At 37.4% G+C, this 72,089-nt stretch overlaps 1 protein-coding gene across 2 annotated transcripts; it reads left to right on the top strand.

Annotated features, from left to right (window-relative positions):
• Positions 1 to 43,830: 43,830 nt before the first annotated feature.
• RAB3IP (RAB3A interacting protein) lies at positions 43,831 to 71,474 on the top strand (the record flags this gene model as incomplete). Of its 2 annotated transcripts, XM_084255017.1 has the most annotated exons (10): positions 43,831 to 44,096; positions 45,032 to 45,290; positions 55,371 to 55,466; positions 59,876 to 59,953; positions 60,707 to 60,910; positions 63,796 to 63,924; positions 65,790 to 65,902; positions 67,896 to 67,995; positions 68,083 to 68,152; positions 71,392 to 71,474. In XM_084255017.1, the coding sequence occupies 10 exons, from the start codon at positions 43,846 to 43,848 to the stop codon at positions 71,472 to 71,474; spliced, it is 1,383 nt and encodes a 460-aa protein (XP_084111143.1). The 2 variants fall into 2 exon arrangements, with proteins under 2 accessions (XP_084111143.1, XP_084111142.1); XM_084255016.1 differs by lacking the exon at positions 55,371 to 55,466 and having other exon boundaries at positions 43,846 to 44,096.
• Positions 71,475 to 72,089: the final 615 nt, after the last annotated feature.

Below are 72,089 nucleotides of genomic sequence, written 5' to 3'. Positions count from 1 at the left end.
AGTGAAATGGTACTTTGTAGGGAGCCATGCAATTTTGATATATTTTATTTAATCTGGCAAATGGGAACATTTTATTAGCATAAGTGGATGTAAAGTAAAGATCACAATTAGGAGCTCACGTGCCCATGTAAAATCAAATTGTAGAACTGCGTATGATTAGCTGAGCCTCAGTTTTCCTGTTGATAAATGTTTCTGGCACTTACTCATCTTGCTATGTGCTAAGGATCTCTAGAAAAAAGACAGTAGCCAGTGCCAAAGGTTGAAGGAAAATTCAGAGAAACTTTTAAATGAACTTTTACTCATTAGTTTTTTTTCTGCAGAAAACCTGGGTACAGTTTGTGAACCATTGTAATGACTTTTTTTTTCCCTGTAGATTACAACCTTTTCTTGGCCCTGTGTACCGAAAGCTTCTTGAGAACTTATACTTTACTCTTTCTTGGTTTTTCCTATTTTTTCCTGGCTGCCATGACAGATGCAACAGCAGATACCAAGCAGCTGGTTGAGATAAGTCTTGTATCAATCCAGATGTGTGGTTTCTGATACAGGATGTTGGAGAGGGACCTGCCAAAAATCAAACCAAAGAGGGGGGGCAACCAGTTCAATTAATTTTTTATCTTTGTTTTCAGAGAGAGAAATGACTAACTCCAGGACTGGAGAGATTATTGAATTTTATTACAGCTAAAGCTTTAAACTCACAAGAGACTGGATATTTGAGGAGTCATCACTATTTTCCTTGCACAGAGTAATTGCCGACACAACAAAACAGAAATGCATTAGTTCAAATTCTGAAGGTTATCTTTTTCAAATGGAAGCTGTGGAAACTTTGTTCTATTTTAGGGATGAAAGCTTAGAGTCTAGAGAATTATTACTATGGCACTTAAAGTATATCCTGTACTTTATAATCAATGATATTTCTCAAATGGATGGTACCGCTTAGCTGAGGCACATTTCAGATCCCTAAAAAATTGCAATGCAGAATCAATTGAAAATTAGCTGAATTTCACAAGAAAAGGCATGCAAATTATTTATTCATAATGGCTATAAAATTCTGATACTTCACTAGCATAATGGTAGAAAGTAGATATTTTGGAATTATATTACCTTGTGAGTACAAGGAAGATATAGCTAAATAGGGAAGATTCTATGTGTAAATACTTGAAAATTCTAAAACCCCTTTTCTTATGGTCAAATATATGTGGGAATGAAAAAAAGTTGGTTTTGGTTATTTAACATGGTACACTGTGCTTTCTGAAAACTTAATTTTTTAGTTTCTTTTTTTAAAGATTTATTTATTTATGCATACAAGAGCTGGGGTGCAGGTCAGAGATGCAGGGGGGGTGAGAGGATTCAGCAGAGACCACGTGGGGAACAGCGTGGGAAATCCACTGCTGAGGGGAGCAGAGGGCAAGACAGGAGAGGTCTGCTGCACCATGTGGGTCACCTCCCTGGCCAGGGATCAAACTCATGCTGCAGTGGCTGCAGATAGCTTCATAGTGCTTCATCTTAACCCCTTTTTTAGTTTCTTAATACAGAAAATCTCCTTAATAGTGGTTACTGCTGGGGAGATAAGTGGGTTTGGAGTAAGAAGTTAAGGAGAAACTTTAGTTTTTACTCCATTTTTTTATTTAAAAAATAGCATTTACATATACATATTTAATCACATGCAATAAAAACTCTTATTTGATGCCAGTTCTAAATTTCTACCTCCAGTACACACCTTCACCTAACAGCAGACTTAGTTGATATTCTCATAAACCTCTCAATTCCAACATGACCCAAACCAAACTGTCGACCTATCCACCAAATCCAAACCGTGATCTACCTCTAAACTTTCATCTCAGTTGATGAAAATTCCTTCCTTCTAAAAGGTTAAAAACTTTGTAATCACCTTCAGCATTTTCTTTTCCACCACATTTCAATCTTTCAGCAAATCCTGTTGGTTCCATGTTCAAACTGTACTTAAAATCTATCAACTCACCAATGCACCCGTGCACCATCACCACAGTCCGCTGTGCTCCTCCCTCCCTCCCTCTGATCCCTCTCCCGCCTCCTCCCCAGCAGGATATCTCTGATTTATAATTGTCTGTTTTTGTTTTGTTGTATTTTACATTGTTATTATTTCTTTTACACTGATATCTTCATTGGTTCCCATATATTCCCACTATAAGTGAAACCACCAATATTTTTCTTTTTCCTTCTGACTTATTTCACTGAGCATAATTCCTTCTAGCTCAAAATTCTATGGGGACTACACCTGGGGAGGGTGGAGCAAATATTGTTTAAAAATGAACAATAATATAAAAAATAGTAATTAAAAAAGAAAACATCATTTAAAAAAAAAGCTGTCAACTCACATCCCTATTTCCACTACTCCCATTTCAAGAGCCACTGTCCTTGTCCTTTAGTAGCTTCCTAGCAGGTCTCTCTGCTTCTTGACTTTCTGCCTTTGGTCTGTTCTGTGTTGGAAAGGCAGAGTAATCTTTTAAAAGAAAAGCCGAATGAGTCAAGTAACTTCACTCAAAACCTCCTCGATGGCTTCTTGTTTCTTTAACAGTAAAATCCCAAATACTTCAAGGTCTTTCATGACTTGCTCCCATCTCTCTTTGGCTTCCTGTTCTAATATCCTCACCTCTTAAACACTCCCTTATCTAGCCAGACTCATCTCCCTTTTTTTCCATCAACACAATAGGCATGGCCTTATCTTAAAGACTGGAAGGCTTTTTCTTCTGGACCTGTCTCCCTTACTCCTTTTTATGTCCACACCACTCATATCCTTTGAATATACCGTAGAATCCACATTTGTTGTGTTTATTTATTGTGTCTATCATTCCAACTAGACTGGAAGTTTCATGAGGGCAGGATGCTGTCTGCTTTATTCACAGATGAAAAAGTGCCTCCAATAGTGCCTACTTCAATAACTATTAAATGAATAAATTTAAAAAGTGGTAAAAGAGGCTTCCACTTTTTCCTCATGATTGCCAATTTTATGAGGATGGGTTCCATGACTATTTTCTTAATTGATTTATATCAAATGCCTAGGAAAGAAAGTGTTTTGCATCGAGTAGTTACCCCCAAATATGCTTTTACTTTTATTCAGATGTTTAGCTCATCTTTTTCATATTAGTGGACTTCTATAGACTTTTTAAAAAAGAATGTTTTTTTTTGCTGCATAACAGGTTATATAGCATTCCAGAAAATTAAAGCCATTCTTTCTGTACTATGGAATGGTATATCTGTATTCTGTGCTGCCACCTCTCTTCTGAGTTTCTGTATTCTTAGCTAACTCACTCAGGGACTCAGAGTAGAGGTGTGAATGACCTCTTCTAGTCAATCCACCTGTAACCCTGCCTCTCACTATTTAAAATTGACCTTGAGGAGATTTATAGTAGGACACTATTGCACATTAAATAGCAATAAAATATTTGAAAATAGACAGAGGCAGAAATAATTTGATTCCTTCTACTTCCTGTGGACTCTCTCATAGCATCATTTTGTTCCAGGCAAGGGACAAGGCAACTGACTTGACTAGTGACAAATCCTTAGGACATGCCTTAACCTTAAGATAACACTGTCATCAAAGGATGACCCAGTGAATGTTCTGTGAGGATGGCCTAGGTGGTGGTGATAACAAGTTTGTGGCTCATAAGGTGTCTCTCTGTTCTTGGCCTTGAATGCCCTTCTGGAGTAGGGGACATAATTCTTGGTGAAGAATAAAAATTGAAATTTCCTTCGAGGAATTTTAATGGCTAGATTCCAATAGCAGAATCATAATATATGAAAGATGTGTATTTCAGATTCACTGTTATCTCAGAGCACATTCTGATAGATTTTAATACTTTCTGTGATAAACTTACTAAACAGGAGAAAATGTTTGTACACCATATATCTGACAAGGGACTAATATCCAAGGTCCATAAAGAGCACATAAAACTCAACAATAAGAAAACAAATAACCCAATCAAAAACTGGGAGGGAAAGCTAAATAGGCACTTCTTCAAAGAAGGCATACAGATGGGCCACAAGGCAGGAGAAAAGGTCATTGTCACTTATCAAATGAATGTAAATCAAAATCACAATGAGATACCACATTGCTCCCATGAAAACGGCCATATCAAAAAGACAAGAAACAACAAGAGTGGCTGAGGTTATGCTGGGAATGTGGACTGGTCTAGCCACTAAGGAAATATTAAAATAAACAAGTATTCAACATAGTGAGGTCATTCCCATCTGCAATGGTGGGAAGGAGTGAAAAGAATGAGGAAGTAGGAATGGGTAGCATGGGCAGGGAGTGACATTTTCCTGATATAGGTTTTTGTATTTTTTGCGTGGTTCTCACTCGTAAAACCATGGTAATGTTTTACATACACAAAATGAATAATTTAAATCAACCAGGATGTGGGGAGAGTCTAAATTGGAAAACAGAGAGTAACAAATAGAAATAACTGTATTGCAGGGCCTCCCCGGTGGCGCAGCGGTTGAGCGCTGGGTTGCGAAGCTGCCCGCGGCCTCTGCAGCGCCGGTTCGATCCCCGGCTGCTCCCCGGCCACCAGAGGAGGGTCCCACATGGCGCGCAGACCTCTCCTGCCGCCCGCTGCTCCCCTCAGCAGTGTACTTTGGTCCTTCTGCCTGCTCTGCTCCCCGCTCTGGCTCTGGTGAGCTCTCTCACCCTCCCGCGCTTCTGACTGTACCCAGTGCATGTATAAACAAAAACGAACGAACAAATAAATAAATAAATAAATAAAGCATGCCTCTATTAAAAAAAAAAAAAAAGAAATAACTGTATTGCAAACAAATATCACAATTATACTAAAGGAGTTGGAGAAGAATCAACTCACTTTGGAAAACTGTTTTGACACGATAGTGGAAGGCTAAAGACCAAAAGAACTGCACACAAAAATTATACTTTAGCTAGTAATTTTTTCCCCCTCAGAGTTTCGGGTTAGTAATTCTGAAACTACTAGATATGCATACCAGGATTGAGCAAACAAGTAAAGACTTCTTGGAGAAATGGTTGATCCCAGGAAAAATACAAGATAAGCCTGGAATCATTTGTGGTACTGAAATACTAAATGATGGGGCATGTGCAAATGATATAGGAATCAATCTGAAGGAATGCCTAATGAAATCTGGGACAAGCTGAGCTAAAAAAAAATGATAATAGTGATGGGTTATGGCCATCACAATATAATCTCCCCAAGTCCAAACTGTTGCAAATAAATAATTGAGCAAATAAATGGAGAGAGGCCTCCCTGGTGGCACAAGGGCTTGAGTCTCAGCACTATGAAGTTATCCACAGCCACTGCAGCAGGATCCCTGGCCAGGGAGCTAACCCACATGCACAGTAGAACTCTCCTGTCCCACTTGCTGCTCCCCTGAGCAGGGTATTTCAGTAAATCTGCCTGTTTTGTTCCCCCACTGTCTCTGGTGAATCCTCTCACCCCCTACTCCCACACCTCTGGCCTACACCTCTGCTCTTGTGTGCATAAATAAATAAATGGAGAGAAGGTACAACTCTTCTCTAATTACTAGAAAGATTGAAAGAACTAGAAAATCCCTTAAGGCAAGGACAAGAATCATTATTGGACATTAAAAGTTGTGAAGGTAACAATGTTGAGACACAGACATTTGCCTAGTCTCAAAGTATCCCCTTATAGATACTTTTACTTATGAAGGGAAGAGAGTAACTTTACAGAGATGAAACCTGGTCAACACCATCTAACTACTGACCAAAGTCAGCATGACCAGTAATAAATCAAATTGACACCAGGACCCTTCAGATGACATACTGAGAAGAGAAAAACCTTACTTCTATATTTTTGCCCAAAATACATAACCTCAATCTAGCTGCAAGGAAACATTAGACAAATATAAATTGAGGGAGAAGTTTGGACAGCAGCTCCAAAGGAACAAAGGGAAAGTATTTAGCATGGAGATCAACTAGTCTACCCTTCTCATTTTGCAGATGAATAAAATAAACATCAAAAAGGGAGAAGATCTATTGAAGGTCACAGTAAAAGGCAGTGTGGTGAAGCTGAAACCCGTTCATCTGCACACTGGAAGGCTTAGTCTTAGCTTGGTAACTGCACTGAGACTCTGTTTCCGTTATTTATGAATAAATGAAGTCAGCTAAAGCAATGATCTTCAAACCGGGGTACATATATCTCTGGGTATTTATGCACTTCCAGGAGGTATGTGAATGCTGGTAGTTTTAAGTGAATTATGTTCCAGATGAACAACTTTGTTATATATAGGGCAGGTGCTTAAATGATGTCATTTTGTTCAACATCTTTTTGTTATAATGTTGATGAGAAAAAAAAATCCCAGCCCACATGGTTCAGAATGATAGTATTTGAGGACTTGCTTTCATTATGTCATTTTGTTTAAAGTTCAGTTTCCAATAACCTGTCGATATTAAGTGATGAATTACTGCATATCTACAATATTTTTTGCACATTCAGTGTTGACAAAGAATCTTTATGTTAGTGTCTAATGTTACTTAATTTTGTTTTTGACGCAAAATATAGTTTATTTTTCATAATTTTTTATATTTCATTGATGTAAACACACTTTTTATTTTTTGAACCTGGTTCATGTCCACATTCAGAGATGCTCTTTTAGTTTTGAACAGTGCTTTGTTTTTTATAATTAATATAAATTTACAGTAGGGTTTTCACAGGGTCATAGGGTTGTCATGGTTTAAATGAAATGATACATACAGTGACAGCAACAACTTGAATATTTTCCAAGTGCAGGCAACACTTTTAGTGCTCTACAGCTACTACCACATTTATTCTTCCCTATGACTCGATGTGGTAAGTGCTATTGTTATAATCCCCCCCCCCCTTTTTTTTAGCAAACAAGGAAACTGAAGGCATCCAGTATTTGAACACATTTTTAGATTACAGGTGGCAAATGGTAAAGCTGGGATTGAAACTCAGGAGATGAACCACAGTGCCTACACACTTACCCACAGCTCCATGTTGCTTTTCTGGTAAAAAAAAAAAAAAAAACAACAACAAACAAACAAACAAAAAACCTAAAATAACCAGCCTATGGGTATATGGGAATTTTTATAAAAATTGAAGATTACACTGTAGACCACATGAAATGAACTGATGCTTAGTGTATTCTGGCTGAGGCATCTTTAATACTTAAAGGCGGCTGCTTTAGCAGATTTTTCATGTTCCTTGCTTCCTTGTGAATGCTGCTTAAAATCTGACTTCAGGTAAAAAGCACATTAATGGAAAAACATGCAGCTCTGACTCAGAAAGGGTTTGTTTCCTTATTAGCTCTGTGTTCAGAGCATGTCTTGCTGAATCTCTCTTTTCTTATCCGTAAAGATGGCAATAATATCTGCTTCAGTCTCTAAACAGGAGGCATAAAAGGATTAAACATTCAAGCACAGACAAGGAGACCAAGATGACAATTACAGACTATGAATAGTCTGAGCAGGACTGTGAGCAATGCTTTCACTACCTCCCAGGCTCAGAATTTGGCCAATTCTCTATGAAAGTAGAAATTAATTATCAGATCTCACTGAATATTGTTATTGTGTTGCATATGTGCTGATAGAAAAGCATATATTGCTATCATTCCATAATCCATGTAATAATTCTTAGTGGAACTTTATTGTTACTCTGACTAGGCTAAACAGAACTTCTTAAGGTATATGTAGGGGCAGGATGGCACAGAGCAGGTTATCTATGACTCTAGCAGACCAGGTAAAGTAGAGTCCTGGAGCCCTTGGTGGCTTTCTTGGGCTTTTATTGAGCTTTTACATGTAGTGCAGCAACCAGGTATACAGCAGGCAGGGTTGCCAGGGAACTACGAGGCTGGTAGGCCTCCAAGCCTCAGGCAAGTCTTCACTCTGGGCTTCTCTGGCTTTCTTTCTCCCCTTCTCTCTCTTGTTCTCCCCTGCCTCTGCTTCTCTTGGCGAAATCTCTATACTGAGCCGTGGCCCACAGAAGTAAACAAGACAGCTTACAACAATGTAACAACTGCAGGTGCCCCATCAGGCAGGGCAATCCTAATGGTGGGAGGGCAGAAATGCAAATCAAAACTGTAATGAGATACCATCTTACCCCCGTAAGATTGGCACATATTAAAAAAACTAGCAACAACAAATGTTGGCGAGGATGTGGAGAAAAAGGAACTCTCCTGCACTGCTGGTGGGAGTGCAGACTGGTCCAACCCTATGGAAAGCTGTGTGGAGATTCCTCAGTCTGCTAAAGATGAGCTTCATATGATCCAACAATTCCACTCCTAGGTATTTACCCAGAGGACACAGAAACATCAATTCCAAAGAGCACCTGCACCTCTATGTTTATAGCAGCACTGTTTACAATAGCTAAGCTATGGAAAGAACCCAAATGCCCAAAAGTAGATGACTGGATCAAGAAGATGTGGTATATATATATATATATATATATATACACACACACACACAATGGAATGTTATTCAGCAATCAAAAAAGATAAACTCATGCAATTTGCAGCAACATGGATGGAGCTGGAAGGGATCATTCTCAGCGAAATAAGCCAGAAAGAAAAAGAAAAATACTGGATGGTCTCACTCATAGCAGGAACTTAGAAAACCTAAATAAGGGACCAGGAAAAAGACTAATTATAATAAAGTAAAAATCAAAATCAGCAAGCAACTATAAACCAGAGACACACTATGGGTGAGGGGAGGAGAGGCGGGATTAGAGCCAAAATAAAGGGGGTGGGAATTATATGGGGAATGTAACCAACATGAAAATGCATACATTGTGCAAAAATGAAAAATGATGTAAAAATATATAAAATAAAATAAAATAAATAAAATGCAAGCAAAACCAAAAATAAAATAAAAAGTCACTTTCCTGACTAAAAAAAAAAAAAGAAAAAAGAAAGCCATTTACCCTACAGTATACCAAATATATTTCTAATTTGTGAGAAAAAATCTGGTATATAAATGATATGAACAAATAATTCGTGGAGCAGAAAAATACAGTTAGCCAGAATATGGGAAGTAGTTAGGCCTCTCCAGAAATGTAAGATATGTAAAACAAAAAATACACACCATGTTGCACATGAAAATATTTCATGGTGGTAAGGGTAATATTCTTTGTTTATGGGCATATTAAATGGGGTTAAAAATCTGTTGAAAGATATTTTATAATATAAAAAAATGAATCTTATGTATTAATGTATTTATATATATTATATATAGAGAGAGATAATTTCAGTTTCTGGAATCTAGTTTCAAGAAATAACATGAGCTACAGAAAAATGTCCTTCACATAAAGTGCTCACTATGAGCTTATTTATAAGAAGTTGGAAATAACCTAAACGCCCTACAAGGTGGCAATTGTTAAGTAGCCAGATGTTCACATAATAGCTAACCATGCAGTTATTTAAGAGTGTGCTTATAAATGATTTATAACAACATGAGGAAGTAAATCTAACATAACAAATAAAAGGCAAGTTATGTTTTTATGTATGGTGTAATCATAACTAAGTACAAAAAATTGTATCAATATACATATTAGGAAATCAACATGCCAGAATGCTAACAAGAGTGACTTATTTTAGGGTGATGATTACAGGTGATTTGATGGATGATTTCCTGCTTTCTACTCTTTTACATTTTTTTTCAAATGAGCTCATGTTATTTTTATAATAGAAAGATACAAAGCAAACACTAGATGAGCAGGGATTTTGCTGCTAGGTGGGCAGCAGTGGCCAGCACCACGCGCTAAATAGTCAAAGCCTGTGTGGGGTGTGCGCTGCTTCTTGGCCCCCCAGGGTTTCTGTGAGGATTAAATATTCTACTATCTGTAATTGTGACCAGTGTAGATTATTAACTAGTAAGAAACTGCTACAGAAAATTTAAATTTTACAATCTTACATCAGAGATGGGAAGGTGCACTGTGAAAGGATTTCCCCCCACACATTTTGAAGGGAATTTATAAGTTTCCTCAACTACTTACCTTTCCTGGGTATTTAATTTTCATTTACATAACATATAACTTCTCAGCAAAATTTTCTTTTTATGCAGCGGAAAGATACATCTGTACCAACTGCTGGCTTTATCACAAGTAGCCCAAGCAAGAAAAACAAATTGTATTTCTGTCCCATTGTTCTTTAGAATGTTTTCACCCCTTACTTGGTGGTGAAAAGTGGGGTCCTGGTTTATACCTGCTGTGCTGACATAGTTATTAATAGGGCCCTCTTTTTCTAACAAGATTTTTGTTACAGGTTTTTGTTATTTTTTGTTATTTTCTAACAAAATAAGTTACCTGACCACCCTAGAAATATCAGATATGGGGAGAGGGGTAGCAAGAGTGGGACCTTGTGGCTGCTGACTCCTAAGTGGAGGGGTGTGTGGGAGAGGCAGCTGGCTCCAGAGGGCAGCTCCAAGTGGCACTGAAGGGACAGGAAGTAAATCAGTTGCCAATAAACACTTACCCACGGGCTGTATTACATAGCCCGAATTAGTCGTATACCTATTACTCAATAGTGATTCTGACAACGCTGTTTCTACCTGAAGGTGGAACAGAAAATCTATTTACTTGATTTAAAATACCAAAGTCACACCTGCTTCAGGATACTTTCTGCCAGCCCACTCTGCTGCCTGGCATTTCAGCCATTTGAGTTTTAATTAAATGTTGTTGAGATAATTCGAATTTCCATCTGGAGAGGACAGCACAGGGGAAACAGCATGGGTAAGGAGTTGGAAGACTTCATGCTGACTCTGCTCTTTCGGGCAGAATGACCCTGGCAAAGGATTTAAGGTCTCTCTGAGGTTCTGTCTCTTCAAGAGGAAAGAGGGAAATAAAACCTGCCTGTCTATCTCATTGGGTGGTGTGTGAACAAAATGGTTATTATATGTGAAGATGTCCTGTTATTACAAAAGCACTCAGACAGTGGAATTAATGATGTTAATAAGGTAAAGTAACATTAGCTTGTGCTAATCACACCACCTTGGAATGCAGGGAGCAAATCCTGGGGAAACAGACATAAATTGGGTAAATTTTGATGGGTGGGTACAAGGAGAGAGAGGACTGAAGCAGACTGACTGATCATCTGAACCATCTGGAGAGCTTTTTAGAAAAAAACAAAACAAAACAAGAGCTTGAGATTCAGTTGACTGCACACACAGCCCAAAGTAGTTAGGGGTGTGGGGGTGGAGAAGCTGCAAAGATGCAAAAGGGACAAGAGGAGGCTACAAATAGAGTGAGGAAAGAAGGAAAAGACAGCTCCATTGCTTCCACAAGTTTTATCAGAGCTAGCTTGGCTAAGAAACTAAGGGATAAAGAATTTTCAAAAGTTTTGGTTATTGTCCCTCCCAATCCACCCCAACTCCCATTCTAGAACATAGTTTCATCCTTTTTCTTCAGTGTTGAATACCAAGCACTTAAAATATTTCTGGCACATAGTAGCAGGGTAATAAAAATTGCATAAATGAATATTATTTGACTGTGTCGACTCTGTCCCTCACTCAAGTCTGTAATTTAAAGCTGGCTATGTTTTATTACTGCAGTTCTGAAGCTACAAAAGGGGAAAGTTGTCGGAACAGGTTTACAACAAGGTTTTTGATCTAGGTCACGGAAGAGTAATTGTCATTTGTGGCAACTGGCATTTCTGCCACCCACCGTTTTTATTGGTGACATGTCAAGTTCTGTTGTGGTAATATCTTACCCATGGTCTTTTCTACAAGTACTGGGATTACCCTTCAAGAATAGAATTCTCTTTCAAGTTGTGTTTAATTGGTTATGTCTAGAAATAATTGGGAAACAGGAGTCTCATATTTCAATTCATACCACGATTTGTTGCTACCCATTGGACACAGGGGTGTGGTAATGATTTAAAGAATACAGTTTGGTTGATTTTTGATTGTTAACTTCATTGGTTCTGGTTACTTTTAAGCTTTTCAGAAGAGAAATAATTAAGATTTTATTGTGTTATTACTTAATCTCCCACTGGATGTGTAATATGTAAATTGCAGATTAAGAAGAATGGTTTATGTTGATATTAATAATATGGGTGTATCTCAAAAACAATTTGATGAATGAAAGAAGTCTTACATTAAAGAATACATGTTATATGAGTCCATATACATGAGGTCCAAGAGGAAGTAAAGCTGATTTGGTGGAAGAAAGTGAGAATAGAGGGGCCTTTGTGTGTGGGTTGATTGGAAAAGAGCATGTAGGAGAAGTTTTCTTGAGCAATGTGCTTTAACTTGATAGAGACTTGAGTTGCACAGTTACATCTATTTGTCAAAATTCAGTAAAAGTACGTATATGCTTTATGTATTATAACTTTTACTAAAACCTGTGAACTGTCGTTGAATTGTAGTTAATAATTTGCATATTGAAGTATTTAAGGGAGACTGTACTGATATCTGCATGTAAAAATAAGATGGGTAGATGGTAGCAAAATATTAATGGGAGAAATGAAATGATGAGTATATGTAAAATTCTTTAAAAAATGGTTTAATTCAAGAAATGTTTATTTGTTCCTACTATGTGTAGATACCATGTTAAGAGTTTAGGATATGAGAGTAAATAAGACAAATATTATGTCTTAGTCTCTAATGAGATACATGACACCAGAATATACAGATATTACCCACACACACATACATTTGTATATATATACGCATGCAGTTATATATTATTTATACATGTACACATATATATATATGTGTGGCATATATATAGTCAACCACAGGATATGCTCAAAAATAATGGCATACACAGTTGAAAGTGTCTGGTTTTTGTTTTTAACAGTATTCAAATCCCATCTCTGGAACAACTAACAGTACACTCCATTGCACACCAGTCCTTAGTCAGCTTCCTCCTTCTAACTCTTCTTTTATAGCCACATTCTTTGAAAATGTCTTCTTACTCAATAAACTTAACATCTATCTCTTTGAATTAATATTCTCATTATTCTTTAGGTAAATACCCAGATGTGGAATTGCTCAATCATATGGTGTTTTTTTTTTTTTCCTTTCTTAATTTTTAAGGAAATCTCCATACTTTTTTCCACAGTGGTTACACCAATTTACATTCCCACTGACAGGAGAAAAGTGTTCCTTTTACTTTACACTCTTCCCAACATTTCTTGTTTCCACTCTTAAAAAAAAAATACCCATTTTTGTAGGTGTGAGGTGAAAATTCGTTGTGGTTGTAGTTGTATTTGTATTTGTATTCGTTGTGGTTGTATTTCTCTAATAATAGGTGATAACAAACATTTTTCCATGTGCCTGTTGACCATGTTTACCTTCTTTGGAGACATATCTTTCAAATTCTCTGCCCAGTTTTTTTTTTTAAAAGATTTATTTATTTACGCATACAAGAGCTGGGGTGCAGGCCAGAGATATGGGGGGGGAGAGATTTACCAGAGACAGAGTGGGGAACAGAACAGGCAGACTGACTGAAATACACTGCTGAGGGGAGCAATGGGCGAGTCAGGAGAGGTCTGCTGTGCCATGTGGGTGGCTTCCTGGCTGGGAATCGAACTTGTGCTGCAGCGGCTGTGGATAGCTTCATAGTGCTGCATCCTAACCCCTTGCACCACCAGGGAGGCCCCTCTGCCCAGATTTTAATACGTTTTTTGTTGTTGTTGTTGGGTTGCACGAGTTCTTTATATATTTTGGATATTAATCCCATGTTGGGTGTACAATTTGTGAACACCTTCTCCCATTCATTAGGTTGCCATATTGTTTTGATAATGATTTCTTTTGCTGGGTCAGACTTTTTATTTGATGTATCCCATTTTGCTTTTGTTTCCATTGCTGTTGGAGAGAAGTCCACAAGACATCACTAAGGCTGATGTCAAAGAACTTACTGCCTATGTTATCTTTTGACATATTTTATAATTTCAGGTTTTACAATCAAATCTTTAATCCATTTTGAGTTGATTTTTTTAAAAGATGTATTTATGCATATCAGAACTGGGGTACAGGCCAGAGGTGGGGTGAGGGTGAGAGGATTTACCGGAGACAGAGTGGGGAGTAGAAAAGGCAGACTGAGTAAAATACACTGCTGAGGGGAGCAGTGGGCGAGACAGGAGAGGTCTGCTGTGCCATGTGGGTGGCTTCCTGGCCGGGGGATCGAACTCATGCTGCAGAGGCTGCAGACAGCTTCACAGTGCTGTGCCATCCCAACTCCTTGCATCCCAACCAGGGAGGCCCCATTTGAGTTGATTTTTGTATGTGGTGTGAGATAGCGGCCTAGCTTTATTATTTTGCATGTGGCTGTCCAGTTTTCCCAGCCCCATTTTTTGCAGAGACTGTCCTCCTCCATGGTTGCTGCATCCACTTCCTTGGTGGTATCATGTCCTGCTCTGCTCCTATCGTGCTCCTTTTGGCTTGTTCCTTATGCTCCCAAGATGTTAAGGAGATCAGTTTGAAGCATGAATATATAACTGGGGTCTGCCAGCAAGGAAGAAGTGTGTGAGTCTGTGTGTGGGGATGGGGAGAGGAGTATGTGATGATGTGTGACTGTGTGAGTAGGGGATAGGATCGCTTGTCTTTTTTTTTTTTAAGATTTAAAAAAAATTTATTTATGCATACAAGAACTGGGGTAAAGGCCAGAGATGTGGGGGGTGAGAGGATTCACCAGAGACAGAGTGGGGAACAAAACAGGCAGAATGACTGAGATACACTGCTGAGGGGAGCAGCAGGTGAGACAGGAGAGATCTGCTGCGCCGTGTGGGTAGCTCCCTGGCCAGGGATGGAACTCATGCTGCAGAGGCTGCAGATAGCTTCATAGTGCTGTGCTTAATCCCTTGTGCAACCAGGGGTCCCAGGATCGGTTGTCTTATCCAGATTTAAACATTTAGAAATAATATAAACTGATTTTGCCTGAGACATACAATGTTTTAATGATATTCTAAAATCTGCAAAGGAGTAAGGCAGAGAAGCATATGCTAGGCTTGTTAATATGGCATGACTTTATAGTACTTCAGCTGTTTAGTTAAATATACATAAGTAACACATGTTCACTAAAAAGGTAGCAGCAAAGGCAGACTACTGTTTAAGTCTGACATGTATTCTTTTCCCATTTCTATACATTTCCAAAGGCTTGGGTGTATGCATGTGTCTGTAATTTGAGCAGTGATTGGTATAACATCTCAATAGCTAGCTTGCTTGTGGTCTTAGCTTGGGTTTTCTGGGAAGGTGAATCTGAGAAAAAGATTAATGTGTGCCTACTTTACGTGGGAAATGCAGGATGTGGATGGGGGGTGGGGGTGGGTGTCAAAAATGGAAGCCAGGGATGAAAGATGCAAAGTAATATGATGTGATATGTCACTGCCTTGGTCATCATTTAACTACAGGCCTGGCAAAGACATAACAGCTGCTTTGGCAGGGCCAGCATGCACGTTCGCGGGACTCTTCTAGAAAGGCTGCAAGAAGAATCTGCACTTCAGAGTAGTCCAAAGCAAGAAGGAAGGAAAGGGGATTTTTCTGTTCATGTCCTTCTGGTCTCTCATTTCTCATTGGTGAAGTTTCACCCCACAGAGAGGCAAGTCCCTGTGTTTTCAGTCATTGGCAGTCACTCAGGAAGCCAGTTCCCATTTCTGCTCCATTGTGTGCCATTTCATCCAAATCTAGAGATGATTTGATGCCAATGGGGCTCATGATAATAGGAACAAGGGCTATGCAGGCCTAGGGTTCCAACTTGAACTGCAACCAGTTCATTCTTTTAAACAAATGCCTATGTCCAAAGAACAGTTATGCCATTATTCAAGGAAATTGCATAATGTTCAGGTGGGATCCAATTTCCCACATTAGAGTAATTATCTTTAAGCAATATGTACAGCCTTTCTGGAGGACAGATTTAAAGTGCTAAAAATAATTAGAAGAGAAAGGCCTTATTTAAAATCAGATACCACTCTCATCTGGAACTCTACTACTGATCTATTCCTTGCAAATCTTTCATTATGCCCCATTACATTTTGCCCAGGGTCTGGCAGGTCCTGAGTGTGATCTGCTGGTTTTTCATATTTTGTCAGGGAATAAGAGTCTTGAATAAATAAAATACTGTGGATGGATTCTGACTGCACAGCCTGATTTCCTGAATCTTACCATCTAGGCAGATGTATGCAATCAGCCAGAGTGGCCAAGGGATGGAACTCGGCGGGCTGTGAATTCCCTGACAAGGGGTTTGAAATATTCATTGATAAGAAAAATATCACCACATGGGAAATTGTAGATGTCTTTTACATCAGAAACATTTCAGCTTTTCAGGCAGGCTTCAGAGAAAAAGTCTCGCCTTGTGTTTTTATCTTGTTAATACTTTTGACATCTTGACAGTTTTTTTTAAATAATTTTTTTATTTAAATATTTTATTTTATATAATTCTGACATCTTTTTTCATCTTTGCATAATGTATGCATTTTCATTTTGGTTATATTCCCCATAAAATTGCACCTCCCCCCTTATTTTGACTCTAGTCCTTCCTTTCCCTGCTCCTCCCTCCGCCCCCCTGCCACCCAGTGTGTCTCTGGTTTATAGTTGCTTGTTGATTTTGATTTTTACTTTGTATTGATTAGTCTTTTTCCTGGTCTCTTATTTAGGCTTTCTCTTGACAGTTTTGAAGGTAATGACCCTTTATGGGAAGCAACAGGAACTCCATCTGCTTTTCTTTTTTTCTAAGCAGCTGGTTTCCTTCAGTCTCCATGCACTGCTACATTCCCAGAAATGATTAACTATGGTGTTTCCCTAAAATGATTAACTATAGGGTTTCTAAAATCTGCAGTTTTTTTATTTAATATATCCATTGTTTAATTTTAATAGCCAACCCCTTCAGAAAACAGATTTTATTGTATTACAGGATAGAAAACATTATTTATTCTTGGATCCTTTTGATTTCTTCTCAATGAAGTTTAATAACATAGATCTGCTTAAAAAATCAAATTCTGCATGAAACTTTAAATACTGATGACATCAAATAGAAAAGACAAAATTATTAATGTAACCTATTGTGTAAAGGTATTTAACTAGTAATGTTGAGTGAACTAAAAAATGCTTCTAGAATCTTAAAAATAATTGATCATTGAATTTAGAAGCAGAACAATATATTATATTTTTATTTTACATGATACTATTTAATATTTTTAATGTAACATCTTATGCCCCTTTGTTATATTAAACCTGGAGAAGTAATAATTCCATGTGAACAAATTACAACATCTATATTTTAGCTATGATAATCTAACAATAGAATATATTTTATGATTTTTAGTGATAAAACAACTTCATATATTATAGACTCTACTTTCTAGGTTCAGTGACTCTAAAAAAAGGAAAGGCCTAGAACTTCCCTATTCTTGCAATCTGCATCTGTGGACTTTTAAAATGCTGCTTCTGTCTATTAATTAAAGTTGTATAAAACCACTTATCACACTTCTGGTCATTGTGAATTCATATTATACCAGCTCGAACTAGAAATGCATTTCCTTTGTGTAGTCTTATTCAGGACAAATAATCTCTCTGGTATATGTTTTGTAAATGTGGAAAATACTTCACTGAGCCCCATAAGCATCTTCAGGGATCCAGTTGGAAGCCACTTCCTTTTTTTTTTTTTTTTTAAGATTTTTATTTATTTATTAATACATAGAACAACTGCAGTGTAGGGCAGATGTGGGGGAGAGAAGATTCACCAGAAAGGGAGTGGGGAGCAGAACAGGTTGATCTGTGGAAATACCATGCTAAGGGTGGGACAGGAGAGGTCTGCTGTACCCTACGTAGGTTAATCCCCTCGCCGGGATCAGACTCAGGCTGTAGTGATGATGGTCCTGAGACTTAATCCCTAGACCACCAGGGAGGACTCCTGGAAGCTACTTCCTTAAACAGGGCGTGACACCCATTCTTAGGTAAAACTTGTACCTTGCCTTATAGTAGTGACTGACACCTCTGCCTTCTCAACCTGGCCTCAAAGGGCAATTTCCTAATGATTGCTTGCTTTCTGAGTCACTGGCAGGAGAGAGTGATGATAGGCGCCAGGCGGGCTCTTCCTTCCGCTGCTCCTGCTTTGCTGAGTCACCACAGGCTGGTGGCAGTGCCCTGTCTGAAGGTGACAGCTCCTGTCAGGCTGCCCGATCCATACCGTTTGTTTCCTGGTTCAAGTAACTGCTCCTTTCCTTAAATAAATTGTTTAGCTAGGCCTCTGAAGATGTAATTTGGTTTGTTTCCAATATTCTTCTATTAAGAAGAATGCTGTAATAGACAACTTAGTGTATATCTTATTTCTCCTCTGGATTAGAACCATCAACGAATTGTTGAAATTGGGTGGTGGGAATTGTATGGGGACTATAAAAATAACCAAGAATACAAAATATACCACAACACATACATTGTGCAAAAATGAAAAATGATGTAAAAAATATATAAAGTTAAAAAATTAAAAAAAATTGATTATGGTGAAAAGAGAAATTGGCCTTTTTTGTATTTAGTAGTAATATCAGATAAATTGTTCCTGGCACATAGGTAATGCATTTTTTCAATAAATAGAAGTAACTTTTTTTTTACTTGAACAACTATATCTTCAAATGTTTGTTTGTTCCATGATTTGACTCTTTTCCTTGGGGATGTAAATGATAAGTCAAAAAAATTTTCCTTTGCCTATTTTTTCCTGCTCTTTTGTTTCTCATCATTTTGACTCCATTTTCATTTCTGTTTGTTTCTCTTTTTTCTTCATTGTTATCTTAAAAGTTTCTTTCCCCTTTCACTTGCTTTCTAATTTTTTTAAATGTCTGTAATGGTTTTGGTTTTTCACTGTTGTTTCTTGCTGAATTCTTTTATCTCACATTTTACAACCCCCTGTTATCTCATTATATCTTTTTTCTTTTTCTTTTGAGTTTACTGCTTTTATTATCTATTTTTTAAAATTGAGGTAACATTGGTTTTCAATGTTGTTTGTGTTTTAGAAATATAGGATCTTCCCATTCAGGTGTAACCACATCAAACCCACCACCAAAACCACTCTCGTCCACTACCATAGTCCAGCTTGTTCTCACCCCTTCCCCTCCCTACCCTGTCAGATTTCTAGAGTTTATTAATTTGACTTTATCTAACCCTTTGTTTGGTTTCTCTATATTCCACATAAGTGACAGCATTTGGTATTATCTTTCACTTCTAATTTATTTCATTTAGCATAATCCTCTCTAGCTCCTCCCATGTTGTCACTAATAGCAAGAGTTATCCTTTTTGACAGTTGGGTAGTATTTCATTGTGTGTGTATTTGAATACTTAGATTGATTCCATAGCTTGACTATTGTGAATAGTGCTGTCCTGAACATGGGAGTGCATGTTTCCTTTTGAGTTAGTGTTTTTGTTTTCTTTGGATAGATATCAAGGAGTGGAATTGCTGGGTCATATGGCAGATCCATCTTTTTATCTTTTGCGAAACTTCCACACTATTCTCCATAGGGGCTGAACCAGTATACATTCCTACCAACATTGTAAGAGGGTTCCTTTTTCTCCACAGTCTTGCCAGCACTTGCTTCTGGTCTTTTTGACATGGGCAATTCTCATGGGAGTGAGGTGGTATCTCATTGTGGTCTTGATTCGCATTTCCCTGACAATAAATGATGATGAGCATTTTTTCAAGTTTCTTTTGGACAGCTATATGTCTTCTTTGAAGAAGTGCTAATTTAGCACGTCTGCCTATTTCTTGATTGTTATTTATTTTCTTTTTGTTCAGTTGTATGAATTCTTTGTAGATCTTTGATATCAGTCCCTTATCAAATATATGGTGCGCAAATATTTTCTCCCATTCAGTAGGTGTCTTTTTGTTTTTATGATGGTTTCTTTCACTATACAGAAGATTTTTTGCTTGATGTGGTCCCAAGTATTTATGTTCTTTCTTGTTTTTCTTGCTACTGTAGGTGAATTCACAAAGACATCTCTGAAGCATATGTTATGGAGGGTTTTGCTATGTTTTCTACTATGGAAATTTTATGATTTCATGTTTTCCATCCAGTCTTATTCACTTTTGAGTTGATTTTTGTGTATGGTGTGAGATAGCAGTCTAGTTTCTGTTTTGCATGTAACTGTTCAGTTCTTATGGTACCACTTTTTGAAAAGGCTTTCCTTGCTCCGGTGTATATTCTTGGCTCTCTTGTAATATATTTACTGTCCAGGGAAGTGTGAGTTTTTTTCTGGGCACACATTTTATTCCATTGTGCGTCTGTTTTTTTTTTTTTTTCCAGTACCATATTGTTTTGATTATTAAAGCTGTGTAATATAGTTTAAAGTCTGGAAGAGTCATGCTGCCATTCTTTCTCTTTTTGGTCATAATTGCTTTGGCTATTTGGGGAATTTTGTGGTTCCATAGGAATTGAAGTAATACTTGTTTTATTTCTTTGAAGTATGCCATTGGAACTTTAATAAGGATAGCACTCTATATTGCCATTTTGACAGTGTTAATTTTTCCAATCCAAAAGCAGGGAATAGCTTTGTGTTTTCTTCTAGTCTAACAATGTCATAGTAACAATGCATAGGTCCTTCATCTTTGTAGTGTTTTTTCCATATTATTTTCTAAATATTTAGGGTGCAAAGTTTCCAATTTTCCAGTAGATGGCGCTGTACATCAGGGAGAACTAAATTGTAGCTTGGTCTTCAGAGATTAAGGGGGTGAGGGGTGACGGAAGTGCCACTCACTGGTAAGAGTGGTGTGTGTGGAATTTGCTCTTGCCTGTGTTACCACTGCTAGCCCTCCTCTCTGGGTTTCAGACCCATATCTCTGCAATCTGTGGGCTGGGCTCTCCTTGCAGCCTTCATGCATTCCAACATGGCTGATCCTCAGTTGGCTTGGTATCTTGTCCACCTATAGCTGGGGGAAAGGGTGTATGGAATTGTACCTTTTTGAGTTTTGTCTTCTTCATTGGAGGCTCAGCCCACCTGACTCACCCCAGCACTTTCCACTGTTAGATCCACAGAAATTATTTTTGCCCTCCTGAAGTGTGGGTATGAATTGTGGGTTCTGTTCTACCAGCTGTCCCACTTCATGGGATACTCTGAGTCCAGTGCCTATCTGGAACTTTTCTTAGTTTATCTTCCCAGAACAAATTAGAGAACGTCCTCTGACACCATCTTCCCCAAGTCTACCTCAGTAAACTGCTTTATATTAAGAATGTAACTTTATGTTTTTAATGTGTTAAGTTTCACTCTTTTTCCCAAAATTTTTTGTAATTTTTTTTACATTGCTTACTGTGCTACTTCCTGTATTATCTTTCATGTTCGAGTGATGTGTGTTTTACTAGACCAGGTATTTGCACATTTCCAGGATGGGTGTAAATGAGCCGCCGTCCGCTAAATCTAAGCTGACTTGTATGCTGCCTCTGGAACAGACTGCTTCATGCATACGGTTTACCTGTGTGATTGGTGTGTGCAGCATCACTGGCACTGTCTTCTTGAATCAACATCATGCCTTGCCCCAGTTTCCACACCATCTTTTTCACGCAATGGATGAAGTTTCCTGGAACTCAGGGTGTGTTCTTATCTTTGAGAGTTAACGTTTTATTAGTTATACTCTACTTCCTCCCCCACAATTTCTGCTCAGTCGCAGTGGCTTGGACAACCCTTACATGTGTCTTGGAATCTGGGCAGCATACTTACTTGTGGCCTAGTTTGCAAAATAACAATAGGGCTTGTGGATCTGGGGATGTATAGGTTGTTGTTTTTTTCAATCCTCTCATAATTTCCAAACTGAAAAAACTAAAGTAGTTATGTTCATATCAGAAGACTTAGTTCTTTAGAATAATTATGTCCATCTCATTATATCAGGAACTCATATGTGTGTCTCTTCAATTATCTTCTAATGATTTTCAAAATAATGGATTTTTTTAGGATAACATAAAGAGCCTTTCAAAATTATTTAATCAATAAAAATGTACATATAGTCTACCAACACTAGGGATAATTCATGTCTCTTGGCTAAGCCTTGAGCTTCATAATTACAATATGCTGGAAATTTCAATACCCCAAGAAAGAGACTAATTAACCGTTTGTATTGTTCATTTACTCCTTATAAAATATCACACTAAGCAATATTCAGATATTTCCTACACTGCTTCCAGTTCTTTGTCTCAAGGTCACATTCTACAGCTATTTGAATCATCTGGGCCTTGAGCTGGCATTGCTGGCATAGAATTGGGGACAGAAGCTTATTTTTTGCAGCCAAAAGTGTCTGCTTGTCTAGCAAGATTTAGCTTACACGTAGATGATGTCAGAGTATTTCTGGTCCTGAAAGATATTTACCTAAAACAGAAATATGTCAACAAAAACACAGTTAGGTATGTGAATGAACAATTCTTGAGACATCTGGGTTGTATATAAGCAGTATATAGTTGAATTTTTACTCCAAATTCTTATCAGCCTAGTTTTTAGCAGTTTCATGAAAGACAGCCAAGTAGACAGAAGTTTAGGACAATTTTGCTACTCATATGCCACATCTCAAATTCTAATTACATTGTGTCCTTTTTTTTTTTTTTGGTATAGTTTCCTGTCAACTTTATGAATAAAATTCCCCTTGCAAATAAGTTGCTCAGATAGGAGAGATACTTGGTAATTTTAACACATCTTAAGGCTTGAGCACCCAAAGCAGCTGCAGAAACTTACAGTACAATTCATATTCATTAATATATGTGTTGTCTGAAATTTGGACTCTATTTCTACAAAAACACTACATACAGTAACTCTTCAAAATCTGCAATTCCATTAAGCTCAAAGCAGTTGCCATGAAATCAATTCATATGCCAAGTTTGAGCCTGAGATCTTCACTTACTCAGACAAAGCCTTCCTTTCCCCTGAGGTTTTGAGCTCAGAATATTCAGATGTTTCATCAGATCAGAAAGAAACACAATCTCTTGGGCCCCTATATGTTGAGTAAGTTGGGCCTCTGAGAGCCATTTCATTCTCCAAAGTCGTTCACCTCAAAACATCCTTTTAACAAGTTCCTATAAGCCAGTATTCTAACTATATTCAAGAAACAAACTCAAACTGCACACACCACTCTTTGTCCTAACTCATGAGGATTAAGAGCACATGCATGAAAAATTTTCACAACCATGATAACTTCCATTCTTATGCCAGGAAAAGAATCCTACACAATTCAAATCACAAACTTGGTTGATATATGCTGGGGCTTCTTTTTGTGTGTTGAAATAGTATTGAAACATTCCTCCACCTTTATTGCAGAAACCCCACCTATGGTAAACATCCATATTTTTAGGAAACTTCTTAAATTCCTTACTGGCATAGATAGTTCTTGAAAAGTTTCTGAAGGGATATATGCACTCCTGTGTTCATTGTGGCTCTTTTTACAGTAACCAAATTATGGACACAACCTAAGTGCCCAATGACAAAGGATTGGATAAAGGAAATGTGTTATAGGTACACAGTAGAATACTAGGCAGCTATTACAAAAAAAAAAAAAAAGATGAAATCTTGCCATTTACAACAACATGGATAGAACTGGAGGGGCTTATGCTACGTGAAATAAATCAGAAGGAGAATGACAAATACCAGATGATTTCACTGGTAATGATGAAATGAAGGTACGAAACTAAACCAAAACCAAAACAAACCCTGGAAATCTGACTGCAGAATTGATGCTACTTTGGGGGCAGGTGCGGTCTGGGGTTCCATAGATGTGGCACAAGACTGTGCAGTTTAAAATAAAAGAAATATATTTTCATTGTAAATATGTGTCAGTAGTTTTCAAACTTTTTGTGTTTTCATCTGGGAGTTCAGAATGTAAGGGAAATAGAAGTCTGAGAATAAAGGAGGATTTTCCTGCCTATGAGACTCAAAACCCTCAGGCGGTTGAAGCTCATTTTGAAGCAATCAATTTTTGTGAATAGTCTACGAGAATATAAAAACATTTTCTTATTCCTCTCATGTTTACTTATAGATATTTATAAATATATAAATGTGTTTATATGTATAGACTACCTTAATCATTTTCTTATTTAAGTCTTCTCTATCTTATAATTTTTGACCACTTGATCTGTTTTGCATGAGTTAAAGTAACTTAGTCATGCTTTCTCCTTGAATTTACTGTAGTTTTGCTTTATGAGTTAGAGTGCTGCTATTTGGCATTATTGATATTTGTAACTGTGTGATCTTAATTTTGCATTTCACTCTTTATTAATACAAAACACTTGTCTTTATCTCATTGAATGCTTTTTCCCTATTAAGCTTTGTTCGACACAATGTTTTCACTTGTTTGTTATGCCTTTGTCTATCCTTTCATTTTTCAGTCAATGTTATTTTGTTTTCACTATCTTACGTAAAAGGTATATAGTTGGAATTTGATGTTATTTCCTCTGAGAAAAATTTTCAATTAATTTTTTTTACATTTAATGAAAGTCATGTTTTATTTTATTCCTATTATTTTTTATTGTTTCTAGTTTACATTGCTCATTAATTTTTTTGTCAAGATACAGCCTATACATGCATGCACTTTGATCTTGAAAAGCAAGTATTTATGTTCCAAGGATGTCTTAATAACTTTGTAACTATCTTTTAGTTATAACTCAAAGCAGTGAGCGGTATATTTCCTGTTCAATCCCCCTGTAATGTTCTTATATTTCCTCTCTCAGTGGTTGTTTCATTTTTTATTATCAGAATTTATAACATTTGCCCTCTGTTCTAGGACCATAATTCTAACAGTTGGTTTAGATTTAATCTTATAAGTGTATTCAATGACCATTGCCAGTTTGTTTTTTTTCTAGTATGGTCAGGTCTTAGTGAATACCCTCTTCTGCACTGCAGACTGCAGACTTCTTGTTAGGTCCTCATGTTGTGGAAATGGGCGAGGGAGTGCTCAAGGGTCTCTTATAAGAGCACTGGCCTCCTTAGGGGTGCAAGGGGTTGAGCGCAGAACTGCGAAGCTGTCCACAGCCTCTGTGGTGCAAGTTCAATCCCCAGCCAGGGAGATACCCACATAGCGCAGCAGAACTCTCCTGCCACGCCTGCTGCTCCCCTCTGCAGTGTATTTCAGTCAGTCTGCCTGTTCTGCTCCCCACTCTGTCTCTGGTGAATCCTCTTACCACCACCCCCACACCTCTGGCCTGTATCCCACTTCTTGTATGCATAAATAAATAAATTTTTTTTTAAAAAGGGCACTATTCCCATTCATAAGGGTAGGTCCCTCATGACTTAATCATTCCCTAAGAGCCCCATCCTCTATCTACTATCATCATTTTGAGGGTTAGGTCTTAACATATGGATTGGGGGAGGGGTGGGAGATTTGTTTAGTTGATGGCAATTTTCGTGTTTGTAAAATAAACTGGATCTGATGCCAGTTTCCAAAACATTTCATTATATGAATGTATCTTGTTCAAGTGACTCTTTTAAAGGGAACCATACTTAGAATCCAAGCTTCCCTGGCAACACTTTCTCTCTAATATCAGTCCTCTGATATTATCCAGCTGCTTATTGCAACTTCTGAACAAGGGTCTGATATACAGAGTTGTTTGTAATTGACCTAATGAAAGAAATTTCAAAAGAGCTCTGCTTGTGTGCAAGAGTTGCAAAAGTAAATTTTTATGGGCATATGAGCAGTGAGCACTGGCCTGCAAGTTACTGTTCTGTTAGACATGCAGATGATAGATTATTTTTGGAACATTTCCCCCTGCAACCAGCAATGTTTCCCCCTGCAACCAGTGGGAAAATCAGTCGGTCTCTCTAGTTTGTCATATTGCTGGACATGGGAGTCTAGTCCAGTATGCTTTTACTTTTTTAAACATGATTTTTAAAAAAGGTTTATTTATTTATTTATACAAGAACTGGGGTACAGGTCAGATGAGCAGGAGGGTGAGAGGACTCACCAGAGACAGAGCGGGGAACAGAACAGGCAGACAGTTGAAACACATTGCTGAGGGGAGTAGTGGGCAAGACAGGAGAGGTCTGTCCCACCATGTGGGACCCTCGCCGGCTGGCTGGGATCGAACTGTCATTGCAGAGGCTGCAGACAGCCCCAAAACACTACGTTCAACTGCCTGCACCACCAGGGTAGGCCCCCAGTGTGCTTTTAAAAAGAGTTTTAACTTCATTTGTTTATAAGATATTACCCTGTATTATGAAGACCAGTGCTCTAACTTTGGTGATTCAATCACCCCAAGTGTGAAGGTGAAGAATAACTATCTTTCTACATATGTCATGAAAACATTGATATGAAGTCAGTTTGAAACTGGGGAGTGCCACATAAGTATACATTTTACTAATCTTGAAAATAAAACAGAGGCAATAATCAATGAAAGTTATAACTAAGGTTAACAATGATTTGTCCCATTTTAAATTTCTAGATATTTGTATTCATCTTCTTTGTTTTCTGGACCCAGGTATGAACAGGAAAGTTAAGATTTTAAAAAGTACTACATTATTTTATATATTTGACATTAATTCTGTACTGTATTCTTTAATGAAAAGCAGGCAAATTTGAGCACACTACAAAAGCTGTCTTCATGTTTTTAATGTCTGTCCCTTTCATGTATGGGTGAGTAACCTAACTTAGGATGCTTCCCACACCTTGTATATTTGACAGCTTGAAGTTCTGTGTATTTAATACTCTGTAATGTGTCTTGTTTTCTCTGCTGCACTGTGCTTAGCAGGTTTGGCATATGAGAGGGAATACTGCTAAGTATTTTCCAAAGAGCCTCATGGATGGTAGGTGATTTACAGAGAGACTAACATGGGACTCAAGCATCTGCTACTGTTTGGTTTTTCCTGGAGGGGTGATTCATGTCTTGGGTCCTCTGTAGACCATATCACAGAGGCTGCTCCTCCAACATTTATACCAAGACAGTGCATCTGCATGTATGTCATTCACTCAACTGCACTTAATGAATCAGGCCTACTATGTTTCAGGCCTTGTACCTCTTCTTAAGAAACTTATAGTCAGGGCCTCCTCCGGTGGTGCAGGCAGTTGAGCGCAGCACTGTTAAGCTGTCCACAGCCTCTGCAGCGCCAGTTCGATCCCGGCAGGCTGGCGAGGGTCCCACATGGCACAGCAGACCTCTCCTGTCTCACCCACTGCTCCCCTCAGCAGTGTATTTCGTCAGTCTGCCTGTTCTGTTCCCCTCTCTGTCTCTGGTGAATCCTCTCACCCTCCTGCACATCTGGCCTGTACTCTGGTTCTTGTATAAATAAATCTTAAAAAAAAAAAAAGAAACTCATAGTCATTAGGAAAACAGACAAAATTACAATTACCATTTTATATATGAGTACAAGGAAGAAAGATGTTGTTATGAGAACATAGGTAAGGGCACCTAGCCCCTACTGGGGTGGAGTAGGGCTGGGTGGCAAGCAACAGAAGTGTCTGCAAGGGAATTGTTATCTGGGCTCAATAATGAAGAATAAGCAGGCAAAATAATTGAGGTTAAGTGGGAATTGACTAGCTAAGGAAAAAGTGGAGGCTTAGGGCATTACAAGAAAATAGAGCAGTGTATGTAAAGAATCTATCAGGAAGTACAGCAAGACAGGAGAACCCAAGTAGTTTGCTGTATGTTGAATTTATTCCTTCCACTCAGGTATTGACACACTTGTATCCTTCATTATGGTGGAGTCCTTGTGGTAGAGATTGTGTGTAATGGTTATTCTGTTCCCCATGTCCAGTAGTAGGCACATAGATGGAGTGCAATAAATGATGAATGAATGAAATTCATTCATGACATGATAGGGGTGACAGTGTGCAAGGAATGATGATTCCTTTAATAAGGAAGCTCTTATCTAGTAGCAGCGAATATGAGATGAGATAGATTTTAGAAATATTTAGGAATTAGAAGATAGAATTTGATATTGGAGATAGGGAAAGACTAACTAATAACTTTATTGATTTTTCTGTAATGTAGTGGATAATCACAGCAATAGTGTTATGGTACCCGTGGCCCTGCTGATCAAACAGTGGGTCATGCTGGCTTTGTTGATGTTGAGCTGCCTTAGTGCTCAGCACCTGAGGAGGCTCCTGCCCTGGTGCCAGATGGGTTTGACCACCAGAGCACCTGGGACTCCAGGGGCATCCACTTGGGCACTACCCTAGGGCATGCTAACCTGGGCCTCTGGCAACAGAGTGAACCCCAAGTCCTGTGGCCCCCGGTTCAGGGCTGTGGGGAGGAGGGCTAGGCCTCCGAAGAAGAGAAACAGTGAGCAGCTGACCTCCACAGGATTCTCTAGACCTCCACAGACCTTCACAGAGACTTCGCCTCTGCACCTTTCTCTGACATTGTCTGCAAGGAGCCTGATGTCTCAAAGAGCTGTTAGTTGTTGGTTCATACCAATAGGTCAAAAAAGAGCTGTTAACAGGGATGTGTCTCATACTACTCCCTGGTAACTGGTGGTGACTGGCATATCTGGCCATTGCCGACCTGCACTGTTGACAGGGGCATGGTACTCTGTGTCTGGTCACTTTTGAGAGCTGTCCTCTGCTTCTGATTGTCTGACACTACCTTCTGGTGATGTTGCCTCCATTGCTGTCCAGTCCAGTGTCCAGTGCTATGAAGTTCTGCCTTTAGACTGTTGCTGTGGGCTACTGTGGTGTAACCTCAGCAACCCCTCCTGTGGGCACCTCCAGCTGCCATTGTGAGTAGATCCTGAGCCCACTGCTTGCCAGTGTGCTACCAGCTCCAGAACCTCCTTGATTGGATGGTGCCATCTTGCATGAGTAGCCTTTATCTGGGACAACTGAACTCTGTAACCCTATTTGGGGTGAGACAGCCAGCCAGCTGAGGCCTTAGAAACTCTTTCCTTTCCCCCAATCTCCTTTTTGTTAAATAAACACTATTGTTGTTGGACCCTGAGTTCAAGTGGTCTTGTAATTGAGCACATGGGTGAAAACCCAAAGACCACCTTGGCACTGTCCCTTGGTACTCTTTTAGTAACCTTTTTAGTACCATTTTATTATTAATATCAAAGTTAACATCCACTAGGCAATCTTGTACTATGCAATGCACTGTTTTACATGTATTAAATTATTTAATCTCAGTGACTCAGGTTAAGTACTCAATAGTTTGATTTACTGACGAGAAAATTGAGGCTCTTAGAGGTCAACATGAACAAGGTCAAGTAGCTAGTAGGTGTGAATTCTGATTTCTATAGCCACACACACAATCTATTGGTTACTGCTTCCGATAGGTGTGAACAATATACAGAAGGTTTATCATATGAGTGCATGTCTCTCTTTTACCAAACACATACAGCAATTGCCTATTTTTTTTTAAAAGATATTTATTTATACAAGAACCGGGGTACAGGGCAAATGCGCGGGAGGGTGAGAGGATTCACAGAGAGAAAGCCAGGAACAGAACAGGCAGATTGACTGAAATACACTGCTGAGGGGAGCAGCGTCGAGACAGGAGAGGTCTGCTGCGCCATGTGGGTAGCTCTATGGCCGGTGGGGATGGAATCGGCACTGTAGAGAGCTGCGGACAGCTTCACAGCGCTGTGCTCAATTGCCTGCCACCAGGGGAGGCCCTCATTGTTCATTTTTTAACAATGTTTGCTTTCTCCTCTCAGGTGTAGTCCCCACGAAATTCCCACCACCAATTCACCTGTGCACCATCACCACAGTCCCTCGTGCTCTTCCCTCTCCTGTTTTGATTCCTTTCCCTCCCTCTCCCCTGCAGAATGTCTCTGATTTATAGTTGTCTGTTATTGTTATTTTTTTATTGTTAATTTTTTTCCTGATCCCTTATCTGGTTCCCCTATATTCCTCCTATAAGTGAAACCATCCAATATATTTTTTTCTCTTTTTTGATCAGATTTTGGAGCTTGGTTCTGCAGTTTTCACTTTTCTAACCACCAGGTCCAAAAGTGGGGAGGGAGTTTGATATAAAAGAGAAAAAAAAAAAAAAACCACAACAAAAGCTGATACAAAAGACAGAAGGAAGGTACGGGAGCGACATTCTGGAATGCTCCAGCAGCTGCTGGAATGATAAGATCTGGGTTCTATCAGAACCCCCCCTCCCCGGCACACACACACACACGCTCACGTCCGCGCCTTGTACGGTGTCTGTGAACTGCAGCCTCCAGCTGGCTCCAGCTGTCCTCAATTCACATGGACGCCCCTATCCCACCCCGGGGAGCTCTACAGACCCGAAGTTACCCCGAGGCTGCGGGTCCAGCTCTGGAAACAGCGCCCGCCGCCTGCCAGATTCGTTCCCAGGGAAACCGCCGGCGGAGGCACCTGAGGCCCGCGCCGGGACACCTGCCACGACCCCGCCTGGCGCCAGGGGGCGCGGGAGCCAGACGGCCCCTCCGGCCCCGCCGGCCCCACCCCCGCCCCGCCTCCAGCCCCGCCTCCAGCCCCGCCGCTCCCGGCCCCGCTCCCGGCGCAGGCGCAGTCCCGCGCTCCCCCGGCGGCCGCCAGCGCTGTGCGCCCGCCGCGGCGGCGAGTAGCGACCTCGGGCAGCTGCTCTCCTCCGCCTCCTGCTGCCTCGGGGCGCGCTCTGCGCGGCTCTGCGAGCGCCCCCGAGCCCCGGCCGCATCCCGGTGGGTTGGTCAGGTGAGTGCGGCCGCGGGGAGGGAGGCCCGGGACGCGGAGCGCCGCCTCCAGCGAGCCGGCCTGGAGGGGCGGCGCGGCAGGTGCAGGTGCGGACGCGGGGAGGGCGCGGCTCGCGGGGACCCGGCGCGGCGGCCCCGCCCGGCGAGCGCGCCCCCTCGCCCGGGCGCCGCGGTCCCCGGCGGCGGCGGCGTGGGGGCTTGGAGCCCGGGAGCAGCTGGTGGTGTCTGCGGCTCCGCCAGAGCCTCCCCCGCTCCCGAGCCCTCCCGCCCCTCCCCCGGGCTCGGGCGCGTTACTCATTAACCGCGCGGCCCCGAGCGCCCCGGCCCGGGTCGGGAGCCCGGCCACCTGTCAGTGGGGCGCGGGCGGCCGGGAGCGGGATCGGGGTCGCCAGGGGAGGGGTGTGTCCTGAGAGAGTTGCAAATAAGTCTGGAGCCCGGGGCTGCGCGGAGACCCAGGGGTCTTGGTACACGACGTTCAAGACACCTCACCCAGGTGTGCAGGTGACCCCCGGGAGGCTTCGGCGAGACCCGTGGGGAGCAGCAAGCACCGGACTCGCGGCTTGGGAGGCAGCGCAGTTCGACCTGACTTTTGTTTGGGGGAGTTGCGAGGAGCTGCACAGACCTAGTTGTAATTGCAATACCCTCCCAGCCTCGGCAGCTGCCCGACCGCCCCGGGAAAGCTAGCTGAATGGACTCTAGGAGTGATGATGTTCAGTGGAATTTGCAGCATGTGAAGAGTTGCTAGTTATGGGATTAAAAATAAAGGTCTATAATGGCGAAAGGATAAGCTTTGGAAATGAACTCTTGAGTTCATACTGATTCTTGAGAGGCGGTCAGTGTAGTTTCCTGAAGTGTGTAGCTTGCTCAAGGCTACCTGTTCTACATGCTTCTGTTTCCCCCCCAACTTCTACCTTGCAGTGTAGGTAAAAAGCGTGTAATCTTTTGCTCTGGAAAGATTATGTAAGTGTAGAGGCTCATAAGAGGATTAAAACAAAACTGTTCTGTTGTAAGGCTATTGAAAGACCCAGTTTCGGTTCATTGTTCTTATTCTGTTGTTCGTGCAGTTTAAAAACAAGGTGAATGACAAATCAAGGAGAAAAGAGGGAGAAAGATGTGTAGGCTAATCATAGTAAATATTTGATACTGTTAAATATTTCACCAGGTTTATAGGGCCTTGTTCTGTTAACATTTGTTATTTATTTACCACCACTGTGCATTTTGATAGGACTGCTCATGCTTGCATAGACACTGTGTCTTAAATATGATTTGTGTGCTCTAATCCTAAAGCCCCGAAGAATTTATCGAAATACATTTAGCAGTTCTGTAATTTTACTACAATAGTGTATTACTATTAGAAGAAAATCTTTTAATCCCACCCCACTCCCATAGTAAAGTTAGCTTATTAGTGCATATGTTTGTGAACAGAAGTGACCACATTGAAGTCTTCCACATGTTTGGCCAACGACTCATCTGCATATTGAATACCAGGAACCTTTCACCTGGTTGGCTGCTGCATGTTCAGCTGTGTTCTGTTGGTTCTAATTAGTGAAATTTCTAATAGATCCAGCTGTACTTTTACACTTATGGTTATGCTGCTGTTAATAATATACCTTTCCTCTAACTTTCTCTTCCCCCCATACACAGAGACATGCCATGAATATTTAAATAGGATTCTGAGAAATGTAGGTCACCCCCTCTATGTAAATAAGGCAGAACAAAAATTTGTAGGTTACAGTAATTCTGTATGTATGGTATTGCTACATGTATGGTGAGTCCTGGAGCAGGACTGACTACTAATTAGTGAGCCCAGTTAGCTGGTGCAGTGAAAAATTATTAAATCTGTTTTGTTTTTGAGTGTTACCGCCTTTACTTACCATATGACCTTGACTAAGTTATTTAATCTTCTGGGCTTATGTTCTCCATCTGTAAAAGTAGTAGTATTAGGTTGAGCCATATGAATTTGCCAGTATTTGGCGATTTTTTACATGTTTCAACTCAATATAAATATGAATTTCATGTTCATGGCAATGGGATGAAAATTAAATGAGATATTCCATGTGAGATGTGGGGAAATGAACAAATATTAACTTGTCCACTGGACTAAAGAAATCAGGCTACCTAAAGCAACAGGCACGCTGTCAAGTACTGGCAAATGCATGTATTTCGGATTAGAGAGGTAAACTTGCCATGGTTACTTAGTTTTCAGTGGTCATATAGCTAACTAATGGTGGAGCCAGGATTACAACAGTGCCCAAAATGGAATTCGTAAAGTGCTTGCTCCTTTCATTTCTAGTTTACACCTTCTGTAAAAGAGCTGTAATTTAAGGAGTCACACAGATGAAAGGTGTTATTATCATAGTGTTTCTGGCTAAAAAAATCCCCATTTTCTGATGGTACTATCACTTCTGCTACTACTACTATTGAGTGTAGAGTTTATCATATGTTGGGTTCTGACCTAAGCATTATATTTACTTTCATAGGGCCCTAAAAGTTAGATAATAGTTTATTACATTTTGTAATTGAGAAGATTGAGACTCTAAGAGGTTATGTAGCTTGCCCAGGGCACACAGCTAATTAAATGATGGGACTAGATTAGAAGTCAGGCAATTTTTCTTTAATGTTCATGCTTTTAACCACCACACTCTGCCATTTCATGTGTAGGTTGTAATGCTGAAGAAATGTTTTTAATTTAACTTTTACGAGATGCTTAATATAGTGTAATACGTAATTCTTAATGTATTACCAAAGATTGTTGAATCAAATATTCATTGAGCATCTACTCTAAATTCACAGTGGGCATTAAAGGAAAGAATAAAGAGTCTGGAAGGCAAGCTCTGTAACCATTCCCATGCCTTTTGTAAGTACCTCAAAATTTAGAAGGCACTTTTCAAACTCCTCCCCTTCCCCAACATGCACACGCACACACACACAATACTTATTGTTGTAGTTTGAGTGCTGTATTAAAGTGCTGAAATAGTTGGAGGATGGAGAAGAAGGAAGGATGAGTAGTGAGTGGAGATATTTGTGTGTTGAGCTAGTGAGAAAAGGCTTTGAGAGTATTCTGGGGGAGTATACTTTTCAAGGTAAACCTTTGTCCTGCATTGTGGTAGTCAGATGTAGATCAACAAAAGGTAGTTAATTGGTTACTATATTAATTAAATAAACTTGATATCCTGTAAGTAAAATAGTTGACTTTTTTAAAACTGCTTTCTACATGGTTTCTTTCCTAGTGCTGACCTTAGCTGTGCAGGCTTCAGCTCTACCATGTGATATTGTACTACTGTACATGCCTTTTTTGGGGGATTAATTTTGTTATTTACTTGTAAATGGATGTTGATAAGGTCCTTTTCTCTGTTGTACATATGCTTTGAGTGCTGGGTTTAAGTCACCTTATGTCATTTTATAGATACTGTGCTGTGTTTGGTGATAGGTGGACAGTGGCAGACTATTAGGATGTATTAAAATTGATCTAGCTGTGGAAATGGAAATGAGTGTTCATAGAATTGAGGGACTGAGGGAAGGAAGAGAGATACTAACAACAGGCAGCATTAATTTGCTATTTCTGTCCTGCTTTTTTTTCAGCTTACAACTAATGTAGTTTCTAATTCACTCCAATGTAGTTGTAGGTTAATTTTTTTTAGTCATTGTTAGAAACAAGTGAAAGTAATCTTGATTGATTTTAGAATATTAACAATACAAAATTAAATAGCTGTAACCATAAGATAAAGTTACTTAGATCAGAGGAAAAAGAATAAAATTTGCTGAAGTAGTTTAAGTATTATGAATTTGTTGTAGTTAACAGGATTGTGACTAGAAGCATAATGGAAGTTGATGCTATCTACATGATATCTATATGTATATAAATTGATGATCTTGTATAAAGAAACTCTTAATCAAGAATGTGTGAAACCCCAAAAGCATAAAGAGCATGCATATGATAGTTTAGAATCAATTAAATAAGTGAATTATTATTTGATCTCTCCAGATGATAGTATTATTTTTAGGGGGTGGCACCTGGTTGACGCATCAGGATTAAGTACAGTAGAAAAATCAAAATGAGTTTGAGAAGTAAGGAAATGTGCATTAATTAATTTCCTGGGAAGAGAATTATGGGAAGAGAATGATGTTTGAACTCTACCTCAGGAAGACTCAGTTTCCCCTTTTTTGCCTTTTATTGCAGATAAATAAGGATCTCTTTTGGGTTCCAAGACAAACCCCTTGGGATGCCTTGTTTTCTCCATCCCTTATTCATTCTTACATCTTTATAGGCATCATACATTTGTGTTGTGCATTACAACCTAAAACATTTTTACATAGTTAGATTGAAAGATTCTCAGTGACAGACGGGAAGATATTTTCATCTCCATTATAGATGTTGAAACTGAGTTTCAGCGAAATTAAGTGACTTACTTAGTTTTCTGATGCATATTTTATACAATCTTCAGCTTTCCCATACTGTGAAAACTCAGTCTCTTAGGTCTTGGTACTCTCTCAGGATACTTACTGTTTTATTTCTAATTTTTAAAACAAAGGTGCCCTGGAGCCCCTGTCGCCTCTTATACTGATCTACTGTTCATTTCCTCTCTAAAGAATGCTCACTGTTTATGATCAGTCTATATGTAAGTGTCTGTTAAATGCCTAGTTGACTTATTTTTGCATAGAGAAAACAAGGAGGCTTCCACTATTAAGAAAAAGAAACTTGGAAAACTATTTTTTTTAAATTTCTCTTCCAAGGATTTGTAATTAAATGTAGCAGTAGTAACCCAGTAAGTTCTGAGCATTTTCTGAAAATCCTTTAAGAATCTGCAATAACTAACCTCTCTAATTATGTCAGACTATAGAATTGATAAATGGAAATTAATTTGAAGTCTATTTTAATGAGAGTGGGAAGATTGTGCAGCTTGATTGATCATCTGACTAATATTTCCTTGGGTTATTCAATTCTTATGCACATAGAAAGCATCTTAATATAAATGTGAATTTGCTTTTGTTTTTGGAAAACCAACTTTAAAATTATAGCAAAATTTAACGAGAAAATAATTTTATGTATGTGTAAGTTTTTATTTTTTATATCTCCTTTGTATATATTTGAATAAGTCTCATGCTTTCTAATGATGGAAATTTAAAATGAAAAATGTATATGGAAAGGTATAAAGAATTTCAAAGTTCCCATTATCTGGCCACAGTAGCTATCAACAGTGCTCAGCCCCTTCTACTTTACCCTTTTCTATATGATTTTGAGCAAATTCCAGGCATTGTGTAATTTCATCTTAAATATTTTAGTTTATTTCTAAAATAAGGATTCCTAAGAGATAAGGGTAGTTAGCTACAACACTATTATACACTTAAAAAATTAACACTAATTCCTTAATATCAAATATCCACATTTTTTTAATACACCATTTTTTTGAAATCACACTTTCATTTTTATTTGTTATTTTTTCCAAGTCCTATAAGGTGTTGAAAAAATATTTTAAACCCCATCATACAGGGTTTCAGAGATTTAACAGTTATTCTGCTGTTTATATTGTTCATTTATTGTTGGTTGATTGCGACTTGCCTTAGGGATCCTCTGTCTTAATGTAATTTTTATCTGAGTCCTACCCTTCATCCTCAGTTTTACCTTTTACTGATTCTTAGATGTAGTGAAGTTAGGTATTGGAGTCATATAACCAGTGTTTGAATCCTAGCTCTGTATTCAATGGACTGTTTGACCTTGATGAAGTTAATCTGAGACCCTCTATATCTGTAAAAGAGATAAACATTTCAAAGGGGTGCTGTGAACAGTAATGAGAATAATGTATGTCACACTTAGATTGTGATGATGTAATATACGTGTATATATAAATATAAATGAAGATTTTTTTAGAATGTTTGTGTATTAAATGCCTCCCCATTCATGAGATTGTCATTAGATCAGAACATCATAATCCTTGCCTAGTCTGATGCAGTAATCGCTTAACCAGTTGCCCCTGTCTCTTCTCTATAGTTAGTTTTCATTGTCTTAGGAGTTATTTTTCTAGTGACATCACAGTACATTTGCACTTTCTAAAATGTGGATCTGACCACCTCTTTAGCATAAATGCCAAGCAACATTTTCCATGCTGAATGAAGCTTTTAATGATCTGTCAAATGTCTGCTTCTTCAGCCTGATTTTCTGTCACCCTTTGCTTTATTGGTATTATTAGTACCAAACTCTTTAGTCAGGGGACTGTCCTTTCCTTCCTTACCTTGCCCATCTATTGGACACTTATACAGCACTTAAAAACTAACCTATGCTTTTCTTTCTTTCGCTCCCCAGAGCCCTCCATTTTTGACTCATAATAGGCTATATGCCATCTCTTTTGACTCTTTTCGTACCTGTCTTCTTAGAACTTAGTACCAGAATTTGCCCTGAGGAGTTGAAACTGACAAGGGCCCTTCTAGTCCAACTAGAATAAAGATGCTTGTTTCAAAATTTATTAAATCCATTTATATACACTATATGTATAAAATATAGTAGAAGTTTATGGGTGCTTTGGGGTGTGGTATACTAACATATATATGAACAAGTATGACTGTATCCCTAAATCATATACATTGTTATAAACCTAAACTAATTCAATAAAAAAATAATACAATTAAAGATCAGTAAAATATATTGAATGTGTATATTAAATGTTGAAGACTTTTTAAGAAGTGAATTGACCGATGGAATTTGTGACACTTTAATTCATTATAGACAAAGAAGTGATGTAATTTTTAATGACAGAAACTGTTTCTTCCATAATTCATCCTAAATTAAGAGATTATTTGGAATTTAAAAAGCATCTGGACCTTCCTCCCTACTCTCCATCTCCCAACAGTCTGCCAAGAAGTTGAGAGAGGAAAATAATACATTAAATAATCCTTAAACCTTTTCTTTTGACTTGTTTTGAAATATTTAATTTTCTGTTACTATAATAATAAAGGTGAAACAAATTTCATGTAAGTAGTGAAACATTAGGAACAAGAAGAATTTGATTTTTTTTAAAAGATTTATTTATTTATTTATACAAACACTGGGTACAGTCAGAAGCACAGAACTGCAGACTGATGAAATACACTGCTGAGGGGTGCAGTGGGCGGTAGGAGAGGTCTGTTGTGCCATATGGGACCCTCGCCAGTGGCCGGGGATCAAACCGGCGCTGCAGAGGCTGCGGGCAGCTTCGCAGCCCAGCACTCAACCGCTGCGCCACCAGGGGAGGCCCAAGATTTTGATTTTTAATAATACATTTCAACAACAACAAAAAAAAAACCTGTTGATTTTTGTTCCCGATAGTGATGTTTGTAGTAATGCAGTGTGAAGAAAATGTTTGGCAATATTAGAAAATAGAAATTGTTATAACTGGTAATAATTTTAATAGTAAGCGGCAGATATGCTGCTAGATCCCTTATGTGTATTGCCTCACACAATTCTCAATGGCAATCTTACGGCATAGGTATGGTTATTATTCCCATTTTTCAGATAAGAAATTTAAATTTAGGGAGAGTGCTAAGATCATATTATTAGTAACTGACCAAGCTAGGATTCAGGCCTGATTTCATAGTACAAACTTTTTGGTAAGATAGCAAATACCGGTTAATCTCGCCATTGGAAGGTCAAACCCTGACGCTCCTTTTAAGAGGTACACTAACCTCTACACAACCACCATCATTGGGTCCAATTCCTTCACTAAATAGATGCAGATACTTAGGCTCAGAGAAGTTTAATGACCTGCCCAGATTTGCAAGTATAACTTAGAACTTGGTCAAAACTACAACTTTAGCTTTTTTCTTTAGATACTGGTGTTTCTACTCTGCTTTAACATCATATAACCTTCTGTGTTGGAAATGATTTACTTTCCAAAGTGTCGTGCTTTGAGGAATATTAGTGAATATGAATTAAAATGATTTAATTTTCAGATGGTAAATTGATATGGAAAAAGAAAAATCACAGCTTTAAAATGCCTTTTTTTTTTCTTCTGGAAGCAAATCCTATACTGTTTATCAAGGTAAGTCAGATAAGAAGAATGTACTTTTTGTGGGGGAACTGGGTTTTATTTATTCATTTAGACTACTGGGGTAAGTTGAATTCCTTGATTTAATTTAAATTATATCTACTGAGTTTATTCATGCCCTTAAGATATTTTGTTGAAAAATACTGAACTTTAATTTCTTGAGTTGCTTAGGGATGTCTTTTGTTTTCAGTTAGAAAAGACTTTTATAATAACTTACTAGGATTTTTTCTAATTCATTCATCAATTGGTTTAATATATGTGAAATCAGTTTTAGTATCTGAGTAATAAATAATAATGACATCATCATTATTGGTAATTCATCTCTAAGAATTTAATGTGATCAACTTTTTCATATATTGGTAGTAATCCTTGACAAGTTTAATTTATGAATTGGGTAGTCTACAGTTGACAGTTTTTTTTTTTTTGAAATTATTCATTACTGAATGCCAGGTACTACTGGTTAAAAATAAATATTTTACTCATTTTAAGAACATTGACTTTAAAATTGTAAAACTTCCATATATATTAAGTAGCACAAGATTTTTCAGACCTGTGTGATCAGCAGTTCATTACCAGCTAAATTACATTTCATGGGAAGTTCACTAGTTTGAAAAGGGACTAAATTTAATCTTAAAATAATCTCTTTCAGCAGTGACTTGAATTTAAGCAATGTTTCAATGTATCTCTCAGAATAAAAACATTGTAGGCAGAGCCACTACTCAGAGGTGCAGTCCTAAATCCTATATGCATTTTCTCTCTCTTTTTTAAAAGATTTATTTATTTATGCAGACAAGAACTGGAGTACAGACCAGAAGTGCGAGTGGTGAGAGCATTCACCAGAGACAGAGTGAGGAACAGAACAGGCAGACTGACTGAAATATACTGCTGAGGGGAGCAGCGGGCGAGAATGGAGAGGTCTGTTGCTCTATGTGGGTAGCTCCCTAGCTGGGGATTGAACTCCTGCTGCAGTGGCTGTGAATAGCTTCATAGTGCTGTGCTTAATCCCTTGCGCCACCAGGGAGGCCCCTGCATTTTCTCTTTTAATTCTGATCCTATAAGGTAGAAAACCAGGGGCAAATTGCCAGAATAGAGAATTTAGGCACAGCTTGACTCAATAATTTAACAGAAGCAGTATTCGAACCTATCTCTCTTTGAAGCTTGTGATTTATGTTTGCAGTTTCCATACTAGCTTTCATGCTGTAGACATGTTTGGAAAACCTTTTCAAGAGCTTTGTCTTTTTATTTCCTACTTTTTGTTAGACCTTTTGTTGGGCTTTAGTTTTGCTGGAAGTCCTTTCCCTCTGATTTATTTACCCCTCCTGTGTGGGATCTTAGTACACCTTGCATCTTCTGTGGCATTTATTATTACATTGGATCATTGCGTCTATTTGGTTAGTCTCCTCTACTCTATTGAGATTGGGAGCAGATGATGTTTCTTCTTTCCCCAGAGCCTGTCATATAATAGACTCTCAATAAATACTGGCTGAAAGTATAGCTGAAATAATGTTTACATATAATATATAGGAAAATTGGGGGGATGTTGCAGGATTGCTGGATTTAAATTCAGCATAAGGAGAAACATTTTTGCCCTAGTTGTTTCACAGTGGAATGGCAAAGCAGTTCTGGTGGTAGAAATATGTTGTAGTGGTTAAAAGCTTGGACTCTGGGGCCTCCCTGGTGGCTTAGAGTTAAAGTCCCAGCGCTGTCAAGCTATTGCCAGCCACTGCAGCATGAGTTCGATCCCCGGCACATGGTGCAGCAGACCTCTCCTGTCTCACCTGCTGCTCCCCTCAGTAGATCCACCTATTCTGCTCCCCACCCTGTCTCTGGTGAACTCTCACACCCTCCTACATCTGGCCTGTACCCCAGTTCTTGTCTGTATAAATAAATTGTTCTTTTTTTTTTTTTAATCTTAGACTCTGTGTCTGATAGACAGGTTTTAGTCCTGCCTACCCAAAGCTTTTCTCAACTACACGTGCACAGGATCCTGATATTTAGTAAATGTTCAATAAATATTAGCTGCTACTATGGGAGAAATCTTGTGTGGTCAGAACTAGGTAGTTGGATGACTCAGCTCCCATGCCTACCCTCTCCCCCTCGATTATTTTGAAGCAAATCCTTGTTTTTTTATTTCACCTATAAATGCTTCAGTCTGTGTCTCTAAAAGATAAGGATTTTTTATATAGCCATAATACCACTATTACCACCCAAATTGATGTTAATTTATAGTATAATCAGTGCTCAGGTTCCGGGGATTGTCAAAAAATTTTGTTTTTACAGTTGGCGTAGTCAAATGGGAATTCAAACAAGGTCCACACATGGTACTTAATTCTATCTGTTAAGTTTCTTTTTGAATTTATAAATTCTTTCTACCTCTTCTTTGCAATTTATTTAGAAAATAGATTGTCCAAACATTTCTCAAAGCATGGATTTTGCCGTTTTCATCTTTATGGTGTTATTGAATATGTTCCTCTCTCTATTTCCTGTGTACTAATGAAGACCTAAAGACTTGATTGGTTTGGGATCCTTTTTTATTTCCTTAGAAATGGCAAGAAAGCTTCCTGGATGATGGTGGCGTTCATTTCCTGTTTTACTACATAATCCTCTTCTTGTCTGATTTTCTACTTTTTGTGATGTTTTCAGTGAGATCAAGTACTGTCCTTCTGATTCATTAACTGTAAAGATCTCCAGATATTAATCTTATATACGCACATATGTATGTTTTAGAATAGCATTGTATACTACTAATATGATTAAATATTAGTTTTGAGTTTTTTCACTTTTTACCTTAGCGTTTAAATAGCTATTGACAATTACTGCCTATGCTCATTCTTTCATTTAGGATTGCAAAATTGTATTTTTTAAGTGGAATTTATTTAAAGGAAGTGCTTTTTCTCAAATTGTTTAGGAAAGTTAGGATAATTACTTGATCTTTTTATTTCACCAGTTTTCAAGATAATGAATGGTTCCATAGCATTGATTAAAGGGAACCAGTAAGATCTTGGTTTTATTTTTAGTATCATAATGAATTCATGAATCTAAAAATATTTTTGTGTCAGTTATTTACAGATATTATCCTTTTTGATGTCCAGATTGTCCTGTTTTGGTTAGTGGAGGCCTTTTGATACCACTCCAGTAGACTTTGATAGCTTTCTTGCTTCCTGGCATATATAACACGATGTTCCATGGTCTGTCTGTATGTTACTGCCCCAGGCCTGGAACCGGCCATTTCTCCAAGGAGCTCTTGTTCTTTTTTTGTGGAAAATGGGCACAGGGTGTACACATTGCTTTGGAGTTGATTACTGTTGTTGTACCTTTTAAGTGGATAAAGTTAGGAATTACTTTCAATAAAAATTTTATTTCTGGTATTTCTCATTCAAATTTAAGACTTCAGAATTTAACTACTTTGATTTTATATTTGCATTTCAAATGCTAAAAGTCTTATTTCTGAATGACAGTTTTACATATAATAGTTTCAGAATAGCAGTGTCAGCATTACTACTTACATGCTTACTGAAAATAGTTGGATTTTATTTCCCCCTTGTTTTTGTCCTGAAGATATTCCACTAGGGATAGATAGTATTATTGTTGTGGTTTAAAGTTATTTATAATAGCTTTATGTGGTTATGCTACCATTGAAATACATAGCTGGGTTAATTTATTTTATTTTTAGGAGTTCTTTTTAATGTAAATTTTGTTTTATCATTCACATGATTCCAACCTCAAATTCAAATCTGTGAAGCCAAGAAACATTCAGAAAAGTCTGACTTTCATGCTCACCCCTCTTCCTATCAGTAACTTTTTATTTTTGATTTATCCTTCCATTCCTGAAACATCAGTATATATACTTATAAGCACATCTATATGTTATGAATACGTATACATTTGTATTTGTCTTACATGAAAGGTAGCTTTCTATGTAATTATTTGTCTTCGTTTTTGTTATATTTTCAAGGTCACTTCATAGCAGTATGTAGGTATTCATTTGTTTTTATAGCTGGGTAGCACTTCATTATGAGAATGTATGTTAGTTCAGCCAGTCTTTTGCTAGTGCTTTATCTTTGTTGCTCTCTACTTGTCTTATTTTTAACACTTTTTATTAAGGGTATGAAAGAGCAAAATTTTTTAGTTTAGTGAATGAATTTTTGGTGCTTTATGAAGAGATTTGTGCTAATGCTTGTATTGGTAATTTTGGGATGTTTTGGGAAGGTGTCACTCATAAGCAAGGAAGGAAAAAATTGAGAAGAATTTGGGTTCAGACCTTAGAAGGCCTCGATTTTTCAGTCTAATAAATTTGGACTTTTTTTCTGTGGACAGTGGAACATCAATTTATTTATAAAATTTATTTATAAAATTCCTTTTAGATTCTTCAGGTGAAAAACTTGGGTGGTACACTTTTTAGTTTTCCTGTCAACTTTGTAATAATGTAGTTATATGAAATTTTTTTTTTTTTTGCTTATGAAGAAACTGAAGAGTTTAAGTTTGTTATGGTCTCACTATGTACCAGGTGCATAATTCACTACTTAACACTTTTTATAGACTGTCTCCCTTAATACAGCAACCTGTATTGTTTTTCCTATTCTCATCCCATTAGAGGATTTAAGCCTCAGAGAAATGGAACACTTTATTCTGGATTAGATTCTGGACCCCATAAAAGACATTATTGAACCAATCAGTGAAATTCTTTTGGGGCCATTTGATTAGATGATATTATTTATCCATCAGTGTTACCTTTCTGAGGTGATGGTTTTGTGATTAGATAGGAGAAAGTCCTATCTAATGGCCATTATGTCTGAGATCTATTCTCAAATGGTTTTAAAGTGTTATCAATTTCATAATCAGAGTGAAAGGTATACAAAAACTCTGCAACTCTAGTGTAAATTTTAAATAATTTTAAGTCAAAACATGCATTAAAGTCATATAGCCAGCTTGTAATAGAACAGTATAGTTAAACTCAGGTGTTTGTACATTTTTTTCTTTATTGCCACCTCTTTTTCTAGCCAATGTCACATGATAGCAAAGTTAAAAATACCAAGCAAATTTGTATTTATTCCTCACTGTTATTATTAACTTTACTTTAATAGTGTTAGCTACCACTTTAAAAGTTGTTCTGAATTACATTGTTGGCCTTGTATAGTGTTTATACCCTAAGGTAACATAAGTGTTAAATGATTGTAGTTTATTTTCTTTGCCATCTTTTTTACCATTTATACTTTATAATGGACTGTCAAACACATTTTATAAGTTATACCTCTTAACATAAATTATAAAAAAATAATTATTTGCTTTTTGTTTAACCATAGGTCATCTTATGATGAGGCTTTTGCTATGGCTAATGACCCCTTGGAAGGCTTCCATGAAGTGAACCTTGCTTCACCTACTTCTCCGGACCTTCTTGGTGTATATGAACCGGGAGTTCAAGAGCAGTCTACCTCACCAAGTGTCATCTACAGGCCACACCCTTCAGCATTATGCTCTGCCCCTGTCCAGGCAAATGCACTAGATGTTTCTGACCTTCCTACTCAACCTGTATATTCATCCCCCAGACATTTAAATTGTGCAGAAATATCTAGTATAAGGTAGGAGATCATCAAAATGCTTATTTTAGAGTATCATATGAACAAGTGGACAGTTAGCTTGCTACCTTATTTTGAGTTTTATTATTGCAGAAAATTTGAGTAATATAAGATTGTCTATGAAGAGCAATGCATGTTAATGTTCAAAAGCTGTTGTCAGCCAACTTTTTTATACAAAGGGCCAAGTAATAAATATTTTAGTCTCTTATGTTATTCAACTTTGATGTTAAAATGCTGAAGTAGGGCCTCCCTGGTAGCACAGGTGGTTGAGCGAAGCACTGTGTAGCTGTCCGTGGCCTCTCAGTGCGCATTTGAGCCCAGCCGGCTGAGGAGATACCCACATGGCGTGGCAGACCTCTCCTGTTTTGCATGCTGCTCCCCTCAGCAGTGTATTTTGGTCAGTCTGCTTGTTCTGCTCCCCGCTCTGTCTCTGGTGAATCCTCTCACCCTCCCACACATCTGACCTGTACCCCAGTTATTATATAAATAAATAAAATCTTTAAAAAAAATGCTGAAGCAACCATAGATACTATATAAATGAATATGTTCCAATAATACTTTACATATGGGCACTGAAATTTTGAATTTCATATAATTTTCGTGTGGCACAAACCATTATTAATTTGACTTTTTAAAAACTATTTGGAAACATAAAAGTCATTTTTGGTCTATGGACCTGCAGAAGTAGGCAGTGGACTGGATTTAGCCTTAATTTAGTTTGCCAACACCTGTTTTAGAGTAGCACTAGCCAGCTGAACTTTCTGTGCTAACATGACAGCCACATATGGCTCTTAAGGACTTGAAATGCAGCTATTTTGTTTGAGGACATGCTAAGAATTATATGTCATGATTAGCAGATTGTATATGCGGTTCTGGATCTGTGTGTTTATGACAGTTTTATTTGAGCATATGCTAATGTTCTGAACTCTCCTTTACAGCATCCATGTTACAGATCCAGCAGCTTGTTCTACCTCTGGAGTCGCAGCAGGGCTAACTAAATTAACTACCAGAAAGGACAATTGTAATGCAGAGAGGGAGTTTCTACAGGGTGCTACTATAACAGAAGCTTGTGATGGCAGTGATGATATTTTTGGGTTGAGTACTGATAGTCTGTCTCGTTTACGAAGTCCATCTGTTTTGGAAGTCAGAGAAAAGGGCTATGAAAGATTAAAAGAAGAACTTGCAAAAGCTCAAAGGGTAAGCAAAAATATACTTTATTCTTCTGTGTATTATAATCAATATTAATGTTCATCAGTGGGATAGGGCAACTCAGAATCATTAGAGTTCTACACTTACCCTTCACATATACATACATACAGCCCCTCAGCTCCCATTGGGTAGCATTTGGGAATCTGTGAAATTGACTAAGTGAAGAAGCTTGTTTAGAAGCACTGGCATGAAAAATGAGATTCTGATTCTCTTTTTGTGCCCCTATGTTGCCTGTTCCCTGTTTTGCATGATCTGTACCACAGATTTGGTGGATTATGTTCCATGTGCAGGTTTTTCCCTCTTTTTATGTGATTGACTTTATGGTCATTTACTTGATGTCGTTAAGTCAAAGTTGTTTTGTGTTGAGGAATAGTTCTACTAATGTTACCTTTGCCGTTCAGCTGAGTTTGAGGTTTTCTTTATTTTACGTTGGAGAACTTGCTTCTTTATTTTTTTTAAGTTGTATTCTTTTTTATGGTTTACTGTGTGTGCTTTATAGGCATAGGTGCATAAGAACTTTTCTTTCCTTGGTAACTTGTTTTATTTACTACTGGTTATTTTAAAATTTCTGCAATTTGTCCCCAGATTTGTGGCCATAGCTTCTTATTTTTCTGAGACTGCAGTTAACTTTCAGAGGGAAGCTCATAGCATTAAGTAGTCATACATTAAAAAAAAGAAAAGTCTGAAATTAGTAATATAAGGTCCCTCTTACAGAACCTATAAAAAATACAAAATAAAATCAGAGCAAGAAGAAAGAAGGAAATAATAAAGAGTAGAAATCAGTAAAATTGACAGCAGAAGAACTACAGAAATGAATGAAATGAAGTACTAAGGCATTAGGTGTTTCTGGCTTTCCTATGCAACCAAATGTTAAAATTCTGAGGAAATATCTAGTATTAGGTAGGAAATCATCAAAATGCTAGTTTTGGAATATCATATTGACAAAAGGACAGTTTGTTATAGAGATCATAAAATTGACAAATCCTCTAGCAAGATTACCCAAGAAAAATAAAGACATAGATTATCAATAGCAGGAATGCTGTAATAAATTAATAATATCAACAACTACATAATTTTGAAAACTTAGGTGAAGTGGCCCAATTCATATTTAGAAAATTAAGATAATAGAGCAGACATTCTATAGGTGTAACTTCTAGCCTGTTACAACGTTTCACATATGTATATTCCCATCCTTTCCCTATCAGACTTGTCTTTCAAGAGTGTAACATTAATTTTTGTATCCCCAAAGCCTAGCATAATACTGTACAATGCCTGATATATATATCTCTTTAAGTGTTTCAGTGAATCACTAATCTTTAAACGGTCATGTAGATATGCTACAACATTTTTGGGTAAATATATTTTATGAGAAGAAAAATCAATAGCCTCTTAAATCTTCTCCCAGAGGGAAGGGGGTATGGTGAACTATGGTTGTATTTGACTTCTGCCACTGCGTCAGAGTCTCATGTCTTAATACACAGTATTACGTGAAACCACAGTTTATGTAGACTGTATTATATACAGTCATGTGTTGCTTAATGGCATTTTGGTTAACTACAAATACATAAATGATGGTGATCCCAATAGTATACCATATAGGTTAGTAGGCTATACCATCTAGGTATGTGCGACTACACATTATGTCATTCACACAATGACATAATCATCTAATGACACATTTCTGAGAATGTCTCCCTGTCATTAAATGCCACATGGTAGTATATCCATTATTGAGACTACATTGTGATTACTTATTGATCAGAACAGAATTTGAATTTCTTAATTCAAGTTTGGGAATTTCTTTTTAAATCTTTTATGTGCTCTATTTAGAGGTATTATCGAGGCAATTGAAATGATAATGATGTGGGGCCTACCCAGTGGCGCAGCGAGTTGAGCGCTGCACTGTGAAGCTGTCCGCAGCCTCTGCAGCGTGGGTTCGATTCCTGGCCAGCCAGGGAGAAACCCACGTGGCATAGCGGACCTCTCCTGCCTCGCCGGCTGCTCGCCTCAGCAGTGTCTTCGGTCGGTCTGCCTGTTCTGCTCCCTACTTTCTCTGTTGAATTCTCTCCCGCTCCCACACCTCTGACCTGTACCTCTGTTCTTGTATAAATAAATCTTTAAAAAAAAAAAAAAGAAATGATAATGATGTATGAACACATACACATGGTCATTTTTATTATGAAGGGTTGCAAGATAGTGTTTATTTAGATTTCAAGGGTTGAAAAGGGCTCTTGAATATGAAAAATACTTTTTGAAATATGGCAACTTATGACCCAGAATTATCTCAACAGCTATTCTTATTCTGATATTCTTTTAAGAGAAACAGGTGGTTAACCATTTTCTATCCTTTTACTTTTTAATCTATTTTTGTCTGCTTGTTTAAAGTGGATTTCTTGTAAGCATGTATTTTTAGGCCTTGCTTTTTTTTTTTTATAATATAAGTCTTACGACTTTATTTTTTATTTTAAGATTTATTTATTTATTTATATATGCACTGGGTACAGTCAGAAGTGTGGGAGGGTGAGAGAATTCACCAGAGCCAGAGCAGGGAGCAGAGCAGGCAGAAGGACCGAAGTACACTGCTGAGGGGAGCAGCGGGCGGCAGGAGAGGTCTGTGCACTTGTGGGACCCTCCTCCTGTGGCCGGGGAGCAGCTGGGGATCGAACTGGCGCTGCAGAGGCTGCAGGCAGCTTCGCAACCCAGTGCTCAACCGCTGCACCACAGGGAGGCCCTAGGCCTTACTTCTATGCTTTCTAATCTCTAAATTTAAATTGGTGTGTTTGAACCATTTACATTTAATGTGATAGTGATATGGTTTGGTTTAAATCTTCCATCTTGACTATTTTCTATTTGCCCACTCTATTCCTTCCCCCACCCCGCCTTTTACTCCTTGTACGCTTTCTTTTGGCTTGATTCCATGTTTTTTGTGAGGTCATCTTATCTCATTTGACTTACTAACTATATGTCTTTGTGCTAATTTAGTGATTATTTTAAGGTTTATAATAAACTTTAAATTATATAATTTCTAATGACATTATACTATTTCATGCATAGTATAAGACCCTTATGAAGGTATACTTCTGTTTTTCCCCTGCCAGTCTCTGACTGGGCCACTGTTTTCTGCAACAGATCCATGTTGGGAGAGTACTCATGTGATCATTGATTTCCAGTTATAGGGATACCAGATCCATGATGTAGTCTTCTTCCTTCTTAGTATTTCATAGGTCTTTGCTGATGGACAGTTTTTTGGTGGAATTCTGAGGAAGAAGGTGCGTTTTAGTACATCTTTATTAATATGTAGTTTCCTGAATGCTAACCCAGATTCTGCAAAAAGAAAATTATTGTGTTGAGACTTAATGATGTGCATTTTCAATAAACCTCCTTGTTGATTTGCATAGTCTACTAAAGTGTGAGGCCTATTGGTTTCAGGTGTTACTTTTAACATCCTTAATTATCATCCTTAAAAGAGAATTAAATGGTTTGGAAAATAAAATTCAATGGAATAGCTTGCAGCCAGAGAAAGTCACTAAAAGGCATAAACCTGTACCAAATCCATTTCAGCATGGAACTACTAACTGTTGTCAAGGGTGTTTTTAAACATTTACTATGGCCTTTTATAAATGAATATTTCTTGAGTAACTAAAGTAGTCATAGCATTTTACTAGACCCCGTGGGAGACAAAAATAAATTAGGTTTGACTCTATGCTTAAGGAGTTTACTGGTTGTAGAGACATAAATGAGTGGTAATGTTTCATTGACTCTGATTTGTACATTTCCCCCTGAAATCAGAATGCATTTTAAAATTACTGTCATCTAGGCAACTGTCATCATGCCAGTTAGTATTGCTTACTTGTACATGAAGTTGGTCATAGCTGCTATGTTGTGATTAATTCAGTTGGATTATGTGTATTGGATGCGGTTATTTTTTGCTCTTAATAGGTGGTTTATCTTCAGGATTTCACTGTGAAATGACTTTGAAACAAAAGAATGGCATATGATAAAGATCTATGTCTCCTGTCAGTTTGAATTCTTCCCATATGTATAAAATAAAAATTCTAAGGAAAAAGTATTGTATTATAGGCAGAATTTTTTTCTTTCTTGATGTTTAAATCTAAAAATAATGAAGTCTTGAATTTGATGAGATACATTTCATCATAGAGGTATATAGTCTGTGTTTTAAATATCTCTTCTTCTCTCTAGTACTGTCCTCAAGTACTACCACTCCAGATTGTATTATTTGCCTAAAATATTTCAGTAATAACTTTTTCCCTGTCTCCAGCTTTCCTTAACCTAGATACAATGTCCAAGTTGTTATTTCAAATTGCAAATCTGATTTTCCTATCCTGTTTAAAATCTTTCAGAGATTTATTCTGTCTTTGAGAAAATTTCCCCTTGCTTATAAAGTTAATTTCCAATTTCTCAGCTAAACTTTTAAGTACTGACCATAGACCTAACATTTTGGTAATATCTTCTTCTGGCATCTACCCCTCTCCATCTTAGCTACTATAAAACATTTATTATTCCTTTGCTTACATTGGCAAACTCCGACTTCTTCTAATGTCACTACTATAGCCCTTGTGACTCCTTTTATCAAAAGACTTGTGAATCTTTTAAACTATTGCTGTCCTAATTAGGTTATGACTTTGTGAACATCATAGACTGGATCTCATTCCATTTCTCTGTAGTACCTAGATGAATGTCTTCATGCATTGTTAACACAAGGTAGTATTGAAGGAGTGAATTTTGTAATATAAATTACTGATAATGAAAAATACAAATGAAAATTTAAAAAATACTCAGAATGCAAATTTAACTTTATATAGGTAGATTTTGAGTTGGGCCTTGAAGCCTAAAGAGGAAGTAGTCAGGCATTTATGGAGACAGGTTAGTATAGATTGATGCATCAGAGTGGAGAATAAAACAAGAATGAATCAGATGGCAGATGGCAGGCTTGCCTCTTCCAGATACTCCCAACTAAATTGGAGTAAAACAAACCAAAAAACTCCTGAGGGGAAAATAGACTGCCTCAGCATACATGGAACAATGGTTCAGTGGAAAGGGGTAGGAAAAACTTCACTTTGTTTATAGTGATGGGGTTGGGAGGTGGCAGTACAACTCACAAGAGGGAGGGACAGCTGTGCAGAACTCCCTGTAGCAGTTGGCTTGGGCATACACCAACATAGGGACTCCTGAGACCTGGTGACATTGCACCGAGTAAGGGGTTTGGGAGTTGGCCTCTAAGGTGGAGGGTGCACAGTTGGAGAACTGCTGGGGTTGGGGTGCAGATGAGGATCACTGCTTTGAGCCTGATACTCTCTTATAGAACAACTGGTACTTGAATTGGCAAGGAGAAGCTGGTCAGAAAACCTGGTTTTTCTCATAGAAAAGAATACTAGAAATGACTGAGATATTCAAAACACCTGCCACCCTCTAACCCCGCCCCCCCAAGCTCAGAGCTAAAGCCAAAGGAATGTTTGAACAGACTAGAGTTCAAGTATCTGTCAGTACCAGGGAAAAAAACATCCCAGGATAAGACTCAGTGCTGGGGGAAAAAGCATCTCATCATTAGTGACCGCATATCAACTATAATCTGTGCCCAGTGCTATATCTATCTAGTGCTTAAAAATAGCCTACATAGTGGAAGTGGACAGTGACTATGGTAGACACTAAGAATGAGGCACTGCCCTAGAGGAGGGGATCTCTGTGGATTCCCACCATATGATTAGGCACCCGTAGTATAGTAAGAAGTTTTGGTACAGAGCAACCCCAATATGAAGCAGGTTGCCTGACTGTGGGTCCTCACCTGCGTGCTTAAAGGGGACTTATTAATGCTAAACTGCAGGCACACACAAAAGGTTAATAAAAGGTTTGTTTACAAGGGAAGGGGAAATGAATAACTCAGGGAGAAAAAGAGGGAGATAAGTTTTAAATGCATCCTATCCGTTTCGCTGACTTGGAATCCCAGTGATCCCATGGAGCAGGTGAAAAACCACATGCCATTAGGCCAAGAGAGCAAACCCCCAACCCCAACATGGCGGGTTAAATACTCGAACAGAGAATATGGCTGCTTAACTCTGCCCTCAGGTCCTCACAACCCTCCCTTTGGTGATCTTGAAATTTGTAGTTCCCAGTGTCTTGATGGAGTGGGGGTGGAGTCCACAAAGCCTGTATGGAGTTTGCTCAGGACATCCTTTCCCCCAGACAGTTTGAATTCCTCAGTTTACTGGAGGTAGTCCTTAGGTGCTCTGCTGTCCCAGTCCCTTTTAAATGTACTACCCCTCACCTTTAGCAGTCCTCAAATTATTTTAACAGGTGCAAAGACAACAGTCTGAAAATCTATCCCTGTTACAACCCATAAAAATTTGAAATGAGACAAAAGTACACAGCACAGATGCTGGAGCAAAAAGCCCTGAGGGGAGCCCTAACCAGCAAAACGTGACAGAAGAGATCAAGTTAACAGTTCTAACAATGCTAATGAAACTCAGAAAAACAATGGGGGATATAAAACAACAGAATCACGATAAAGAAAATATGAGGCAGCTACAGTTAGAAACAATGGAGTTAAGAAGCACTATAATTAATTTTAAAAATGCAATGTCTGCATTTTGAGCGCCTCAAAAGCAGACAGACAAAATTAATGGAGAGAATTAACAAACTTGAAAACACATCTTTGGGAACAAGTGGGACAATGTAGAGAAAAAAAATTAAGAAAAATGAAAATAATGTAAGAACCCTTGGGAATAACTTAAAGAGAAATAGCATCTGTTTTAGGGGGACCCAGAAAGAGAAGAGAAAAAGTTTTGATTCCCAGAAATCCTGGTAGTTACCTTTACTCAAATATACTTAGATCTCAACCCTTCTTTAGATAGTGCTTTTTTTCCCTAATGTGAAATAATACTAAAGTTATCTGGTGACAGTTTTTTTCCTTCTCATTTAATATTAGTTAAAAGTATTATGTCAGTTATATTAATTGATTTGTGGACCTCAGGTTTTCCCTTTACTCCCAGTTAATATTTCAGAAGTTAGTGCATTTACTCTTTATCCTTTTTTGTGTGTCTTTATATTTCCTTTTTTTTTTTCCTTTTTGCATAGAACTGGGGTACAGGCCAGAGGTACAGGAGTGGGAGGGTGGGGTGAGAGGATTCACCAGCGACTGAGAGTAGGGATTAGAGCAGCTGGATTGACTGAAATACACTGCTGAGGGGAGCAGCTGGTGAGACAGGAGAGGTCTCCTGTGTCATCTGGTAGCTCTGTGGCTAGGGATCGAATCAGGCCTTAGAGGTGATAGCACTGAGACGTAACCCCGAGGCCACCAGGGAAGCCCTGTCTTTACATTTCTAAAGCTTATAACATTAGCAAAACTGTTCTGTCAGCTCTATCCCCTTTTTGAAAAATAGATGTAATTTTTTAGAGCACTTTTAGATGTGTAGCAATAATGAAAAGTCTAGAGTTCTCATATAGCCCCTGTCCCCACACGTGCCTAGACCCCCTCACTATCAACATCTTACACCGGAGTAGAACATTTGTTACGGTTCATGAACATACCTTGATATGTCAGTATTCCTTGAAGTACAGAGTTTACATTAGGATGCACTCTTTTTTTTTTTTTTTTTTTTTTTAATTTTTTTTTTTTAGAGGCATGTTTGTTTATTTATTTGTTTGCTTGTTTGTTTATACATGCACTGGGTAGTACAGTCAGAAGCGCGGGAGGGTGAGAGAATTCACCAGAGCCAGAGTGGGGAGCAGAGCAGGCAGAAGGACCGAAGTACACTGCTGAGGGGAGCAGCGGGCGGCAGGAGAGGTCTGCGCACCATGTGGGATCCTCCTCCGGTGGCCGGGGAGCAGCCGGGGATCGAACTGGCGCCGCAGAGGCCGCGGGCAGCTTCGCAACCCAGCGCTCAACCGCTGCGCCACCGGGGAGGCCCTAGGATGCACTCTTGATATTGTACATTCTTGGGTTTTGACAAATGTGCAGTGACATATATCCAGGACTACATTATACAGAATAGCTTTACTGCCCTAAAAATCCTCTGATTCTCCTGTTCATCCCTCTCTGCCTTCTGTTCTCTACCTTCTAATTCTTAAAGAATTCTGTTTATTTTGGGTAACAGTCCTTTATCAGACAATCTTTTGCAAATATTTTCTCCCATTCTGTGGCTGGGCTTTTCATTCTTTTGATATCCCCATCTTTTGGTCATAGTTCTACATTTAAATGTGTTTATTTCTCACCCCCAGTCCTTAATGTTAAAGCTTTTTTCTTAATTATCTGAAACTCATTCTCTGTTCACTTAGGAACGCTCATGGGAGAGATATTCTTTAAAAAGTTCTGTAAGTTTGTAACTCTGCCTGTCATTTTTTCCCTTAAGTATCTTGAAAATATTCCTTTTTTTTTTTTTTGGGTGGCACAAAATGCTATTCAAGTTTACTAGCAGTCTGATTTTGTTTCCCTTTTCGGTGACTTAGCTTTGTGTTTAACTTTTTTATTGTGGTAACTTCACAAATTTTGTTCCTTCGTTTTCTACACTGAAATGAATTGGATTTCCCTAGACTGTTGAGAGGAAGTTCCTAGGAAGGAGGCGAATAAAGCAGGATGGCTTTCTCAGTCTTGTATTCACAGCCTTTCCCTTCTGCTGTTACTGGTGTCTCTGTGTAGCCACTTCTCTCAGAGGTAAACTTTGTTCAAGGTTTTCTCCTGTGGTCCAGGGCCTCTACATACCTCACAGACTTATTCACATTACATTGCAAGATAGATGCGCGCGCGCGCGCGCGCGCGCGCGCGCGAGCGGGTGTGTGTGTGTGTGTGTGTGTGTGTGTGTGTCCTTTTCTCCTTTAAAACTGAACTGTCCACAGCTCCATCTCCATAAATGCTGTCCTGAATTTTTTTTCATTTCAGATTCTAAGAGTTCTTCCCTTCAGGGGCTCTGTCCTCCGAGTTTCTTTGCTGGATCTTTGATATTCCCTACAGGCCAGAGCTTCACAGGACTATGTGTTGCTGCGTCAGGGCTGCACACACAGGTTTTGACTCTTACCTGTGAAAGCCTTTCTTTCTGTTTCAGATTTGTTCTCCCACTTTCCACTAAGGATAGAGTCCTCTTCTTTGGGGTGTTTATGATGACTTGGGGGTTCTGAGGGTACCTCTGTAGTCTCCTTCATTTCCTGGTGCCACCCCCCCCCACAGCTGCTAATCCAGAGATATTGGCAGTTCAGCCATATTCTCTGAGTCCCAAGATTTGTGGGGATTCTCTTTCCCTGGTTTGTTGGTTCTATACCATTTGGTATATTTGTTTCTTAGAAGTTGTCCTTGAGGGCTGCAAAAACTGTGCTGCCACCACAATTAGAGCATGACTAACCCATTATTTTTTTCATATAATTTTGAGTAATATGAAGGGAGCTTGGATTTTTAAAATCTGTTTGAAAGTTCAATTTTGGGTAACATAAAAAATTTGCATCTAAATGAATTTTTAAACATCTATTTGTGACCTGTAGAGGAGTCATGTGTAAACAGTAAGATGTGATTTTTGTTATTACCTTTTCTTTTGATTTTAAATGTAGATGTGCATCATTTCTCTCTCGTTACAGTTTTAAATGGTTGTAAAGTCTCCTAAGGAAAATTGTAGATTAATTGCAGTATGGCGCAAGAAGTTGTCTATAAACAAACAATTTTAAAATAAATATGAAAAAAACCCACTAAAATTATTGAGATGAGTAAGCATAATTGAAGAAATTTTTTGCTGAATGGGAATAAGTATGTTCAGAGAAAAGTCAGGGGAAAAAGAGTGAAACCATTTAATTGTTAATTTTCACATGTAATATAGAATCATATTTAATCCTTGGATGTTTTATAACAAGTACAAGAAAAATTAATATCTGAGTTAGAGTTAATTTATTTATAATTTTAGATTTCCTGATTGTCTTCTACATATCAAGTGCTAAATCAACATTTTCAATGTGAACAATATAGGAGGGGACAATATTAATACTTTGTAATTTTATTAATAGAATTTATATAGTCTGCTGAATCTAACTTCAACTATGGAAATCCAAAATAAAATAATCAATTTCTCATAGGAACTGAAGTTAAAAGATGAAGAGTGTGAGAGGCTTTCTAAAGTGCGAGATCAACTTGGACAGGAATTGGAGGAACTCACAGCTAGTCTATTTGAGGTTGGTCTGTTTACATCTTGGCCAAAAACAACGTCTTGATTTTTACATATTGATAGAATTGTGTTTTTTATTTTTAGAGTCTCTTGAAAAAGATCTGCTTAATTTCGCATATATTTAAAAGTCCCAAAGAAAAAAATAGCTCCTTTTCCTCCCACCCACACCGCTCCCCAGGAAATTGCAGTTATTTAGGGGTTCTGCCTTCCCTGTAGCAGGGGATCAGCTTCACGTAGGTTGGCAGGGTCTGTGGGACCTGCCAGAAAAAATAAAATCTTTAAGATTTCTTTAAGAAATGTAGAGTCTACTATTTTAAATGATATGAAAAGAAAACTAGGATGAGCTACCAATACCATGTTGTTTATACAATTGCATCTGTGCAAAGAAAGCAGGTAAATTTTAATTTTGATTTTTGCCAACTATTTGGGTCTTGCTTTAGAGTAACTTTGATTCTACACTAAAGATGGGAAGTGCTCCTGGTGGTCATTTGCTCGGGGTTAATTTGAGAAAGTGTTAGAAGTCATAATTATTTGTTAGAAAGCACACCTCTTTATAGCCAATCTGCCACCAGGACTAAATTTCTACCCTCTCAGGCAGTGTTTCTAAATAGGGTGCCATTGACATTGCAAGACATTTAGCTTCCTTGGCATTAGTGAAGAGTCTTAAACAAATAGGATGTATGTATATATCTGTATGTAGAAAGCGACTGATAGAGTTTTAAAAATTGAAAACTATTCGGAATAAAGACTATTCTGAATTCAGTTTGCACAGTTTTTGTAAACTTAACATGTAAGTTCAAATTAGCACTTAATTATGTAAGATGAATAATCTTGGAAGTAATTATACTTTGTAGCAAAACTGAGTCTTACGAGTATCAAATATAAGAATTCTAAATTATACATAATTTTTTTCTCCCAGTATCTCAGATTTTGAGGTATTATAGAATGAAGTCTGTTGAAAGAATTCTAAATAGTTTTTTTTTTAACATGGAAAAAAGGTAATTTTAAGGTGGTTTCATTTTTTTTGATAATCAGTTTTAGTAAACTTCTGAGACATTTGTTTTTTCTCCATAATGCTGTAAAGAATATAGTGCAAGTTACTATTTTGCCTGTCAATAAAATGAAGTATTAGATAGGCCAAGGAGTAATGCTGGAATTCAAATTCGTGATCTAAATTCTTGCTTTAAGTATTATGAAAACCATAAATGGCTCTTCCATTTGTCTTAAGCAACACAAAATTATCATTGAGGTCTCTCTCGATACTCTCTATCCACACTGTTCTATTTTAAGATTGCTAGCACCATTTTCCAAGTCTATCATTTCTTACCTAGACCTGTAGATACCAAACTTTCTGATCATATATGTGATCAGTAAAAAAGATTTTAGCAAATGTCTTCATTATGATGTAGATACCTAACAATTACTGAGATTCCCTATGTGCTAGGCACTATTTTACAAGCCTTAGTTTTTATTCTTATAAATTAATATGTATACTAACATGCATAACATTTATATAAACTATAAAACAATAACGTTTTAAAGAGTGAGACAATAATAAAAATGTTTAAAAATTTATACTAGTACAGAATTTTCTTCTCACTAAAACATATGGTGTGTGTATTTATTTAGTGAGAGGAGTGAATATGTTACCTTGTTTTTGAAAATCTTGTTTTAACAATTTGTGATCCAGATGGAGGTCTGGTCTATGTTCCATTTTTGAAATGAGATGTAATGATGCTGGTAACTCACAGTTATACTGATCCAAGTGAAAGAAGTACATCTTTCCCTGGATTAAATTATTGTACTAAAATTTCAGCTCCATTGCTGGTTATGTGAAGATTTTTCCAGAAGTTTTCCTAGTGATTCTCTGTCTTCTCTAATAACCAACACACTGTTTTTGCAAATTAATTAGCAGATGTTGAATTTAAACCACAGTTAAAAAAAAAAAAGCACCATAATTTGAATCACTGTTAACCAGATGGGGGGAAAAATCTGTTTTCAAGTATAAAGACTTGAATGTTTGTATATATCTGAGTTCTGTAAGACTACAGCCTGTAAGATGAAACTAGTCTGAATCTACTTCTGTATAACCTTGTGGGCCAAAATTGGTTTGTACATTGTTAAATGGTTGCAGGGGTTAGGTGTGGATGGGGATCTTTTGGAAAAGAGTATTTTGTGACATCTGACAACTATATCAAATTCAGATTTTAGTGCCCATAAATTTTTATTGAAATGGCCACACTCTCTTTCTTATGTATTGTCTGTGGCTGCTTTCATACTGCAAAGTAGAGTTAAGCAGAAAGCCAAAATTGCTTACTCTCTGGCCTTCTATAGAAAATGTTGTCAACTCCTATTTTAGGCAATAGTTATTTCATTTCCAGCTTCAGAATGATAGTGTGACAGAAAAACTTTTTTTTTTTTTTTGAGAATCAACCTTTTGATGTTAATTTGCAAAATCCTGTGTATTGTCTTTTTAGATACTACTTCGGCCTCATTGTAGCTCTCTTCTTTCCTTTTGGAATTCCAGTTGCATGTATGTTTTACCTTTTCACTGTATCTCTATATCTGTGTGAGAAAGGTCACCCCAAATTCCTGCTCCTTTCTTCTTCTGGGTCTTGGTTTCCTATTCTTTACTAGTTTGTTAGCTTTCTGATGCTTTCAAAGATGATTTAAAAAAAGTTTGCCCAGCTTTTCTGGTTGTTTTCCACAGAGGGTTTGGTCTGAGTTGCTTAATCTCCTGTTAATAAAAGCATAGTGCATCCATCACAGAAGTTACTTCTTTGATAGTTAAAATAGCATTTGTCTGGAACGATTATTAGCTATGTTTATTATTTTGGAAATACCGGTCAAATATTGTTTTATTGACAATGACTTAGCACAGAAAAATTTAGCAAATCTGAAGCATTTGTTATTTTTTAAAAAATGCTTATCTCATTATTAAATTTGACAGCTCCTAAGGACAATGACACAAGATAACCAACATAGTTGTGCACACAGTTTCATAGTTAATCTCATCTCATTTTAAAGTCTTGATAGTAAAGCTTCTCTTGTTAGACTAATGTGATCTATAAATTCATGTTCATGGCACATGCAAACTGAAATTCATCACAATACTGTAGAAGCAGATGAACAAGTAGGAGTGCCAATGTGAAACTGTGATGTGGAGAATTTCCACTCTTGCACAGAACAGCTTACCTAGCGAGGTTGCCATTGTCAAACTCTTTATTAAATATGCCTTTGCTGTAGATTTCCTCCTTCTCCCCTCCCTCTCATCGCTTTTTCCCTTCCTCCATCTCTTCTCAAAAACTGCACATTGAAGTTCTAAAGTACTGTTCTTACATCCCAGGAGATTATCTCAAGCACCCTATAGTTAAGGATTTTTAAGGAAGAGAATGGCATGATCCAACTTGTACTTTAAAAACATTACTCTGCTATATGGAATAATTCCTACAAAGGACTGAGGATGAACATAAAGTTTCATATTACACTTAGGATAACATCAGGAATTCCTTCTCTGGATGATACTTAATGAGAATGTAATCAGAATGTAAACTCTGTAAGAGCAGGGGCCTTGTCTCTTCCCAGTGGATTGTCAGCACCTGGAACAATACTTCACAGAGATGTCTTCAGTATTTAAATATTATATGAATAAAAGTCAGTTACTAAGAAATTAAGACCTTACTGAAGGGAAAATTTTGATTTGCTTTTTTAGATTGCTCTCACATGATCTCACTTAATACCATTTTGTGAATGTTTTTATTGGGAGAGCTAAACCTTCTCAAGCTGTCATTCTAGTTAAATTGCAGCATTGTTGATGTGCTAATATTCTTGCTTGTACCTCCTGTTTGTCATTGCTGTGACTAATAATATGAATATATGTTTGTGTGTGAACATGTGACTAAAACCTGAACCACACAGGAGCTGAGTTTGACATGTGGGTCATGTTTCCCTTCACACATGCAAAAACCTCAGCCCAGCATTGGTCAGAATGACTAAACACAACTTGGCTGCCTCAATGGTAATAGATTGTAAAAGAAGTTACCTGTTCTTAATTCCTAGTAGTTTGTCTCTCTGATGACAACTACTGCTTCATTAGTTGACATTGAATACTTATTTTGGGCTGAATTTTGATAGTACAGTCATGCATTGCTTAACGAGATTCTGATCAACAGACCACATATACAATGGGGGTTCCTATAGACTATTAGCTTAGGTATGTAGTAGGCTGCACCATCTAGGTTTGTGTAATTACTCTCTGTGACATTCCCAAAGAACATGATGCATTCCTCAGATCCTATTCCTTTAATTAAGTGACACATGACTATATCTTTGCTAAAAGTCAGATAGTTGAGAGATTTTTTTGAAAATAAATGCCTAATTCTTTGTTTCCAAAATGTGAGATGTTAACTTTTTCAGGAAGCTCATAAGATGGTGAGAGAAGCAAATGTCAAGCAGGCAACAGCAGAGAAACAGCTAAAAGAGGCACAAGGAAAGGTAAGTTTTTGCTGCTTTTAATTAGTATTAAATGTAAATAAATTAGTGATTACTGTTTTAAAGATACCCCAACAATATTGGATTTCTTGCTGTAAAAGTAGTGCTTATTTTAGCAGATTTGGAAATTATAAAGATGAAAACAGCCACTATATAGATATATTTGTGACTTTATTTAGTGTCCATATATGTTAGAACCAGATGGTAAAAGGTTTATTAATTGCATGTATCATTAAAATGACTATATAAATAATCACGTATTAACGTAATATTTATTTTCTTAATTCACTGAAAAGACCCACCAAAATGTTACTACAGCTTACTGTTTCAGGAATAAAACTGCATCTAATCACAAGCTATTATATTTTGAAGATTTTGAATATCCACATAAATTGTTAAGATATTTTGATAATTTTTGAAATTTAACATGGTGAATAGCAGTTGAACCCAAACAGTGTAGAAACACACACACAAAAAAAACCTTGGTTTTACTTAGCAGGAAATACAAATTAAACTTATGTTTCATCTTTTTTTTTTTTTTTTGTGGGACCCTCCCAGGCGGCCGGGGAATGAACCGGCACTGCAGAGGCTGTGGGCAGCCTCGCAGCCCAGCGCTCAACCACTGCGCCACCAGGGAAGCCCCCCCCCCCTTTTTTTTAATGTTTCATCTTGAAAGGAAAATGTTTCAACCAAATTGCTAACATTTAGCTGCACCTGTCATAAAGCATTTGGGACCTTGTTGAATTTCTTTTTAAGATTGATGTACTCCAAGCTGAAGTTGCTGCGTTGAAGACCCTTGTATTGTCCAGTTCTCCAACATCACCTACACAGGAGCCTCTGCCAGGTGGAAAGACACCTTTTAGAAAGGGGCATACAAGAAATAAAAGCACAAGCAGTGCTATGGGCGGCAGTCATCAGGACCTCAGTGTGATACAGCCAATTGTAAAAGACTGCAAAGAGGTAACGCGCCAAGGACAGTCCCCTCTGACTCTGTTGATACTTAATAATTTTCATCACTGAGGTGTCAGTTATGATCTTTGCCAGCACAATTTTTAGTACAAAATAGTCAGTATTAAGATGGGGGAGGCTTTATCTAGAGCTGGCTGCTTTCAGGGATTCTGCACTTCCATTCTCTACCTGGCTGACCTTGGAGTACCTGCTGGAAACTTGGTAAGTTTCTTAATCTCGATATTTCATTTAGGGAGCAAACTGCCATGTGCTGTATAAAGGAGAGTGGGTGGCTTTAATGATTTGACATTTATCGAAATGTTAATTATTTGATATTAATTTATTTGAAATTTATTGTACTCTAACAAAATATGAATATAAGAAATGTGTGAAAATTGGGTGACTTTCTTAAAGAATGGTGTGTTATTTTTACTTAAATTCTAGGAGAAATAGTTTTATATCAGTAAGGAAGTAGCCCTGGAATAAATTTAGATAGTTAATATAGAGCTAATGGTAGGAGCTTTATCACTTTATAAGATTCAGAGATAATTGAGATAAGTATGGAAATATTTTGAATTGTTTTGAGTAAAAATTGTATCATTGTAAATCTTTTGTGTTTGCATAATCATTGCATACTATGCGCAGATCTTTCCAAGGTGATTGAGTAGTCAAGGTTCTTACCATTTAATTGAATAACATTTTGTTATTATAAAAAAAAATGCTAGTGAGGGATATCTGAGTGTGACTAGATTTAAAATTCACATTGGTTTCTGTTAACTATATAAGAAAATTTAAATCATAACTTTAAATCATAATTTAATCATAACCTTTTTAGTATTTTTTAATTTAAATTTTAATTGCTTGTACAACTTGTATTTTTCCTGTGGTTTCTCAGTGTGTGTAATTACATTTTTTTCTATTCATGCTATGAGCTTTAAATATTTTGTCATAAAACATTTTAAAGTTTTGCCTTTAGTTTATGAAATGCCTTAAATAAATAGACAACATATTCCTATACTTCAAAATAATAATGTTTTGCTTTTCAGATATATCCTGTATCCTAATGTTTTATGAAAAGCTTGTCAAAAAGTTATTAAAGAAAATCCATAATTTGACTTGTGTAAGTCTTAGGAAAAAAGATGTAACAACAGATAGAAAGTAAAGCATGTCCATGTTACTGTAGAAAATGTGATTGGGGCATTCAGTCATGCCTTCTGTTACATTTCTTCTGAGAGCATTTAAAACATGCATGCATGTGTGCATACACACCTGCGTTACACAAGGCTTTGATAGCAAATAACTTAGATGTGAATTTAAACTATTTTTTTTTGCTCTATCTGGAACCTTGGGCAGGTTGCTTTATCTCCCTCAACCCTAGTTTTCTTTCTTTTTTTTTTTAATGAATTTTTTTTTTAAGATTTATTTATTTATACAAGAACGGGGGTACAGGCCAGAGGCACGGGAGGGTGAGAGAATTCTCCAGAGACAGAGTGGGGAGCAGAACAGGCAGAAGGACCAAAAACACTGCTGAGGGGAGCAGCAGGCGAGACAGGAGAGGTCTGCCATGCAATATGGGTATCTCCCTGGCCGGTTGGGAATTGAACCTGCGCTGCAGAGGCTGCAGACAGCTTCTGGGCTCAACACGCTGTGCCTCCGGCAAGGCCCTCAACCCGAGTTTTTTTTATCTATAAAACGGAGATTATATTATATGTCTTGCACAGCAGAGAGGATTAAATGTTGTGAAGTGCTTACCATAGTTTCTGGCACAGACTTAGTTCTTTATAAATTGCTTTGATTACTGCCTTTAAACTAGAATCTTTTCTTAGAAAACCACTTACCTGCTTTGGGGTTTTTGTCCATGAAAGGACAAACTTTACAAAGAAGAATTTGAAAATATTAATGTTACTTATCTACTAATATTTATATCCTTTTGCTTTTAGCATGATTCAAGGAATTTATGGATTGGAATGGGGAAAAAAATCACATTGAGATTGCTCTTTCTATACTTTAAAAGAAAGGCTATAGGAAAGCTTGGGTATGCTCAGCTTTCTGTTAATTTGATGTGGACTACCTGCACATCTGATTAAGCTACCCTGGAGGCTGTGGCTGTAGTGACTGTGTTTATAATTTGTGCAGTGCTTCTGGAGAAGAGATGCTGCAAGCTGTAGGAGGTTGCGGGATATTGCTCTGTGGGTGGCTTGGTACAGCTTTGAATGTTGACAGATGGTATTGAACTGGCTGAAGATAGCTGAGAATCTGAGGGGGAAAGTTTCTTAAAGGGCATTTAGAAGAGTAAATAGAATAAGAAGGCAGGTGTCAGCCTGGATTATTGTTAATAATTCACATCGTAGTTACTGGGTGTTGATATGCCAAAAATATCTAAATAAATGTTATATTTCATGACAGTCAATTTAGAAGTCTGTATGCTTCTTTTAGTATTGCTGCTTACACAGTAAACATTTTGGAAATGCATTCAGGGACTAGTAGGACAATTAGTGTCATTTTTACTGCAGATTACATTTTACGGTTTAGTCAATTTCAACTTACCGAAATACTTTAGCTTCAAATTACTTTTTGATTATTTCAGTAGAGGCTTGTCATCATTGTTTACATTTAGAACAGTGTGTGTATGTGTCTGGAGAAGTTATCAACATTTTGGAGGAATGTGGGATGATAGTTGTGCCACTGGGCACCATTGAAAGTGGCTGATTCGTTATTTGAGAATTGTATATTTAAAAGAATATTGCTGCCATGTGTCATGATTAATGAAGCATGCTTCAATTCATTATTTTAATGTAGAGTATTCCTTTTTCAGTAATGCTTAAGTTTTGGTTTTATAAAGCGATTTGTGTTTGTACTTTTAAAAAAGTTGTGTTTTCTTTTGGTTTGTTTCTCAGGCTGATTTATCTCTGTATAATGAATTCAGATCTTGGAAGGATGAACCCACAATGGACAGAACATGTCCTTTCTTAGACAAAATCTATCAGGAAGATATCTTTCCATGTTTAACATTCTCAAAAAGTGAGGTAATTAAAAAAAAAAAAACTTCAGTAGGGGAATGCATTAGACTTATTCCTGTACCGTACACTAAATTATGTTAAATATCTTAATATCTTAAATAATTATTACTATTAAATTTATTATTAGTATTAAAATTCAAATGATTTCTTCACATTCAGTTACTGAATATCTTCCCTTGTTTGAGCAGAGGATCATTCACATTGAAGTGTGTATTGCATTGGAGTGAAGTATTAATTATGTTTTAGGGATAGGACTTATTCTTAATTCTCAGTTCAAGGTTCAGTGTAAGTAGTTATAGATGATTCTATACACTTTGATGCGTTCATTGGTCTTATTTTACATGAAAAAATGATATTCATCTTTAAAATGGGAAAAATGCCCTCCTTGCTTTTGTCATGGGGTCAAGAGAATAAAATGAAGTGAATTAAAACTTCAAAAAAATGTGAAGCACAACACAAATGTAAGATCATAATTTTAGTTTGTTCTTACTTGTGAAGTTTGTCTCTGAATATCTTGTCAATCATTGTTTAATACGTTTAACCCCAAGTTCTTATGTTAAGTCTTTAGAGTATTTAATTATTATTTGTAAGGAGAAGTTAATTTGAACAGCAAGACTTTTGATATGTAGATACTTTACTCTTTATGACTCTGGGCCTGGTTTCAGGTAGGCTGTTAGTATTAGTAATCTTGTCAGATCAAAGTAGTTTGCTTATTTTATTGGTTATCAGCTGGTACCATCTCCATTGGGCATTTAATATTTGATCATTCAGTTAATTCTTTTGTAGACGCTCTTGTGCACATAAATACCAGTTCAGAAAATATAGTGCTATAATCAGTATATATTGTTGAGTGATCTATATGTATGTGTGTGTCCATGTGAGTTTATATATTTGTATTGTGTATGTATGTATGTATGTACATACATACACACATATATACATACATACCTATACACACATTTTAAAACTTGTGTATATACATAAACACATATGTTTTTAAATTCAAGAAACACTGTTTTATAACAGGTTGCAGGTATGTATAGCTTTGTAGTTTGACATCTGTATATGCTACATCATGATCTCCACCAAAAGTCTAGCTTCCATCACCATCATAAATCTGCCCCCCTTTACCTGATCCACCCACCCTCTATTTCTGGTTATTGCCAGAAGCAAATGGTAATTGCTTCTGGCAATTACCAATCTCTTTCAGAATCTAAGAGTTCGTTTTTTTTTTTGTTTTGTTTGTTCATTTGCTTTCAATTTCTTCTACATCTGAGTGAAACCACATGGTATTTCTCTTTTTCCATTTGACTAATTTCATGTAGCATAATCTAAATGCCCAGCCATGTCACAAATGGCAAAATGCCATCTTTTTGTTCTTCCAATTGCTGAGTGTAATCCTGTGTATTTATGCTACATTTTCTCTATGTAATCATTCTTCCATAGGCATTTAGGTTGTTCAGTATCTTGGCTAATGGGAATAATGCTGCAGTGAGCATAAGAGTTCATATGACCAATATTAAAAAATCATCCCATTTATCTGGCAAAATAAAGCACTAGGATATTCATTCCGAAGTCACATTAACAGTGGATGCAAAGTATGGGTAAGGGGTGGATAGAAACTGAAATTAATGCCTTTAACGCTCTTACCGATAATAAGAAAAGGTATTTAACTATACTGAATTACCTTTTGTAAGTACTTGAATTATAAAAGAATTCAAACCAAGAGTATGTGATTTCATTCTTTTTTTATTGATTAAGGACAAACTAGTGGAACTTGGGAAGAGAGCAATTTTATAAAGGAGTTTACTGTAGAATAAATTTGGCTATTTTTATTCCTGGTGTGTCTAATACTTTTTATTTTTTTAAAGTTGGCTTCAGCTGTTCTGGAGGCTGTGGAAAACAATACACTAAGCATTGAGCCAGTAGGATTACAGCCTATTCGATTTGTGAAAGCTTCTGCAGTCGAATGTGGAGGACCAAAGTATGTATTCAAATCTATGTCTTCTAGAAGGTACTGAGCTCTAAAATATTTATGTGTTGCAGTTATTTAATTTTTCTATTTTTTATCATTGTTTTATGACCTTAATGAACTATTAGATCTAGGCAGTTACTAAAATCACAGAAAAGAAAAAGACATTATGTGGATCCTGAAAAAAGTACACGGTACCGTCTGTGAAATAGTCTTATTAAAAGAAATTGAACCTGAATCTGAATAAGCCTTCTTTTTTCCATCAAAATTTAGTTTTCCCAACTTTGCAGGTGGTTAAATTTCTTGTCAGTTTTCTGTTTAGAATCTGTGCAGTCCAAAGACGAATCCCAAGATAGGGTGGGACATTGTATTTCAAATTTAGCATCAAAGGAGTTCAAACATATATGTATGTGTGTATGTTCTCCAGGTAAACCACATATACCATACATGCCGTATTACATTTTTTAACCATAATATTATGACCTATTAATGGATCATGAAATTAGTGGGTCATGAGTAGGGTTTGTTTTATGTTCTTGTATAGCAGTGTACACTTGGTTGCTAAGTAAAATATTTCTTCCTGAGGGTTGTTGTCAAAATTAATTTTGGAAGACAGTGAAATTAGACCAAATGTTGAGAACAGGGTACCAAAAGGACTTGATTAGTCTTCTTCCTGCTGTCATATAAAGGACTACTCACCTTGGTAAATGGTCCGTCTTCCATATGTGAGAGATGTTTTGCAATTACAAACCTTCAGAAGTAAATTCCTACATTTCTTAGCAAGGCCAACTTTTCCACCCACACATATATGCATTTGAAAATATCAGCTAATGAGATCAGTTAAAGTGGATTTATACAGTGTTTTAGTAAAATAAGTATATAGATTAGGTTTAGCAAACAATTTACCTAGTCGAAGGGTATTGTACTTGTGGTACTGGGACTGGAAGCCCAGGTGTTTGTAATGCATATTATGTGGAAAAAGCTTATGCAAGATACAGTCCTTTTTTATGCAGTGTGATGTGTGGCCATGGCTTAGGCTCTTGTGACTAGGTAGTCACTAAATGAATGGTGTGATGCCGCAGGAATTTTGAGGAAGAGTAAACCATTCCATTGGTGGTGATCAAGAACTGTTCTTTTGCTAATAAAGGAACAATGACTCAATCTCTTTGAAAATACAAGAATTCTGTTGTGATTTCAGTGTCCACTTCCAAAATTATCCTTTTTAAAATACACACTCTTCATGTATTTCCTTAACCTGAAGGCACATCTGTATCATAATCAGCAGGCAGGTGGCTCATTCTTTGCTGTCATTGTCTCTGTGTACCAGGCACTTGCGTGGTGCCAGGCATTAAAAGATGAATAAGACATACTCCCTGTTCCCAAGAGATGTACAGCTTAATTCCAGCCAGAAAGCCCTCATAATAAATTTTGGATGTATAGCATACAAAGGATGTGTGTTTAAATGTAGTATTTATATAATTATTAAGATTCAGTGTTTTTGTACAGTGGCTTATTCCTTTATGTTCTCAGGCCTCGGCGCCATATTAAATGCATATTAACTAGTCAAACACAACAAAGGGTATATCATCTGGAAGCTGTTATCCTCCAATCTATCAGTAACATGTTTTGAGACTTAACCAATTATCTTTAGGTTTCTTCTAAACTGAGAAGTTGAAGTTCAGATGGAAAGCTGAGAGCTGCCCTGCAGCTGATTTCTCAGTTGTAAATTCACTCCAGAATAGACATGTATTTAAAATATTTAGTTGCTATTTCTAGAACCATTCTTAATGTTATAGTATTAAGCTTCTGTTAGAATGCAAATCGCATGAGGGCAGGGTCTTTTTCTTTTTCATGACTGTAGTCTAGCACCTAGAACAGTGCCTGGTATGTATATAGTAGGTTTTCAAATATTTATTGTCTTACCGAATGAATGTGCAATTGTATGGAAGGCAAGGGGGGAAATGGATTTAATTATAAAAAGCTAAAATGTATCATTATTTTACAGAAAATGTGCACTTACTGGCCAGAGTAAGTCCTGTAAACACAGGATTAAATTAGGGGACTCAAGCAACTATTATTACATTTCTCCTTTTTGCAGGTACAGGGTAAGTAACTTCACCATGAATTTTATTACAACTCACTTTGAGATGAGACATTTGACTATTTGTGACATGTTTTTCCTTTTGGCCTAGATCACTTCTGTGTGTAACTTTTTTACATACATTCGATATATTCAGCAGGGACTTGTAAAGCAGCAGGATGGTGAGTGTTCTTAATTATAAAATGTTTACATAAAAGTTCAGTAAGAAATATAGAGCAAAGTAATGTTCAAATAAGTTTTATTACTAGTACATTTAAATGGAACCACTTTTGTGTTATGTGGAAAATTTGGGAACAAGTCTCTTTAAAAACATATTTAATCCTTGAAAGACATTTTAAATCCACATATAACCCATGTATATGTGGATTTGCCTCATTTTACTATAATTTTGAATTTTAAGAAAGACCAATTTTAATTCTTAATGGATATATGATAAATCGGATGGTAACTATAAGGAAAGTACAAAGTTCACTGAATTTACTCTTAAAAATAAATATGAGCAAACTCTAGATGTGCTCAGGTTTATTTTAAATAGTGCAAATCACAAGACCTAGCAATAAACTTTTTTTTAATATTTTTTATTTTTTAAATGTAAATTAATAAAGCAGTCAGGAGAATTCTGAATGAAATTAGGAGGACTGTATTTTTCATTTTTGCATAAAAGAACTGGGATGTAGGCCAGAGGTACAGGGATGAGAGGATTCACCAGAGACAGAATGGGGAGAACAGTAGGATTGACTGAAATACACTGCTAAGGGGAGCAGAGGGTGAGACAAAAGAGGTCTGCTGCACCATATGTGGGATAACTCCCTGGCCAGGGATCAAACTCAGGCCTTTGAGGTGATAGTGCTGAGACTTAACACCTAGGCCACTAGGTAGGCCCCAAAAGGACTGTGCTTTTAAATCAGCAGAACCATACAGATGGCATATCCAGAGAAACCAACCTCAGTGCAATATTTTTATTTAAAAATTTTTTTAAAAAGATTTATTTATGCATACAAGAGCTGGGGTACAGACCAGAGATGCAGGGCGTGAGAGGATTCACCAGAGACAGAGTGGGGAACAGAACAGGCAGACTGACTGAAATACACTGCTGAGGGGAGCAGCGGGCGAGACAGGAGAGATCTGCTTAGCCATTTGGGTTTCTTTCTGGCCGGCCGGGGATCGAACTCGTGCTGCAGAGATTGCGGATTGCTTCATAGTGCAGTGCTTAATCCCTTGCGCTACCAGGGAGGCCCCTCAGTGCAATATTTTTAATATAGTCAATATGTTAAACACCAGTCATAAAAACTAAAATAACTTGATAATTATAAAGCAGCGTTTCTTGAGTACATGTAGTTGTTTTAAAACAGAAATGACAAATACTAGCAGAGGTGTCAGTCCATGCCAGGTTCAAATTTGAAGTTGTGGGATATTTTCCTATTTGTTTTTTTAGGCACTGAAAATATTCTTACACCAAAAAACTGTTAGATGCCTATCATCTTTTAATTATGTAAACCAGTGAATCTTAATTGCATGGAAAAATTAGTCATGCTGATAAAAACTTAGTTTAGTATTTCTTAAGCTCTTGAACATTGGAAACAGCCTATGAATTCCATACAATTAGACTTTAATGCCTAAAAGAATGGGGTGGAACTTCTAATTAATGTTGAATTTCAAAAGACTGCATAGCATAAAGTAGTCTCTATATCTATATCTATAATATTCTTTTTTTTAAAGATTTATTTATTTATGCATACAAGAGCTGGGGTACAGGGCAGAGATGCAGGGCGTGAGAGGATTCACCAAAGACAGAGTGGGAAACAGAACAGGCAGATTGACCAAAGTACACTGCTGAGGGGAGCAGCGGGTGAGACAGGAGAGGTCTGCTGCACCATGTGGGTTGCTCCCTGGCTGGCTGGGGATCGAACTCGTGAGGCAGAGGCTGCAAATTACTTCATGGTGCGGTGCTTAACCCCTTGCGCCACCAGGGAGGCCCCCTATATATATATAATATTCTTTATGACCAAATAGTATTGGAATCTTTTTGAAAACCTGTTGGCAGATAGTTGGTTAAAACTGGAGAACAGATGATTTAAGTTAAATTGTCAAGCATACTTTTTTTCTTCTGAGCAAAATGAGTTTTTGTAGGGAAGACTATTTCCTATTTTCATGAAGTATCTGTATGATGGTGATGAAAACTGGTATCTTCTCTGGTTTCCATCACACTTCCAACTGACATTGTATTTCATGTGGGTTGGTAGTAATAAAATATAATAAACAGATAGAAATATGCTTTGTGCTCAAAAGAAGTTTGTTAGCTAAATCCAAAGCAAATTTCTCAGGCTTGATACTGTAAACATTTTGATCTATACGTATTTTTAAATTGAGGTGTAAGTGACTTATACCGTTATATTAGTTTCAGGTATACAACGTGATGATTTGATATTTGTATATATGCTGCCAGATGATCACCAGAATATGTATAGTTACCACTGGTTGTCATACAGAGTTGCCGCTTTTTCTTGCAATGAAAAGTTTGAAGATTTATTCTTGGCAGCATTCAAGTATGCACTGGAGTCACCATGCTGTACATGCTGATGACTTGTTTATATTATAACTTTGTTTCTATATCTTAAACCCCGCAGTAATTCTTTGTTGTAGGGAATGATCTTGTACATAATAGGATATTTAATATCATCCCTGTCTTGACTCACTAGGTGCCAGTAATGAAAAATGTATCCAGACATTGCCAGATGTTCCCCTGGGGACCAGATGTCCCTTGGTTGAGAACTACTTATCTGAGTCAGTCTACTCGGATCCCGTGTCAGATGAAGATCTTTTATTGTGTGAAATACAGAACCAGCTTTTTAGAGGGGACTCATTAAAGTAGAGATATTTGAAATATACAGATCATCTGCTGCATATATTTTTATTTCTAATTTGAACCATACCCAAACCTTTTTCTATTTAGCTTCACAAAGAATGTTACTGAGTTTTCTGGTTTTTTTCTTTTCACTTTGTGTTTGTTTTATTGAAGAGTAAAATGGCTATGATAGAGCAACTTAGCACAAGAAGATCCGTAAGTTAGATAATAACTTGAATAATGGAGCATCGAGTGTTTAATTACTTATGAAGGCAACAGTGCTATCCTTTACTTAGGAAACTGAAATGTCTATCTTCTGTTGGGCTAAAGTGATAGTCATTGATGTATAAAACAAATAGCTGTGGCAAAAGTGGTAAGTATTGCCTGTTTTTGATAAAGCTGGGAAAAGGTTTGTGTGACATAGTTAGGCTTTAAGTACATTCTTAGAAACTGACCAATTGGCATTTAGCTAAGCTTAAATCTTCAATGAAATAGATTAAAAATAATTAAGATGTTATTTTATGATTTATGTGTGTCTCTTTTCTGTTTGTATAGTTGATCAGATGTTTTGGGAAGTTATGCAGTTGAGAAAAGAGATGTCATTGGCAAAGCTGGGATATTTCAAAGAGGAACTTTGATGTTCTGCCTGGGACTGTGCATGGACCTCCCTGAATAACTGGAAAATGGCTGACTATTTTTGTGGTTACTTGATATTTATTTCCAAGGAGTTGGGCCCAAGACTTTTTCCTCTTTTGCAAATTACACTAAGTACTGTGATTATGCCGTGTTTGCTTATTCTTTAGTTGAACACACTATAAAGAATTACAGGTGTACTAGTGATTGTAATTTATAGTTGCAGAAAAAATAAGACAATAAATAAATGTTAGATTGAATGTGGTTTTGCTTTCTCTTCTAGGTCTGGCGTTAATATAGATCTGCTGATGTGTTGCATTGTATTTTTCAAACTGCACAGTAGCTTATGAGAGGCAAAGAAGGCAGAGCAAACTAAATCAGCCTCTGCCTACCCATTAAAGTGGCTCTGTTTTTGTTTGTTTTTACATATGGGCTTCCAAAAAAGACTTTATATAAAGAAAAACTTCTGCTAAAAAATTTAGAAGTTAGTGTTTTATTCATTTTGTTCTCATTTAAAGAATCCCTGTATTAAATGTATTAGAAAACAGTTACATTTTATCCTGGAGATGGATTTTTGAACATATTGAATGATAATACTTTATATCTACAATGGGCACTGG

The sequence above is a fragment of the Talpa europaea genome, assembly GCF_964194135.1.
Source record: "Talpa europaea genome assembly, chromosome: 15".
Lineage (NCBI taxonomy): Eukaryota > Metazoa > Chordata > Mammalia > Eulipotyphla > Talpidae > Talpa > Talpa europaea.
Note: the sequence above shows the minus strand (reverse complement) of the source record. Positions and strands in the feature narration are given on the sequence as shown.